This window comes from Mesoplodon bidens (assembly GCF_964165515.1).
Source record: "Mesoplodon bidens genome assembly, chromosome: 11".
In the NCBI taxonomy this organism is placed as follows: domain Eukaryota; kingdom Metazoa; phylum Chordata; class Mammalia; order Artiodactyla; family Ziphiidae; genus Mesoplodon; species Mesoplodon bidens.
The window spans coordinates 66,743,724-66,813,939 of NC_138167.1; the positions used below are offsets into that span (position 1 = coordinate 66,743,724).

Consider the following 70,216-nt stretch of genomic DNA (forward strand, 5'->3'; position numbering starts at 1 on the left):
TTCTGTCTTCCTCTGTCTCATTCTGTGACCTTGGACAAGATATCTGCTCCGGCCTCAGTTTCCCCATCTAACATTTATTCTGCTGTGAGCATCAGATTTGGTGCTATAAGTGAATTCATTGAATTTGTTTTCCCATCTAACATTTCCCCATCTAACATTTATTCTGCTGTGAGCATCAGATTTGGTGTTATAAGTGAATTCATTGAAAGCAAGATGGGGGGCTTCCAGACCCCCAGGGGGGCTCACTCTCTAGTCACTGGCCTGCCAGGGCCGGCTGGGGGCCGGGGTCTCTGCTCTGTGTCTTGGGCCAGCCTGCACTCCTGGGCCCCAAATGCTGGGAGGTTCTGGTCCTGCAGGGAAAGCCTTGCTCAGCCTGGTGATGGGCAGAGAGCAGGCAGGCAGGCAGTGCCTGGGCTGCTGGTGTACGGGAAGCGGCACACTTGTCCCTGGGTGAGCGCCTCCTCTCCGCCGCCGTCCACCTGCTGCTTCCACCTGGGTGTGTGGGTGAGTCAGGAAGCTCAAAAGGGTGCTGAGCTGGGGTCAGGCTGGTGAGCAAACTAGGCTGAGAGGCGCTCCTCTGGTAAGAAACTGAGCAGATTGACCCATTCATTCATTCATTCATTCATTCATCAGACATTCAGCCCACCCTGGGCGCTGGCCTTCCACGGCTGGTGTGCTGAAGAGGAACTTGCAGCAACTAAGGGATCTGGGTTTAAGCCCTTGCTCCACTGTCAAGATACTGTGTGACTCGGGCCAGCCTCCCAACCTCTCTGGTTTCAGCTTCTTCACTGGTCAGCCAGAGGACTGGATCCGGTGCTTTTGCAGGGCCGTTGGCCGGGCTGTGTCTCAGGGCAGCTCTGGAGAGCATGTGGCGGGTCAGGGTTGGCTCTCTGGGGGTGGTATGGGTGGAACCAGGCTTTGGGAAGGGTGGCTGCAGCCTATGGGTCATTTTCCAGGGGACACTGGAGACTTGTCCCCCTCCCCACCAGCTCGGGCTGGCTTATCATCTGCCTGTCTCAGGCAGTTCTTCCGAGTGGCTCCTCAGATTTCAGCCCGGAGTCTGTGATAGTGGGAATGTGGGAGACCCAGGGGGCAGGTGGGTGGCCCCGTTGCTAGTAGGGCTCTGGGCACCCCATCTCCCCCGGGTTATCTCTGGTCTGAGACAGGCTGGGAAAGTGAGAAGCTGTGTTATCTCCTCGACTTCCCTCCGGAGATAGGGCTGCCTCAAAGCCCTCTTGTTCAGCCCCCCTCACACCCAGCGATCCCCTGGGAAGTGGGGGGGCTCCCCAGCAGCACGGAGGCCATGGTAGGGGGCCAGAAGTGAGGCTGAGTGAACTGAGCACTGGGCAGGGAGTAAAGGGCTGAGAGGGTTTTCACGCTCCTTGAGCACCTACTATGTGCCAGAGCAGGGGAGAGATAGAAAAGCGTTCACACCCAGTGCGGCCCAGGCAGTGGCCAATCAGGTGACCGGGGGAGCAGGTCCGAGGACGCCCTTCTGGGCCAGGTGAGACCCACTAGTTACCAGCTCATGAGGACGTGCTGGGGCTCGGTGGGGGGGATGGAGGTCTGAGCTGCGTGGGGGCATCTAGAGGCCTGGAGTCGAGACTGGTTACCGGTGAATTTGAGTGTATTTCAGGATTTTAGCAACCTGGAAGTCCCCTGTGGCTCCCAGCCTGCAGTGTCAGGGTGAGGAGCCTGGCGGCAGAGACACCTGGGGGGCTAATGTACCACCTGATCATCTGTAAAATGGGTCTGGGAATGCCTCGTTCTGCACAGACAGTTGAGGTGGAAGCAAGGTCCTCCGTGCCTAGTTTGCCAGCACGAACTAGAGTGACCAGACGGAAATTTCTATTTGACCATTTTTGACAAAAATGGCCATTTCCTGTGCTCAGGCTGTTGTGAGTGCTGGTGTATGTAGCAATTCAGGTTTCCCAGGCCTCATTCCAGGTCCTGGGGACACGACAGTGAGCAAGGCCGACCAGACCCTGCATGCAAGAGTGCAGGGCCAGGGGGCGGACAGGTAATTGCCTGTGTGGGGTGGCTGATGGCTCCAAGGGAGGCGTGGCAGACAGAGCCACAGCTTCTCCCCCCACCCCCATGATGATGGCCAAGTCCTGATCCCTGGACATTTGCCTTACAGGGCAAAAGAGATTTTGCAGATGGGATCTTGAGATGGGAGCTTAGCCTGGATCATCCAGCAAGGTCCAATGTAATCACAAGGGTCTTTATCAGAGGGAAACAGCTGAACTGCTTACGGGACTTCCCTGGTAGTCCAGTGATTGAGAATCCACCTTGCAATGCAGGGCATGCCTGTTTGATCCCTGGTCAGGGAACTAGGATCCCACGTGCTGCGGGGCAACTAAGCCCGTGCGCCACAACTAGAGAGCCTGCGTGCTGCAACTACAGAGCCTATACGCTCTGGAGCCTGTGCACTGCAACTACTGAGCCTGCACACCGCAGCTAGACAGAAGCCCATGCACCACAACGAAAGATCCCGTGTGCCGTAACTAAGACCCGATGCAGCCAAAAAATAAATAAATATTTAAAAAAATAATGTAATAAACCCCAAGTCATGGAATTGTATACTTTAAATGGTTGAATTGTATGGTATGTGAATTACATCTCAATAAAGCTGTTTTTGTCTTTATATTTTTAATTTATTTTTTCTGGCCGCGCCGCACGGCTTGCTGGATCTTTGCTCTCCATCAGGGATTGAACCTGGGGCCACGGCAGTGAAAGCGCCGAGTCCTAACCCCTGGACCACCAGGAAATTCCCAATAAAGCTGTTTTTTTGTTTGTTGGTTGGTTGGTTGGTTTTTCTGCGGTACACGGGCCTCTCACTGTTGTGGCCTCTCCCGTTGCGGAGCACAGGCTCCGGACGCGCAGGCCCAGCGGCCATGGCTCATGGGCCCAGCCGCTCCGTGGCATGTGGGATCTTCCCGGACCGGGGCATGAACCCGCGTCCCTTGCATTGGCAGGCGGACTCCCAACCACTGCACCACCAGGGAAGCCCATAAAGCTGTTTTTAAAAAAAACAAATGGAGGGACAAAATACTCAAGCAGCACTCCTCAAAAGTGTCAAGGTCAGGAAAGACCGAGGAACATCACAGATGGTAGGGATGAAGGTGAAAAATGTCACGTGGGATCCTGGATGGATTCTGGAACAGGGGAAGGATACTGGTGGTAAAGCTGGTGACATCTGAATAAAGTCTGCAGTTTACAGGTATGATACATGCATTTAACATGTATCAATATTAAGGTCTTCCTTTTGATAAATGTTAACATTAGGGGAATCTGGGTGAAGGTATGTGGGAACTCCCTGTATTACCTTTCCAACTCTGTGAAGCTAAAATGAGTTCTCAGTAAACAGTTGAAACACCAGAGGGAGGGAGGGATCAGACGAGGCTGTTATTGGCTTAAGGGCCACAAGCCAGGGGGTGAGGGTGGCCTCCAGAAGCTGGAAAAGGCAAAGAAACGGATTCTCCTCCAGAGCCTCCAGAAGGGAACACAGCCCTGCCGACATCTGGACCTCCAAAAGTGTAAGATGAAAAATGTGTGTTGTTTTAAGTCACCATGTGAGTGGTCATTTGTTACAGAGGCCACAGGAAGCTCATAGGAAGGTAAGGAGGTGATGATGATGGCCAGAATGACAAGCGCTTCGGAAGGGCCCGACACCGTTCTCGAAGTCCTTTACATACGTTAACTCAGTTAATTTCAAACAGTCCTCTGCAGAGGGACTATTAGTATTCCCATTTTACAGATGAGGCACCTAAGGCACAGAAAGGTTAAGTAACTTGCCCAAGGCCACACAGCTGGAAGGGCAGAGTGGGATTCTCCCCCAGGCAGGTGACAGCTGAGTGTGTGTGTGTGTAGCTGTTGCCCTCACTGCCTGACTTCACCTTGTGTGTGAATTCTCGCTCCACCTGGTCGGTGTTATGCCCTTTATGTTAAGGATTTTGTTAATTTCACAACTACCCTATGGGGTAGATGCCTTTGTCATTCTCCATTGTACAGGTGAGGAAACTGAGGCCCAGTGAGATGGAACCCCTTGCTCAAGTCACAAGGACAAGGCTGGGGAGTGTTTCCCAAAGATGCTGCTGCGTCCAACTGGGGCCTGAAGCCCCCTCTCCTGCCCCCATCTCCACATTCCCTGTGCTCCCTGAATGGGAATGGCATCCTCATTAAATATCCCCGCGCCCCTGCTTGCCAGAGGCTGAGGGACATCCCGGCCCCATTGTTCAGGCCAGGAAGCAACCCCCTCCCTTGATGGCCAGGGGAGGCAGTCTCTGGGGGGAAGAGTTCCTTCCCAGAGAGGTGAACGCTCAGGGAGCAGGCCCTGGCTGGGCCCAGGGCAGAAGACACACACACTGGCCCTTTAAGGGCAGGGCCCCAGGTCACTGAATCCATTATCAGAAACATTTTCAAGGTGGGTGGACCCAGGAGCAAGGGCAGCTGGTGACAGCATCTGGGGTGGGGTGGGGGGTAAGAGGCACTTGTTTAAGGCTTAACCTCCTCCCTCTCTGAGCTCAGTTTCCTCAACAGTAAAATGGGAGAGAGGGGCTGAGGCGCTGTAAGCCCCCGGCGTTCTGTGAGCCTCTGACTCCGTGAGTGCAGGTTCCCTGTTCATTCATAACAGCAAGAGTGAGCACTTATTGGGGCATCCACATCAGGTCTTTTCCAGTTAAGTCTCACAGTGACTGGGAGCTGAGCACTCCTTTACAGTGTGTTTTAGAAGTGAGGAGGGAATTCCCTAGCGGTCCAGTGGTTAGGACTCGGCACTTTCACTGCCGTGGGCTGTGGGTTCAATCCCTGGTGGGGAAACTAATATCCCATATACCGCTCGAGGTGGCCAAAAAAAAAAAAGCATTGAGGAAACTGAGGCACAGAGAGATTAAGGAATGCCCAAGGTCAACCAGCCAGGGAGAGTAAATCTGGGATATGCACACATGACTCAGACCCTGAGGCCACCAGCCACACCCACTGTCCTGCAGTCACTGCTCACTCTTCCTTTCTCTCCTAACCTGTACCGAGGAGCTGGATCAGGGGTTGGCAGTTGAAGGGTGAGAATTGCAGGGGCTGCGGGAGGGGAGTTGTGGGAACTTGAGAACCCGGATGCTGCTGGTGCTCCAGTCTCTCCCACCCTGCCAGGACTTGTGCCCGCTTTGGGCTGGCCTAGGGTTCAGGAACCAGCTGCAAACTCCTCCCTGGGTCAGGGAGGGCTTCCTGGAGGAGGTGGCATCTCAGCTGAGCAAGAATAAGCATTAAGCAGGCAAAGGAAAGGGGAAACGGTCATTTTGGGCAGAGGGAACCCCAGGTTCAAAGAAATAGGAAATCTCCAACCTGACATTTCAGTTCCCATCCTAGGCCCATTTTCTCAGCGCTGTTTCTTGGCCCTGGGGACCCCTCTGAGCTTCCTCTGGCCAAAGCAGGGCTGTCTGTCCGCCTGGGGGCCCTTCGGGTGCCTGACAGCTTCTGCACTAAACTGTCAGCTGGATGTAGTTGAGAGCCTGGACTCAGGAGCCCAACTGCCCCATTCAAATCTTGCCTCTCACTTGCAGCTCTGTCACCTGCCCTTGTGACTTTGCCTCCTTGTTACTTGTCTCAGTGTTACTATTGCTATTGTTCTTTTTTTTGTTTGTTTGTTTGTTTTGCGGTACGCGGGCCTCTCATTGCTGTGGCCTCTCCCGTTGTGGAGCACAGGCTCCGGACGCGCAGGCTCAGCGGCCATGGCTCACGGGCCCAGCCGCTCCGCGGCATGTGGGTTCTTCCCGGACCGGGGCACTAACCCGTGTCCCCTGCATCGGCAGGCGGACTCTCAACCACTGCGCCACCAGGGAAGCCCATGCTATTGTTCTCATGACCGAGTCCCTCCAGCCCAGCTCACATCACAAAAGGCCCGTGCACTGAGTGTGCGCAGGAAGCACAACAGAGGAGCCGAGCCCAGTGTGGGCCGAGGTGGTCGGGTTTGGCGTGGCTGGGGGCAGGGTCTGGGTTGCAGAGTATTCAGCAGGTGCCAGAAATCCAAGAAATTTCTCAATTTTTAATGGAAGGCCAAATTTTAAAAAACAGTTTGGGGTCAAGGAAAACTGGGCTGGATTCTGCCCTCAGGGCTGCCAGATGTCACCCTCTGCCTTCTCTGTTCCGACTCTGGACTCTGAGATGCAAATGAGCACTTTGATTTGCATAGAGCCAAATGCCAAGGCAGTCTTCCTGTTCCCTCCTTCCCTCTGTGCCTTTGGGATGGAAACGTCTTGAAGGCAGGGGTTTTGTCTGTTTTGCTCACTACAGTATCTCCAGGACCTAGACCTGTGCCTGGCATAAAGCAGGTGTACTTTTTCTGTTGAATGAATGAGTGAATGATTAGAGGAACGTGTGATGGAGGAGGAGGTAGGTGAGGTACTGAGGAAGAACTGCAGGCATCACTGACTGGCTGCGTGACTGTGGACAGTTCACATCACCTCTTGGGGCCTCTCTTTGCTCACCTGTAGAATGGGCGTGGCTCAGGGCCTTTGAAAAGCAATTTGACCAAGTGTGCCAGAAACCTATATGACTCACTGACCCAGTAATTCCATTCCAGCCAAGGAGATATCCCTAAATATGGAAAAAGGAAAGCTTTATGTACAATGATCTACCAAAATATATTATTTATAACATCGAAAAACTGGAAATAACTGAGATGTCCGACAATAAGGGAATGGCTAAATAAACTATGGAACTTCCACTTGACAAAATATTAGGCAGCCAATAAAAATGAGATTCAGAGAAGAGGAAAAAGAAATGTGGTTATAGGGAGTGAAATAACCAGAAGAGTGCCCGTGATATAATGGCAAGTCAAAAAGGCAGGATACCACCGTTTTGTTTTTTTTCTTTTAATATACAGTATGATCTCAGCCAGGTTTAAAAAAAGGTCCCACACAAAAAACTATGGAAGGAAATACATCAAACCTTAACAATGATTGTCCTGGGTGGTGGGGCTGTGAGTGGTGATTTTTCTTCCTTATTTTGACTTTTGTGCATTTTTCAGATTTTCGTAAGTGAACATGTATTGTTGCTTTTATAGTAAAGACATTAAAAATGAAAAAGAATTTGAAGTTGGGAGTGGGAGTCTATGCAGTCTAAGATCTGCTGAGATATCTGAGAGGGAAGGTCAAACTCACCTCCAGGGAGTCAGAGAAGGTTCTGGGCTTGGGGTTGGCGACCCGAGTTCAGAACCAGGGCTGTGTGACCCTGGCAAATCACTCCACCCCTTTGGGCTTCAGTGGTGTCCCCTGGCAAATGGGGCCTGGTTCCCTACTTTACAGTAGCAAGAACAGCACAAGAACGTGGCTTTCTAAGGACTTCCGGAACTCTGACCAAATGAACGTGATGGCATCGTTATTATCAGCTCCTGGGAAGGCCAGTTCTGCTTTCAGACACCTCAGGAAGATGAGAGCGTCTTTGTTAGGGAGTCCTTGGGGGTATTTTTGGCCCCTGAGGTACAGATGTTCCTGACTCATTTTGGAAAGTAAAACTGGGGTAATTTCCAGAAATGCATCAGTGTGTGGAGGCGGAGCAAGGCTAGGGGCTTGGAATTCTGGGTTCTGATCCCAGCTCTGTCCCCACTGCTGTGTGACCTTGGGCAAGTCACTCAGCCTTAGTGGCCTCAGCTTCCCCTATGCCACAGGCTCTGGACACAGAGGTCACTACGATTCCTAAACTCTCTCTGTTCACCCTGGCCCTCAGGGGCAGGGACACAGGAGTCTGAGAGGCAGCCCCTCACTGGCTGGGGTCCCTGGAACCTCCCGTGTGTGGTCTGCGTCCTCATTTCCGGTCCATCATTCCCTGGGAGAGTGTGGGGTAGGATGGGTGGTTTGGGGGGGGACATGTCCCAGCAAGTCTCTGGAAGCTCAGTCTGCATGATGGGATTACCCTCAGTTTCCCTCAGTGCCCGCTTTCACATTTGACCCCTCAGAGGGTCCAGCGGTGTAGGGAAGGGGGCAGAGGCTGCTTTCGGGCAGGCAGTGTGTACACGAAAAAGAGCGCCTGTGTATGCACGGTCCGCACATATGAGTGATGCGTACCACATTTCCAGCCAGGAGTGACAGTCACCCCATCCTTGGTGCCACGAGAGACCTCAGAACCTCAGTCCTGGACACTCCCAGCCTCCTACTCTGACACATAGTAGATGTGTCCAACAAACCTGTCACGTCCTGTTAGACGCAGATCAAGGACCTCAGACCTAATTATGGTCTCATTAACCTGATGGTTAACACGTGTCCAGTGCTTTCCACCGGAGCCATAGCTGTGAATCTTCAGACCCATTCTGCGAGACAGGCCCTGAAGCTCTTCAGCACTTACAGATGGGGAACTGGAGGATCAGAGGGGTTAAGAAACTCGCCCATGGTCACACAACTGGCATGGGGGCAGGGCCAGGATTTGAGCCCAGGCCACTTGGCTCGAGTCCACACTTGTGACCATGATGCTTTGAGATCATTTAGCCTCTTCCCGCTGCTGCTTTGGCATATGAGGAGAACTCAGCACAGGCCAGTGGCTTCCCAAGGTCACACAGTAAATGAGTGCAGAGCCCAGACCTGCTCCAGAACCCTGGCTTTGGGGAATGGAGTCTTCGCACTTGAATGCGAGAGGGTCTGTCATAGTCATCCCTGACTTCTGTGCCCAGCACGGGCCAGTGGATAATACACCAAGTGGACCCAGGTAACTTCCTTGTTTGTCCATTCACTTATTCATCCATCTACTAAGATCCTTCTTGGTGCCAGGCCCTACGCCCGGCCCTGGGGTATAGAGATGAACAAGACCCATCTTCTGCTCATAACCCAGGGACTTCCAGGAGGAGGTGACAGCTGAGATTTGATCAGAGGGAGGAGGGGAGAAAGGGTGTTCTGGGCCCAGGGAATGGCTGATGCATTGGGGGAACCCCCATGGTTTCTATGAGGGTTGCTGAAAGGGAAGGAGAGGAGGCTACCAGGGTCTGACGCCCCTGGGGGCCACTGACTGGGGGCCAGCTGCTCTGTCCACTGCCATCCACTCTGGAAGTCCAGGAGGGAGTGAGGGAGAGGGGATGCAGTTTGTGAAGGATGCGGTTCCTGCCTTCCCGGGTCACAAGTGGAAGGGGAAGTGACGGCTGGGGACTGGGGCTGGGTGGGGCTGAGGTCACAAGGCAGGAGGGGTGGTGGCAGAGCAGCACCCTAGCTCGGGCCTGGGGGCGGGACGGGCAGTTCTGCAAGTGTTAGTCCGTCAGAGGCAGGAAGGGGACAGGGAAGTGGACCCAGCGGCCGGGCTCCTCTGACGGCATCTCCTGCTGCTGCTTCCTCACTCGCTTCCCGCTGGCCTTGTTGCTGTTTCTCCAACGCATACAGCTCCTTCCTACCTCAGGGCCTTTGCACCTGCCGTTCCCTCTGCCTCAAATGGCTCTCTTCTTTTAATCATTCACCTCTTAAATGTCACCTGCTCAGAGAAAACACCCGATCCCTCTGCACTGCACTGCCCCCTCCCCACACCCCTTCCCCAACCCAGGACCACTTGATTGTACATTATTGCCCGCATCACTGTCTGCCTTTTAAAAATAATTTTATTTATTTATTTTTGGCTGCGTTGGGTCTTCATTGCCGCCTGCGGTCTTTCTCTAGTTGCAGTGAGCGGGGGCTACTGTTCGTTATGGTGCGCGGGCATCTCACTGTGGTGCTTGGCTTGTTGCAGAGCACGGGCTCTAGGTACGCGGGCTTCCGTTAGTTGTGGCTCGTGGGCTTCCGTAGTTGTGGCTCGCAGGCTTAGTTGCTCTGGGCATGTGGGATCTTCCCAGACCAGGGCTCGAATCCGTGTCCCCAGCATTGGCAGGGGGGTTCTTAACCACTGCGTCACCAGGGAAGCCCCACTGCCTGCCATTTTATTGCCTATTTGCTCACTTGTTTTTTGTCTATTCCCCTTCTCAGGACATAAGCTCCATAAGGACAGGGTCTTGGTCTGTTTTGTTCATCACTGAATCCCTAGCTCCAAGCGCTGTGCCTGGCACACAGTGGGCTCTCAACGACATAGCACTGGGCACTCACTATGTGCCAGGCACCACCCTGTGAGCAATAACTCATTTAATTCTGAAAATGCCATGGGCGGTGCGGGGGGCAGTCCTGGATTGGTGGGGCCTGAAGATGAATCATTCTTGGGATCTTTCAGGAAAACATATATGATTAAGAATATGAAATAGGAATGGTGCCTTGGATGGCGCCATGCAGGTGAGGGGTTCTGGGGCTTAAAGCTCACCTGCTGCAGGGCAAACGTGCCCCTGCCTCTGGGTTGGAGGATTATCTCTATGTTACGTGTGAGGAAACTGAGGCACAGAGGTGAAGTAACTTGCCCTCTAGGCTTGCAGGTGGTAGCCCTGGGATTTGAACTCAGGAAGTCTGGATTCGAAGACTCTGGAAGGTTTGGATGCTATAAAGCTTTTACACTTGTTGAGCACATAAATGATTGGCTGGTCTTCAACAAATGATTTCCCTTCTCAGACCTCAGTTTCCTCATTTGGAGCATGAGGGTGTACCCAGGATGGGCAGGAGGGCAGCTCAACACCCCTTCTCTTATCCTCTTATCTATCAGGGGTTTCAGTTGAGTGGAAGGATTCTGGAGTCATTCATTCATTCATTCTTTTGTTCATTCCCTAGACACCTGAAGCTCTACTACATGACAGGCCCTGCACTAGGCACAGAGGATAAAGCAGTAAAAACACAGTTGCTCTTGGCAGGGAGCTCGTGTGATAATGAAGAAGGCACACAACAGAAAAAGGAGACATAATTTATCATCATCATTAGGAGGTGGAAATTCAATGGAGAAAAATAAAGCAGGGAATAGGTGGCACTGGGGCTGAGAGTTGAAAGGGTGAGGGAGCGAGCCAGGAAGACATCTGGGAGGAAAAGCAATCCTAGGCAGAAGGAATAGCTCTGAGGAAGGAATGTGCTCGATGAGTTTGGGGAAACTGCTGGAGTGGAGTGAAGGAGGGGTGAGTCGGGGGAGCTGAGGTCAGGTACGTCATGGGGGCAGCACGTGGAGGGCCTGTGGGTCGCCGTCAGGTCTTGAGGGAGATGGGAGACACTGGAGGGCTTTGAGAAGAGGTGTCTCTGCTCCACGGGTGCGCTCTGGCTGCTGTGCAGAGAACAGACCGCAGGGTAGAGGGCAGAAGCAGGGAGACCAGTCAGCAGGCTACTGAGTTGTCCAGGCAAGAGGTAATGGTGGCCCAGATTATGGTGGTGGGTGGAGATGTGAGAAGCAGTTGGATTCTGGATTTTTTTTTTAGATTTATTTTTGGCTATGTTGGGTCTTCGTTACTGCGCGTGGGCTTTCTCTAGTTGCGGAAAGCGGGGGCTACTCTTTGTTGCGGTGCGCGGGCTTCTCATTGCAGTTGCTTCTCCTGTTGAGGAGCACGGGCTCTAGAGTGCAGGCTCAATAGCTGTGGCACGTGGGCTCAGTAGTTGTGGCTCACGAGCTCTAGAGTGCAGGCTCAGTAGTTGTGGTGCACAGGCTTAGTTGCTCCGTGGAAGTGGGATCCTCCCGGACCAGGGCTTGAACCCACGTCCCCTGCATTGGCAGGCGGATTCTTAACCACTGCGCCACCAGGGAAGCCCGGATTCTGGATTATTTTGAACATCAGTCCAACAGGATTTGCAATGGGTCGTGTTCTAATTAGTTACAGCTACATAACGAACCAACCCCACACTTAGTAGCTTAAAACAACAAGAATCATTTTATGATTTCTCATAGTTTCTGTGAGTCATGAATTTGCAATGGGCTTGGCTGGGTGGCCTGGCTTAGGGTCCCTCATGCAGTTGCAGCCAGTGGCTGCAGTGTGTGCTGGCCAGATGTCCTTCTCCTCCTCCTGTCCTCTCTGGGCCCTTCCGTTTGGTCTCTCTATGTGGACTGGTTGGGCTTCCTCCCAGCATGGTGGGGCTCAGAGCTCCAGAGATGAGTGTCCCAAGAGAACCCTGCAGAAGCTGCACTGCGTTTTCTGACCTCGCTCAGAAACCACAGAGCATTGCTTTTGCAAATTCCAAGTCCATCCAGATTGGAGGAGAGGGAACATGGGAGGAGCATGTCTCCATGGGAGGAGGGTCAAGGTTGTGCTGTAAGAAGAGCATGTCACATCTGTCACGGATTGGAGAAGCGGCATTTGAGTGCTGTCACTGTGCAAGGATACCGAATCACTCAGCATCTTCACATCTCCGCTTCCTCATTTGTAAGAGGGAGCAGCTACATCCTAAGGATGGGATTCCTTCCACGTGAGCCATGACTCTCACAGGGCCGGGCCTCAGTGAACAAGAGCTTCCCCTCCCCACTTCTTGCCAACCATGTTCGCTCCGCTCTGTGCAGCCTGGAGAGGTTCTCCTCTGCTGGGAAGATGGAAACAGCCAGGCTTTGAGCGGCTGTGCCTCTCGGCGGCTGTTAACTCTGTGCCATCTGCCTGAGCCTGGGCTGTTCTCTTCCTTGTGTGTGTGCACAGGTGTGCTTGTGCTTGTGAGTGCATGCACACCCACGCACTCAGGTGCCTCTGGGCTCATCTCTCTCCCAGGCAAGCCATCGACGTCTCCTGACCTCGTGCTCCGTGACGGCCCCCTCAGTCTCCGGTCACCTCAGCCTCTGGTCAGCTGCTCCAGTGGAAACCTTGCCTTGGCTGCCACAGCCAGATGCTCACCTGGTCCTGAGGGTTCCTCTCAAACCCTCCACCTTTCCTGGACCAGGCCTGTCACCGCCACCTCCATCCTGCCAGGTCCCTCCATCCCCCTTGGCCCTCCTCGCCAGGACCAACGCAGCAGCTGGCACTGCCTCCTCAAATGCAGGTGTGATCACGTCACTCCCCTGCTTACACAGAATTCTAGAAAGTGCAACATTACCGTACGAGAAGGCAGGCCAGTGGTTGCCAGGGGCGAGGGATGAGATTCACTAGGAAGGACCCCGAAGGAACCTTTAGGGTGAGGTGGTGGTTACACCACTGTACACATTTGAGGCTTGACAACTGGTGACTTTCATGTGTGTTCATGACACCTTGATAGAGCTGGCAACAGCAAAACTATCCGTTCACGTACTTGTTGAACACCTACTGTGTGCCTGGCACTGGTTTAGGCACTGAGGCACAGCAGTGGACAAAACAGACAAGATCTCGTTCCTCGTGGGTGCAGAGAGATGGCAGATGAAATAACTACAGGAACTAAAGCAGGCAGTGCTGCTATGGGGAACTTCAAAGCTGCCTGGGAGACGGGAGGGACAGCCCATTTTGAGGCCTTCCGTGAGCTGTCCCCTCACCATTGCTTCCTCCCAGAGGTCTCCCTTTTTTAAAAATGTTTATTGGAGTAGAGTTGATTTATGACGTGTTCGTTTCTGCTGTACAGCGAAGTGAATCCGTTATTCATATACGTATATCCACTCCTTTTTGAGATTCTTTTCCCATATAGGTCATTACAGAGTATTGAGTAGAGTTCCCTGTGCTATACAGTAGGTCCCTATTAGTGATCTATTTTATATATAGTAGTGTGTATATGTCAATGCTAATCTCCCAATTTATCCCCACTCCCCACTTTCCCCCCTGGTAACCATAAATTTGTTTTCTACATCTGTGACTCTATTTCTGTTTTGTGAATAAGTTCATTTGTACCATTTTTTTTCAGATTCCACATATAAGTGATATCGTATGATAATTGTCTTTCTCTGACTTACTTCACTCAGTGTGACAATCTCTAGGTCCATCCATGCTGCTGCAAATGGCATTATTTCATTCTTTTTTATGGCTGAGTAATATTCTATTGCATGTATGTACCACATCTTCTTTATGGATTTGAGAGGTCTCCCTTTGAGGCTGTTCCCCAGTGGCCCCGGGGTGGAGCCAGGCTCTGGGAGTAGGGTCCCAGCAGGAGGAGATGCCAGTGGGACGAGGCACGTGCACACCCGGGCACACTCACACACATGTACCTCTTGGCTCTACCACACACGTGATAAGAGCTGATGCGAATCAGTCTTCCCAGCAGCCCTTGGAGACAGGTCATGATCCCATTTTATAGATGGGGAGCTAGGTAGTTGCCCCACCTAAAGACTGAGCCTGACCACAGAGGGCCGGGATCTGAAGCCAGGCTCTGGGGTCTGGTGTCTGTGGCTCTTTGTAGAGACCAGCAGGTACTGGGGACACCAGTTTCCAGTGTCTCCTGCCCATCCAGAGGCCCTGTGTCCCATACATGTGCAGCACCTCAGAGTTTACAGAGCTGTCTCCCACCCTGAGATGGAAGTAGGGTGGGTCGATTACCCCTGTTCTGAAGAAGAGAAAACTGAGGGAGAAGGATGGTTATGGGTCTTGCTCAAGGTCACGTGGAGGTTAATGGCACAATCAGGACTAGACTCCACTTCCCTGACTCCTGGTCCACTGCTCGGGCCCTGCCCTCCAGGAGTGTTCAGCTGCTGGTCACTGCCAAGTGCACCGCCTTCCTGCTGAACAGACTCAGCAGGAGTTTTCTGGAGAGCTGTGGGCAGAGGGAGGTGTGAGTGGGCACTGGTGGATCAAGGGCACGGGGCGGGGAGCCTTTCCAAAGATGCGGAATGTCCAGCCTGGTCTTGAGGGGGCTCTGGGGTGGAATGGGAATCTGAGCCAGCCCCTGTGAGGGGCCGGATGTCCTGGGTCCTACAATCATTCTTGGGACTGGCCCTTGTGGGGACCCAAACACAGCAGGTGTGCCTCATCCAGGCCCATCTGATGGTGGCGGCTTGTCCCAGCCAGGGGAACAGGGACTAGGGAAGACTCTGGAATCTGGACCCCTGAGGGAGAGCAGGGTCAAGGCCTGGGGCGAGAGGAACCCAAGCAGACTCTGTACCCCTGTCGGTGGGAGGGCCACGTCCCCTTGGCACCTGTCTGGAGGTGAGGAGTGCTGGCCTAGGAAGTTCGGCTTCCAGCCCATCCTTGCTCTCTGTCCTCTGCAGGAGGCCGTGCCTGGCCAAGCATTGTTTGCAGGTTTAAAAATAAAGGCATCTTGGCCTGGGCCCTGCTGGCAGAGGGGAGGAGGGGGCCTGAAGGGCGTCTTGTTGGAAAAGGAGACCTCGCCAGCTCCACCACCAGCAAAGCTGGGAGTGTGGGGGGTCCCCAGAGAATTGCTGGCCCCTCAGCTTTCCTGTCATATGAGAGGCACAGGAGGGTGGGTGTCTGGGTGCTGGCTGCCCTCTCCTCAGCCACTCAAGTGTGCCTCTCACCCTCACCAGATGCTTCCAACAACCTGGGGCTGCTGGGGTACACTAGCACCCCAATACCCTCTTTGCTCTACCCGCTAACAATGATAGATATGTCCCGACAGCCCTGGCGGGGAAGGCAGTATTATTGTTACCACTGGACAAGTGAGGAAATCAAGGCTCAGAGAGGTTTAGTAACTTGGTCAAGGCCACACAGCTCATCAGTGGAGGAGCCAGGACTCAACAGAGGTCTGTCTGACTCCTGAGCCAGGACCCTAATCAGGTGCCCCACTGCCCCTGGCCACTCCAGTGCTCCATCTCTCCCGGGCTCTGGTCCCAGCACAGCAAAGAAGCTTGCTATTCCCCCTAGGCGGCCAGGGGACGTAGGGATAGGGAAACCGAGCAGGAGAGGGGAGAGGAGGGAGGGAACCAACAGACAAGGAGCGCTGGAGAGTGCCAGGCCCTGGGGGTGGGGTGGGGGTTACCTTATTACATTCTCACCCCAAGTCCTTGTGCAGGGGGATCATCTTCATTTTGTAGATGAGGAAACTGAGGCCCAGAAAGTCCATCACTGTCAAGATGGGATTTGAACCTAGATCAGCTTCGGCCCAAAGCTCTTTTCCTCACTCCTGTTATAATAGGAATCTCAAAGAGCACTATCTCCCCTCACCCCCAACAGGGTTGCAGGGTAAACCTAGAGGCACTGAGGATGTGGGCCTGGAGGGAAGAGTGGGATGGGGGCACTGTTGCTAGGGAACCAGCCTCCCTGCTCCTGGAGGGATGGTGAGTAGAGAGACGGTCAGCAGTTCTGGAAGCCCCGGGGGCTGCTCCAGCGTGGGATATCCCCCACCTGAGAAGCGGCAGGCAGGGCCCAGCCCTCCCCTGCCTCCCGGCTGACAGCCACCCCGTTCCAGACAAGATCCGGTGATTCCCCCATCCGCCCCCGAGGCCTCTACCAAGGTTGGCACACTGCTGCTGGCACCAGGAAGCCACATTCCAGAGGCCCTCACAACTCCCTGCCAACGCCCGAGTCTTGGCAGTGCAGGAGAGCGGGGGCTTCTGAGAGGGGAGAGGGCTGCGGTGGGGGAGGATTGTGCGAGGGGCCTGGCCATCCCTAGTTTACTCACCCCCTCCCCAACCAGAGCAGGCAGGGGCCACGGCACAGCCTACAGACTGGGAGAACTGGGCTGAAGGCAGCCTCTCAGACAGGATGCTCTTGAAAGAACGTATCCTTTTCAGGTGGCAAGGCACCTCTTACTACCTCCTATAAAAGGTTTTCCAGGCAGAGCTCCAACTTGCTGTGTGACCTTGGGCAAGACACATACCTTTTCTGGGCCTCAGAGACCCATGAGAGGACTAAAGCAGGTACATTTTGAAGGTGCCCTCTAGAAAACAGCTTTTATTGTGCCAAGATGTTAGGCTTCAGCATCCTCCCTGGTCTCCCTGCTGTCCCGTCTCTACCCAGCAGCCAACAGATTCTCTTAAATCTGTGAGTCAGGCACGTGGCTCATTGTCCTGGGGGAGGGGAGCGCCTCTCACACAGGGAATGTTACCCTGGCTTCTTCTCCATGTGGCCCCTGTTGCCTCCTTTTCCTGCAACTGCCCACCCTTATCCCTACTGGGAGTGGTCTCCTGGCCCCCTGGCTGCCCCAACTCTACAAGTTTCTTCTCTCCAAGGCGTCCGCCCTCGTCCTTCCTCTAGCCTGGAGGTCTTGGCACCACCCAGATCTTCGAATAGCTCTTTCGGGTCATCCAAGACCCAGCTCAAATGTCACCTCTAGAGAGGCCTTGCCTGCCCCCTTTCTCTAAAGCCGGGCCCTCTGCCCACGTTTTGCGATCACATCTCTCTGATTTCTTTCCTTCATAACATGTGTCACAATGGAGCCGATCTTGGTCGTTTATTGTTTACTTGCTGATTGTCCTTCTTCCTCTGATCTGTTTACTCCAGGAGGGCAGGGTTATCTTCTTTCCCAGCACTGGGCCCAGCACAGAGCAGGCACTCGATACATCTTTTTTGAACGGGGTGATGAGACTCTGTGTTTCTTCCAACACATCCAAGCCCCTGGGTTGTCAATGTGAGCCCCTTCCCTGGGTGCTTGCTGCTCCCTCCCTCCGTGGCCTCCCCCAACCCAGGCTTGTGGTAAATTTCCTGGAGACTCAGCTCTGGACCAAAGCAGCCGGAAGGGCTGGGCAGGACAGGAGGGAGAGAGGGAACTAGGACTCATGACCCCTGATCCCCTGGCTTTTCGTTCCCCAAGGGCAAAAGCGCAGCCCTGGACCTGGAAAACCCCTGGGTCTGGCTGCTGGGCAGGCGGTTCCGGGGTGACCTCATCGCCTTGAAAGGAGGGCAGCAGGGGCAGGAAGCAGAGGACGCATCAGATGGGCTAAATTTAGAGCATTTGATTCAGCCCAGGCAGGACAATATTCCTGGAGTCCCCATTGTTTGTGAGGGGCCAGAGGGCAGGCTGTCCACTGAATGGCTGGGTCTGAGCCATGCCAAGCTGTCTGGGCATGCAGGGGTGGGGGGGCGGCCGCCCCCTCCCTGCTGGAGGAGAAGCCAGGCCGAGGGTCAGCAGGGCAGAGCCAGATGGGGTGCAGACACAGGGGGTGCTGCCCTTGGGATTAAGGCCAAAGGTGGGAAGGAGGATGCCTCACAGATGAGAAGGGAGCTCTGGGTAGCCCTGATGGCAGCTGCTCCGCTGTGCGACCCTCTCAACAGCCAGGACAGCCATTAGTCTTCCCCACTGCTCTGCCATTTTACAGCCGGGGTGGGGCTCAGATTTAAGGAATGAGTTGCTGAAGGCCACATAGATGCCCTGTATCCTGACTCCCATCCAGGGTCCACAGCAATCAGCTGTACCCCCAGCCTGCGGCCCTCCCACCAGGACAAGTGCCCTCTCCCCAGCTTAGCCCTCTCCCCAGCAGGCCAGGCAGCCACAGTGGGACAGGAGAGGGTGGCTCAGCCTGCGCAGGCTCCAGAACCTGTTGCCATGGCAACATGGGGTCCAGGCCTGCCCTGTTCTGGAGATGAGCCTGAAGCTGAGGACTTCCTTGGGCTAGCAGGCAGTGTGGGCTGGGGCTGCCTTCTGACCCCCCCCACCGCCTGCCAGAGCCCAGGACTGGGCCAGCAGCCTGGCCTAGCTGCCTGGACTGATCACCCTGGCTAAGCCGGTGATCCTTGAGGGTGTCCTGTTTCTGAACCCATGCCTCATGTCCACACCACGGCTGGGCAGCCAAAAGAGGGTGGGGATTGTCCCTCGTTCACGGCCACCCTGGTGGGGGAAGGCTCAGCAGCCCAAGTGTCCAGGAACCTCGTGCTCCTGTCTAAACTCCTACCACCCGTCCTGCAAGTCCCACTGAGGCCCAGGGAACTCCTTGGGCCACCTGCCTTGCAAATGGGGGAAGGGGACCAGAAGTTCCAAGAGACCTGCTCTTCCCACTGACTGTGACAGGTGAAGGGAAAGGACCCAATGCTTCGATGCTCAGAACTTGGCCCCTGCTCTCCGTCCCCTTCCCAGCTCAGGGAGGGCTTCGGGAATGAAGCCCACCCAGTCCACCCTGTCCCATGTTCCAGGTGAGTGGACTGAGGGTCTGAGCTAGGAAGAGGCTTGTCTGAGACCATGCGTGGGATGGCAGCTTTGCCCATCCTCCTGGGCTCTGCCCACTGCGGGTCTGCGGGCACCAGATCTCCTCTGCCTGAAGCCCCACTGCCCTGCCCGGGGCGGCGGCCCAAGGCTGTTCGCTGCTCCTCTTGATTTCACATCATGACTCATGTTATCATGTTCTCAGGAGCTGAGTAACCACCTGAGTTATTTATACCCTGGCTAAGCAGGCTTCCTTCCCTCCTCCCAGAACGCAGGCAGGCAGGACGGGTGGGGGTGGGGAGGAACCTGGGAGGGGGGATGCGGACTGGGAAAAGACAACTGAGCCCCCTCCCACCATATCCCCTCCCCTGGGGTACCACCCCCATAAAGCGCCCAAAAATAGCGGTGACTATCCCAGCACAACAGGATGGGCCTGTATCTATGGCATCGATTTATAGGTATTATGATGGTTTGGGGAGGGGGGAATTCCTTTCCAGAGCGAGTCACCCGTCTGGAAAAATAAAGAAGGAAAAAGCTGAAATTTTTTCCTTCCATCAAAACAGGAAGGAGCTGGGAGAGGTGGGGGATGGACGGAGAAATGATAGGTGGAGGCCGAGATGCATCCTCCACCCTGTGGTGGTCTTCTGGGAGGGGAAGCCCCCCGGATGTCTGCACACAGGACCCCAGTGACCTTGGGGGCTGGTGCTGAGTGTCCCCCATGTGGGCCATCGGCGGCTGCCCGGGGCACTTTTTCCTCCCTGACTCCCAGGCCGGTGTGCTTTCATGGACACACACGGATGCCCATGTGCACACAGACCCACGTCCTCCCCCAACATCACACAGACACACACGCCTATCTCCTCACGCCCCCCCACCAGAGCCCACAGGAGAAAAGATCTCACTCTGGGTGGGTGGAACTTGGGGAGGGGTCTGCCTTTCTGAACTTTGTTTTTCCCTCCCCTTGAGCACTGCCCTGGGAGTCCTGTAACTTAAGTTCAAATCCTGCTTTGCTCCAACTCTAACGGGCACGGTGATCTTAGAGAAGTCAGTTTCCCTCTCTGAGCCTCAGTTTTCTCATCTGTAATAAGGGTATGGTCATCCCCATGGTGCTTCCCTCTGGGGCAACCTGTGGGGACCGCCTTGTCCAAGTGAGGGGAACCACAACCACAGCTCCCGTTTACCCAGCGCTCTCTCTGTGCTAAGCACCTACATTCGGTCGCTGGATTAACCTCGTGACCAAATGTGGAAGGTTCCAGAATCATCCTCATCTATGGCCCAGAGGGCAGGGACTAGCCAAGGGTCACATAGCTGGGATGTGGTGGAGGCTGGTTGTGAACTCTGGGCTCCTCAGCACGGTTCACATCCAAGGAAGAATGAAGGAGATCCTGTCAGAGCCCCGAAGCAGGGGTGGGAGAGGAGGAGGAGAGGGAGGAGGAAGGTGGCCCAGCTTCCTTGGGCCTCAAGTTCCCACTGGGTCCATTGATGACAACTCCGTGGCTTCAGCAGGGATGTGCCTGGTGGCCAGGGAGCGTTATGCCCGCTGCCATGGTGGGTACTACTAAGACAATTAGTCACTCCCGCCGGGCTGCCCTCTGTTTGCTTGTTGACTTATATAAGCACCGCCTGAGGGTGTTTGTACAGTTGTCTCAGTCTTTCTGTCTTCCACCTGCCTGCCTCAGCCTGTAAGCCCCTCAAGGGCAGGGGGCTCCAGAGAGGTGAGCTGGCAATGCAACACCCAATTCCCTGTGAGGACAACTGCGGGGCACCACACGGGGCATGTCTGAACATACTCGCCACGGCCAGATTGTGTTGGGACCCCATTAGGCAGATAAGCACGTTAAGGTCTTGGACTGTTCTCCTCCAAGCCCAGCACTGGACTGGCCCAGGACGGCTACCCCAGCAGGTGTAGCTCTGAAGTCCATAGCACTGGTTTACATCTGGGTTGGCCACCTCCTGATCACGTGAATCAGGGAAGTTGTGTGATCTCTCTAGGACTCAGTTTGCTTGTCTGTGGAATGGGGATAATATACTTTGCTCTCCCTGGATTGTCAGGTGGTTCAGGGGTTGAGCAGTGAAATCCCGGTGTTGGACCATTTTGGACCCATGCTTTAAGTCAGTGCTCTTCAAACTGTACACATAGATCACCAGGGGTCTTCTTAAAATTCAGATTCTTTTTTTTTTTTTTTTTTTTTTTGCGGTACGCGGGCTTCTCACTGCCGTGGCCTCTCCCGTTGCAGAGCACAGGCTCCGGACGCGCAGGCTCAGTGGCCATGGCTCACGGGCCCAGCCGCTCCGCGGCATGTGGGATCTTCCCAGACCGGGGCACGAACCCGTGTCCCCTGCATCAGCAGGCGGACTCTCAACCACTGCGCCACCAGGGAAGCCCAAAATTCAGATTCTGACTCAGCAGGTATAGGGTAGGTCTGGCACTGTGCATTTCTAACAAGCCCTCTGGGGATGCGGCTGCTGGTTGGTGGGCCTCATGTGAGGAGCAACGGTGGAGGTCTAGACCACGATGAAAATGTACTAACTGCACTACGTGTTAAGTAAGCGTGCGGTGCCGGGCACTGGGCTGGCGCCTTCACAACATTTATCCCATTCCATCCTCAGAGGAGTCCTGCAAGGCAAATGTGGCTATCCCAGACTCCAGATGAAGAAACTGAGGCTCAGAGAGGTCGATGCCCTGCCCAAGGACACACAGCCAGTAACTGGCACCTGCAGGGTCTCAAAGGCAGGCCTGCGGGGCTTACCCAGCAGGGTCCTTGTCCATCAATCCAAACCCTTCCCTCCCGCACCCAGCACCCATACCCCCACCCCCCCGCCGCTCACGGTCCCTGCCTTCAAGAAACTCACCCTGGTGAGGACCTAAGACACACCTAAGGACGTGGCAATAGCCTCAAGTGGTCTCCAGGCAGTGGTGGGAAGGGACAATGTGCTAGGGGAAGGGAAGAGAACTCACCCCCAGGAAAAGCTCCCAGCAGGCAGGCAGGCTGGGTGAGGAAGTGGGTGAGCCCTGGGTTGGAGAGGAGCGTGAAGGGCACCGTGGGAGGGGACACCATGAGTAAAGGTGTGATTTGGGGTAAAAATAAGCCATCGGCTATTCCTGGTGAACCCCAGTCTCACCCAGCCCTTTCCCTCCCACCCATGTGCTTCCGGCCCTCTCCCATGGAACACGCTTCCAGAATCACTGCCCTGGGGGCCTTCTCCACTGCAGAGGAGGGCCAGGGGTCCCTGGAGTTGGCAGACTGTCACCCATTTCTGTCCTTGACTCACTGCATGACTTTGGGCAAGTCATATGATGTCTCTGAACCTCAGATGTCCCTTGTGAATGCCCGCAGCTTGTACTGCGGGGTCAGGGTCTTGAACATCGAAGCCGTGTCAGACCTCCTCCCAAAGGGGAGCTTCCTAATGGCGGTGGTGGGAGATGGGGATGTGGGTGGTAAGCTGAGGCAAGGGAGAGAGGAGGACCAGGACAGGACCATGCATACCTCCCACCTGCATTCTCTTTCTAGCAGCCTCTAGGGTCCCCTGCCTGGTACGGTGGGGCATCACTTATGAGGCTCCTTCAGCAAGGGGTCCAGACCAATGCCCACCAGAGGGCCCTCCCCAGAGAGGGGTGGAGCTAGGCCAAAATCTGTGGGTGAGTGAGGGCAGGGCTCACGTGAACTGGGCACTTGGGTGTTTTCCTCTTTGCCTGGCTGGCAGATGGGCGTAGATATCCAGAGAGTGATGCTGGCACCAGCTGCCGAGGTTCAAATCCCAGCTCTGCCCTCACTCGTCCCTAACCTTGCAGAGCTGCCCCAGGCCTTGGTTTCCCCATCTGTAAAAGGGGGGTGATCACGGCTCCTCTCTTGAGGCTTAACTGAGTGAATACACCTGAAGGGCTTGGAGCAAGTTGCCAAGAAAGTGAGTGCCATGTAAACATTTGCTCTTATAAATATTGATGAAAGCTTGTGACTTTTACACTGTGGCTGGGTTCCCATTCTTTGGACAGGCCCTTTGTGTTTCCTGCCGTTCCAAATATATTCCTCTGGGAAGCTGGTAAGGGTCTATGTGCTGTCCTAGCTGGACCCCCACCAAGGGGGCTGCCTGTTACCTGCCTGTCCCCATCCCTTCCAGAATTCCTAGTCAAATCTTCAGCACCCGGCAGCCAGGACACCCTGATTTGGAGAGGGCCGGCTAACCCAGATCTTGCAGGCAGTTTCCCGGCCACGGCGTCCAGCCCTCCTGCACAGCCTCCTTCATCTAGCTTGCGAAATTTGTTTACTTTTCTGCGTGCAAAGTGACATGAAAAGCTGGGAGGCTCTGATCCAGGCCACACAGGGAGGCATCGTGTAACAGGGAGATGGCACAAGTGTGGGTTTTGGCATGACAGTCCTGGATTCAAATCCTGACACTGTGACTTCGTTGCTGGGTGATGCTGGGCAAGCTAGTATCCCTCTCTGAGTCTCAGTGCCCCCTCCCCCAGGTAGGAACACGATGACAAGAGCACCAGCCCTCCAGGAAGCGGGTAAGGACACAGGCAGCCTTGGTCCTTTGCTGCTAAAAGGGTGATAATTGCTGTACTCGGCTCAATGCTGTCAGGTCCGGTAAAGCGCTTGGCCCAGGGCCTGGCCCAGGGTGACTGCTCTGGACGTGAGGTTGTCACAGTTATCAGGGTGTACCAGGTCCAGCAGGTGAGCACCAAAAGGTGCAGGGAGAACGACCCTTCTCTAAGGGAGAGCCAGCCAGGTCCCGGGTGGGGTCATCTCCCAGCCTGTCTGGCCCAGGTCCCCTCACCCTGGGGTGCTTCACTCCATTTCCAGCCAGCTTCCAGGACAGGTAGATCAGAGCTGCCCGTCCAAACATCCTCTTCCTTGTCTGGAGACTGAAGGAGCTAAAAATGCATTGCCTTGGCCCCAGGAAAACAAACACGACGCTTCCCTTGCCTTTGTATACAGGACACGAGGCCCAAGGCCGCAGAGGCAGTGTGGTGGGCTCCTCCAGGCTTCCCTAGGCCTGGGGGCAGGCGGTCTGTCTATCTGCCTTCCTGGGGTCTCTTCTGCCTCCTTGTTACTCACGGCCATAGTGGCCAGGGCCGCACCAGGGTGGGGGGTCTCTAACAGAAGTGGCGGGGCACTAGGGGAGGACACCCCCCCCCCCACCGCGCCCCAGGGTGACATGCTTGTGGCCTTCCCAGCTGTGTGCTCCACTCCTAGCCCTGCATCTGGAACTCACAGGTGGGTGTGTACGTGCACGTACACGTGCAGCTTGCAGTGATAATAATGATCACAGGGATAACTGACAACGTACTTGGAGTGTCCACTCCTGCCTTCAACACAGGATGTGTTAACTCATTTGACTCCATGAGGTAATTACTATAGTCATCCACGTTTTACAGATGAGGAAACTGAGGCTCAGAAAGGTCGAGTGACTTGTTCAAGGTCACAGGCTAGTAAATGGTAGAACGGGGGCTTTGAACCCAGGCAGTCTTTGCTGGGAAGACTTGTCCCTTGCCCTAAGCCTCAGTTTCCTCATCTGTAAAATGAGCACATGTGATGTAATACCTCTCTCCCTGGGTGACCGTGAGGGTGAAGCAAGGGCAAAGGCCTTGCTGATGGGGAGTCAGGGGACCGGCCAGTGAGGGGGCTGGGGGAGCTGATGGCGGCTACAGGGCGTGGGCGTAGAGGATGCACTTTGCCATCATACAGCCTGGGCTGGGGTCTCAGGCCATTTGTGGGCTGGCCTTGGGCTGTTCCCAGTTTGGAGGTCCAGTTCCTCTTCCGGCAAGCTGGGAAAAGCAAACTTGCCTGGCGTGGGTGTTCCCAGGGCTCCCTCAGCAGAGCGGCGATGCCCAGGACACATCATCCCCACCCTTCTGGACTTGAGGGCACAAGTCTGCCCGTGGGATTGAAGCCAGCTCTTTCCTCAGCCCCTGGCCCCCAATCCCATGGTGTGAGATGCTTTAAATGGACGAGAGCTTAGATTGCTCTAAACACAGTCCAAAAGCCCCCAGCCTTGGGCAGGCCCCCTCCAGCACCTAGCTGAGGGCTGTGGCTCCTCGGTTTTCCACGTGGCTCAGACCTACTGGGAGTGGAAGGGGTGAGAGTTATGGGAGTGTGGTCCCCCACCCTGCAAAACCTGCTCCCAGCCCTCCTGGAAGCCTGATTCCTCAGCGGCCCCAGTGCCATAGATGGGTTGGGGTCTTCCCGGGGTCTGTGAGGGCAGTGCCCCTCAGATATCCTGTGCATCTCAGTTTAGAGGCTCTTGTTACAAGCTCCACCCCCACCCCCCCAGCTCCTTCCACCCTTCAGGAGGGTGGAACCAACAGGCCAGGAAGAAACAGGCAAGATATTTACTCATTCATTCGTTCCTTCAGCAGACATTTATTGAGCAACTATTGTAGGGCAGGAGCTGGAACGGGCGTCAGTCTAGTGCTAGACCCATATATGGACAATGACAATACTGTGGGGGACATGCTCTGGGGACCCAGAGCAAGCACCAAGTCTGGGGGTTCTTCCTGGAGGAGGTGTCGGCTAAGCCGAGCCTGACAGGAGGAAAAGGAGGGGGTGTTCTTCCCCCACCCCCAACATTGGCATGGTGTCTGCAATGAGAGGTGCTACAGGAAAGGGGTTCTGCTCAGCATGGCATTCAGGCCCAGGTGCCATGTGGTCCCTGCTGCCTCTGCTGTCCCAGTCCTGCCGCTTCTAACCAGTGCGCAAAGCCATCTCAATTTATGTCTACCTCACTCAAGAGCCTGGCGGTCCCAGAGTGCCAGGACTGGCTCTCCTTCCCCTTTCCATTTCCCAGTGCTTCACACAGGGCCCGCAAACCGTAGGTGCTCGATGCTGCTGCTCCCAGGAGCCCTCCCCCATCACATCCCCCCTGAGGCTGAGCTGTGTGCTCCCTCTTTGTGCTCCTACAGCACTTTGTATGTGAGTCAGAGCTCATATTGGTACAGTACTCTCAGCTGGTAACGTGCTTTTGCAGGTATTCGTGTGTTTGATGCTCACCGAAGCCCTGTGTAAGAAGTGTCATTGCTCTCATCGCCGCCAGGACACAGCACAGCATGGTGGCTGAAGCAAGTGTGTGGGCTCTGCAGCTGGACTACTTGGGTTCCAGTCCTGACTCCACCACTATGTGACCTTGAACTCTGTGGCTATGTGACCTTGAACAAGTTGCTTCACCTCTCTGTGCTTCGATGTCTCCATTCATAAGATAAGAGTAAACGTATCTCATTGGAGCATTGAGAAACCACATGCAGAGGAAGAAGAACACTACCCACCATAAGGACACCTCGATAACAATAGTGGTAGCTATGGTCAATTATAAATAAGGATACAGAAGATCAAGGTCAAGAACACCTAGCTGTCCAGTGCAGCAGGGTTTTATCTCTAAGTCTCTAGACTTCAAATCTTGTGTTTTGGGATTATCTTCCCATCTCCCCCACCCCATCTCCCTTGTCACCCTGTCTCCTAATTTATCTGTTTATGTATCTGTCTGTCCTTCTGCACGGGGGCTCCTCCAGGGCAGTATCAGCATCATGCCGTCTCCCCAGTGCCTGGAACAGTGTCTGAGGGAACACGCAAAAGCTTTGTCGAAGAAACGATGGACTCCGTGTGCCAGGCATCCTGCTCTGGGCTTCCACATGGATTACTTTATCTGAGCCTCCAGACCACTCTATGAAGTAGATAAAAATCTTTCTACAACTGTATTGAGCTACAATAAAGCACTTATCAGTCTAGATATGTGTGAATACTCGTGAACTCATAATCACCAGCAAAGATGACAAACATTTCCAACACCCCTAAAAATTTCCCATGCCTCTTGGAAATCCCTCCCTCCCTCCAATTATAGCCGTCCCTCCAGCGTATAGGGAAGGAAATCGAGGGACTGAGAAGTTAAACTTCCCAGAGACACTTGGCCAGCAAGTGGCCACTGCAGTATTTGAACCAAGGTGACCTGCCCCTGGCCCGCCTCTTGGCCACTGTGCCATGCTGCCTAGGCAGTAATGGGCAGAGGGCGGGTGCGTGTGGCTGTTTGTAGAGAGGCCCTCCTGGGACATCCACCCTCCCTGCTGCCCCTGCTCAGGGCCAAGAAGACAATTCATGAAGAGACGGTGAGTGTGCCTGTCTCAGTGACTAAGGGTGTGTGCCCACGTGAGGAGCAGGCTGCCACCCCGTAGGGATGTTTGGGTACAAAGGACAGATGACACAGACAGCACAACGGGACCAGATAAAGGTGTCCTAGAGCCAGGAGCTGGGCGATGCGGCGAGTGGGTCTCGTGGTGGGTGCTGGGCTCAGCATGCGAGCGTGTGACTCTGTGACTGTCAGCGTATGACTGCTGAAGGAAGGGACATAGCAGCTCCCGGAGCTGGGGGGCGGAAGGCGTTAACTGTGTGAATGCTGGCTTGGGTGGGGGGCCCTGGGTCTCCAACCCGTGGGCTGAGAGAGGTAGTAAACATCAGGGTGACTGGAGGATCATGATGGCGGCCCTGCAAGGATGCTGCAGGGTTGTGGAGGTTTGTGTGACTCTGCAGTTCAACAAATTCAAATTCAACCAATGCCAGCAACGCCTGTTGTGTGCCAGGCAACCAGCTAGGAGGAGGAGACGTGCACCCAGCTTTCAGCTGAATGGTACTGGCTGCAGGCTTTGTGTGATCACCTTGTGGCTTTTTGGGGGCTGGATGCTTTTTGCCCTTTCTGCCATTAAGTCCTCACGATAACCCTATCCCACTTTGAGGTAAGATGGAGGAGCACAGAAAGGAAGTGACTTGCCCAAGGTGACCCAGCTACTCAGCACCAGGGCAGGATCTGCAGAGCCTGAGCCCTTCACCACCATGCCTGTGCTATGGTACAAATGTCTGGTCCTGGAGGTGCGGGCTTGCACTTCTGCAAGCCAGCAGCCTTGGAGACACCCCTGCCCCCAACCACGTGGGCTAGAAACCAGGCCACAGACACTGTGCTGAGAGGCCCAGCGTTTGGTTGCTCCTAGTTCTACCTTCCCAGGGACCAGATTTCTGGGCGGAGGGGCTGCTGGGCTTTTGGAAACCCCTAGGCACCCCATCCTCGCCTCAGGCCCTCCAGGAGCTCCCGCCCCCCTTCCCCCCTCCCGGTACTGACTCTCGGCCAGAAGAGGAAAGGCTGTCTCCACCCACCTCTCGCACTCTCCCTTCTCCTTTATAAAGGCCGGAACAGCTGAAAGGGTGGCAACTTCTCCTCCTGCCGCTGGGAGCAGCCCGCCTGCCTCCCCGTGCGCCCGCAGCCTCCCCCGCTGCCTCCCTGAGGGCTCCCCTCTGGCCGCCAGCGCCCATCTTTCACTCCCGAGATAGGGATATTTTGCGCGCACACACAGACACACACGCGCAAAAAGGGGGAAAAAAGCCCACCCTCCAGCCTCGTTGCAAAGAGAAAGCCGGAGCAGCCGCAACTCGCAGCCCGCAGAGGACGCCCAGAGCGGCGAGCGGGCGGGCAGACGGACCGACCGAATCGCGCCGCGTCCACCTGTCTGCCGGGCCCGGTCCAGCGCGCAGCGGGCACGACGCGCGCGCGGAGCAGCCGTGCCCGCCGCCCGGGCCCCGCGCCAGGGCGCACACGCTCCGGCCCCCCCACCCGGCCCGGGCGGGAGTTTGCACCTCTCCCTGCCCGGGTACTCGAGCCGCCGCTGCAAAGCCAACTTTGGAAAAAGTTTTTTGGGGGAGACTTTGGCTTTGAGGTGCCCAGCTCTGCGCTTTCCGACTTCGGAGCCCTTTCCAGAAAATGTTGCAAAAAACCTAAGCCGGCGGGCAGAGGAAAACGCCTTTAGCCGGCGAGCGAAGACGAACCATCGACTGCCGTGTTCTTTTTCCTCTTCGAGGTTGGAGTCCCCTGGGCGCCCCCACACGGCTAGACGCCTCGGCTGGTTCGCGACGCAGCCCCCCGGCCGTGGATGCTCGCTCGGGCTCGGGATCCGCCCAGGTAGCGGCCTCGGACCCTGGTCCGGCGCCCAGGTCCTCCCCAACCCCCCAACGACGGAGCCCGGGCTGGGGGCGGCGGCGCCCGGGGGCCATGCGGGTGAGCCGCGGCGGCGGCTGCAGCGGCCTGAGCGCCTGATCGCCGCAGACCCGAGCAGAGCCCACCTCCCTCCCCAGCCCCCGCCCCCCACCCTGGCCGCGGGGGCGGCGCGCTCGGTCCACGCGTCCGGGGCCCCGCGGGGCCGGGCCCGGAGTCGGCATGAATCGCTGCTGGGCGCTCTTCCTGTCTCTCTGCTGCTACCTGCGTCTGGTCAGCGCCGAGGTGAGTTGCGACGGCGGCTGGGGCTGCTTCGCTTCATTCATTACCCCCGACCCCTACCCCCTGATCGCCCTCTCCTTTCGCTGCAGTGAACTTTGGACCCATGCAGCCCCTGGGTCTGGCGCCGGGCGCTAGGTGACCTCCGAGGGCTGGGACGCGAGGTCCGGGAGGTGCCAGGCTCTAAGAGGAGGGGGCAGCGGTGCCTTTCTTTCCCAGGGGCGATCTCAGATCTCCGAGCTTTTAGGCGTCAGGGGAAGGTGTGTGTGGTCCTGTCTCCCACCCCTCAGGAACCCGAGAATAAGCCCCCTCCTAGCCCAAGGGAGAGGGCTGGGGTGGTGCCGAGGCAGCAGGCAGCGCGTCCTCCCGAGCCCACTTCGGCTACAGCTTAGGTCCTGTCCCGGACCCGGCTTGCACGGGAGGTGCGAGCTCGCGCACCGGTGGTGGCAGCCACGCCAGTCTTCGGCTGGGGTTTCCGTCCCACCCTGGCTCCAGCTCCCGGTCGGGCTGGGTGCCCTCGGGACCCGTGCAGGTCTTGCCCGGTCCCAGAGTGCGGTGCAGGAGCAGCCTGTGTCTTGGGCGCAGTGGGTGCCGAGAGAGGTTTTGGGCACTTGGGATTAGGGGAGGAGTGGGGGGTCTTAGGGAATCCAGCCCCCGGGGCGGGGTGTGCCTGAGGTCGCGCCATACCTGCGCCCGCACCCTGCGAGAGAACGCACCTCTCTCCCCCGCTCGCAGGGTGCGGAGCGCGCCGCCTGTAAAAGCCTAGCAGAGCTGGGGTGTAAAAACGTCTGCGGGAGCTATCAGATTGTATTGAGTCCCCCGCACCCCTCCCAGCCTCACGTAGCAGTGAGTTGGCAAGTCTACCCGGAATCCAGGTGGGAAAGGGGGCGGGGCAGGGAGGAGGCGCGAGGTGCCGGGGAGGAGAGGGCAGCGGGGAGCGCGGCGTGCCTGGGTCCCGTCCCGCCTCTGCTCGGCCGCGGCCGGGAGCCCGCACTTCGCCTGCTCCCGGGGAGGGCCGGCCCCTCTCGGCCTCTAACGAGGCTTAGGAAGGAGGAGGCGGCGGCGAAGGGGTTAAGGTGAAGAGCTCCGAGGCCGCGGCCGGGCCTTGGGCCGCCGCCAGCGCAGGTTGTTTTGACCACGGAGGAGCCGTCGCCGTCTCCTTTTGTTCTCGGGGCTCCTCGAGGGCCGCCGGCAGCCCGCCCTGGGGCCCCGCCCTTCCGCGGCCACCCCCTGCGGCCAGCACCCGGGAGGGAGGACGCGGGGCTCAGCCCGGCAGCCTACAGGCCCCTCCCGACGCCCCCTCCTCTCCGCTCCCGCAGCCCCCCGGGCCGCGTCCAGCTGTTGCGAAGGGGGGCGCCGGCCGGCCCCAGCTGCCGCTTTGCCTCGCCGCGGGGTCTGGGGGCTGGGCCCGGTGCCAGGGCGTCCTGGGAACGGCGGCGCCCCCGCCGCTGCTCTGCGCAGCCCACCCCGCCCGGCCCCCCGACTCGCTCACTCACCCCACGCATGCACACTCTTGGCCGGAGGCGATGCTGCGCTCCGGCGGGCGGGCGGGTGCGCAGAGCGACGGGCACGCACTACCGCGTCCGGGTCGCGCGCCCGCCGCCGCCACGCCCGTGCACACGCGGGGCACACGCGCGCGCACCGCATACACACGTACGCACGGCCCCCGAACACGCAGCCTGAGCACACGTGCGCGCACACCTACGCACGCACATAGGCACGCACGGCCCCTATACCCCCATGCACCAGGTGCCCACCCCCGCGCAACAGGTGAGCCCACCGTGGGCCTTGGAAGCTAGTTATCTCTGCAGCGACCCCGTTTCTTTCCTGGGTCCTATGAGGGAATGGAAACAGGGACCCTCCCGTCAGGTCCCGGCTCCACAGCACCCACTGGTTTTTGTCTGGTCAGGTCAGCTCGAAGCCCCTCAAGCATTATTCTTCTGTGATTGCTTTTTAAAACCATGCTCATGTGGCCGAAAATGGGGGGCGCTGTGATGTCCAGAGTGTTTCTCCCTTCAAATAAGCCCTTCTTTGAACCTCCAAGACTGGATGACCCTGAATGGCTGAGGGGGTTTCCCACCCCTGACTGTTCTATCCTCTTTGGGGATCCCAGCCCGCTCTGGAGAGGCTGGGTGACAGCTGGAGAAGGCCTTCCCAGGCCTGCCCTTTCCATTTCCAGCTTCATCCAGCACCTCCTCCTCCTTTTCCAGAGCTCCAGGGGTATGTGTGTTTGGTGGGGAGGCTATGGCACGGAAGCTGGTGCCTTTCTCCTCACTTGAATCACAGCATCCTTGAACATGGCCTTAGGAACCCACAGTTGTGTAGTGCTTTGCAGTTTACGAAGCAATTTCCTGCAGAGCCTGAGTAAGCCTCAGGAGTCTCTAAGGGAGGAGACCTAAAGGGAAAACCTGTTGACATGGGAGCCAGTCCAGGAGGGCTTGCTGGTGGAGGTCGCCTTGGGGTTGGCCATGTCCTTGGCACGCTTGTACTGAGCCTCAGGTGGAGGTCTCAGCAGCTGGGAAGGAGGGATGGGGAGCTCTGAGGTGGGGCCTGGCTGAGGGTCGGCTGAGTCCCATAAGGTCCCATCTCCATCAACTGAGCTGGCTTCCGGGAGGGTGACTCTCCTTGTCATGTGATGTCTCTGGCCTCTGCATCGTTCTGCTGAGAAGGAGTGAAGGGACCCGCAGACCTTCAATCACGCAGCTTCTTTCTGGTTTGCTAATGGCCTTAGGTAGTGGGAGACTGACTTGCTACAGGTTAGGATCAAACAGAATTTGGAGGCTCTGGTGCAAGACCTAGGAACAGTGTGTGTGTATGTGAGCAAGAGAGAGATTGATTCAGCAGGAGTGTAAAGCAGTGCTTGCCATGGGCCTCATAAGTCCCTTTCAGAGTCTTTCCTCACCACCACCGCCGCCCTCCCCCCCCCCGCCCACTGAAATGCCCTTCTAGCACAACTATGTTCATTTTCTGATTTATTTAGTTGTTTATTATATGTTTTTCCTCACCAGAGTATAAACCCCACTAGAGAGCTTTTGTCCTGGTCACCACTGTCTCCCCTGCTTAGAACGGTGCCTGGCCCATGGTGGATAATCTGTAAATATTTGTGGAAAGGACAGTGAATCCTTGCGGGGGCGGGGAGGGAAGGACCAGACATGTATCTAGGGCTTGCTAAGTGCTTTATAAACGGGGCCTCATTCAGTCCTCCCGCAGGGCAGCCCCAAGTAGCCATGCTGCCCTCCAGTAGGCATCTTCATTTGAGTCCCCCTGCATCGCTCCCTCCCCCCACCCCCATCTTGAGAGACAAGCACTTCTTTCTTTTCCGTGTCTTGGTACTTGGACTGCCAAGATTAGACTGGATAGAGAGAAAGAGACAGAAGGAAAATTAGATTGCAGAGGTTCTGGGTATCTTGAGCTGGGCCTCAGTTTCTACCACCTACAAAAAAAAAAAAAATGAGAAGGTTGGATCAGCTCAGAGTCCCCAAGAGCAGCAGAATTACACGGCCTTCTGAAAATGCAGATTCCTGGGCCCCACTCGGGGCTGGGAGTTGGGACCAGGGGTGGCTGGGGTCAGTGACTGCGATGCGCTGCCAGGATTGTAATTGCTGCCCTGGCCTCTCTCTTCCTGGTCTAACAGTTTTTCTGCTGGAGGGAGACGCGGGAGCCCAGTGGGGGGCTGGGCTAACAGTAATAGTGGAGGGTCCCAGGAGCAATAAGGCAGGGAAATGCTAGGTGGGAAAGGCTGGTTCTAAATGGCTTCTGTGGTCTGCCCAGAGAAGGCTTCTTCAAAGGGCTTGGCTTTGGCATTGACTCTAAATCCGGCCTGAGACTCCCAGGCAGGCGGGCGCTCCGAGGCCTTTTCCCTCTGCCAGCCACTGACAACGCCCCTGCTTGCTTGGGCCAAGCCCGTGTTGTCTCCCTCAGCTGAACGGCAGGCAGGCTGGGGAGTGTATATCTGTGTGTACAGCTGGGGCCCAGGCAGAGGGTGGGGTCCAAGCCCCTTTAATCTGCCAGCCTGGCTGGGAGCAGGTAATTCACCTGGCCTCAGCTAGCTTGTGCCCTTCCTACCTTGCGCAGCTGGCGTTAGGGGTGAGGTGGGGAGGAGGCTGTTTGCCTTGGCTCCCACAGCTGGCTGTGCCCCAGCTGCCTTCTTGCCACGCCCTCGCCCTGCCAGGAACCCCAGGCCTGAGATCTGGGGCAGCTTCATCAGGGTGCCAGGCCTCCTTTCCTATCTCCGAGGGGGAGCTGCCCACCCTAAGGAGGCTTCTAGAACCTGTGCCCCGGAAACCCGGGCTCCGGGCTGCTCACCCTCCCACACCTCGAGTAACCTCTGACCCCAGCAGGTGCCCATGTGAGTCTCTCCCAGGGCATTGCATCCTGGAGCTGACCACAGGCTGAATTTGCCCACCTCTCAGCCACCCCCAGCCCCGGAAGGGACCCACCCACCAGCCCACACGGCCCCAGGCAAGTGCCAGTGTGGGGCTCAGGTGTCATTTCCTGTGGCCCGGCACAGGGATAATGCAAAGCCACATACTCTCCACCTACCCACTGTCATCCTCAAAAATGTCCTGCACTGCAGGCCCCGCGCATGCGTGCTGCTCGCTGCTGCCCTCAAGGAGCCACACTGAAGGAATGCATGGGGATCACAGCAGGGCTCATTAACTACCCATCATTTGCTGGCTGCTCTGCTAGGTGCGATTCCGCCTCCCAATAACGCCGCTGAGGTATTATTAGCCCCATTTAAAAGATAAAGAAGCGGAGGTTGTGTTAGTTTCTGCTGTATAACAAAGTGAATCAGCCGTATGTATACATATATCACCATATCCCCTCTCTCTTGCGTCTCCCTCCCACCCTCCCTATCCCACCCCTCTAGGTGGTCACAAAGCACGGAGCTGATCTCCCTGTGCTATTATACTCCAATAAAGATGTTAAAAAAAAAAAAGAAAGCAATTCCATTTATAATAGCGTCAATAAGAATAATATACTTAGGAATAAAATTAACAAAAGGAGTGTAAGATTTATACATTGAAAAGTACAAAGCATTGTTGAAAGAAATTTTAAAATATCTAAATAAAAAGAATGACATCCATGTTCATGGGTTAGGATAGTAAATACTGTTAGGATGGCATTAATCTTCAAATTGATCTACACATTCCACTCAATTTCTATCAAAATCCCAACTGGCTTCTTTGCAGAAATTGGCAATTCAGAATTCATAGAGTTATGCAACCATCGCCCATTATTTAATTTTAATTATACTAATATGCACCCAAAGAGAAATATAAGAATTTTAATAACAGCCCTATTTATAATAGCCTCAGAATGGAGACAACCCAAAAATATATCAAGTAAAACATATAAATAAATTGTGGAATACTTATTTAATAGAATGTAAATGAATGAACCACTACTAAATACAGCAACCTGGATAAGTCTCACAAATATAATGTTGAACAAAGAAGCCCATTACCAAAGAAAACATAGTTCAGAATCAGACAAACCTAACAGTAATAGAAAATGGGATGGTGGCCACCCTTAAAAGGAGTTGTGACAAAGAGGAGATGCAAGGAGAGCATCTCAGGTGCTGGGATGGTCTGTTTATTTCTCAAGATATGTGTTTACTTTGTGAAAATTAATTAAGCTGTATACTTATGACCTCTGTACTTTAATGTGTGTATGTTACACTTCAATAAAAAGTTTGACTTAAAAAAAAAAGAAGCTGAGGCTTTAGGTTGTCAAAAGCCTGACTCCAAGAACCCAGGTTTCCCTGGCAGCTGAAGCCCTTGCTTTGTCTACTACAGAGCTTTTCCATCTCTTCACCGTGGATGCTTGGGACCAGAGAATTCTTTATTGTGGAGGCTGTCCTGTGCATAGAAGGATGTTTAGCAGCCTCACTCGCCTCCACCTACTAGATGCCAGTAGCATTCCTCTATTTATAACCACCAAAAATGCCTCCAGGCATGACCAGTGTCCCCCGGGGGCCCACCCGCCCCTGATTGAGAACTGCTGCTCATGACCCCTGCAGGGTGGGGAGCTGACAGGAACTGAGGTTAATGCCCAGGCAGCTCCATGGCACTGGGAGAGAGGGGCCCACTCTGCCACTTACGAGTCGTGTAGACCTGTAGCTGTTTACTGAATTTTTCTAAGCCTCAGCTTTCTCATCTGGAAGATGGGAATACAAAAAGCGCCAGCCTCTCGGGGTTGGTAGTTGGTACAGCATTTGACTCAGTGTCTGGCCTGTAGTTAGCACTTCACAGAAGTTAGCTGTGGTATTAGTGTCAAATCCAGGGGCTCTCAGGGTGTTCGGGCATCCAGTGGCCAAATTACTGAAAGCACGTGCAGGAATGGCATCTCTGCTTAGAAGAAAGTGGACTCTTTAGGAGGCAGTGTGCTCGGGGGTGGTCCTCCTCGGGGAGGAGGGGGAGAATCATACAGGAGACAACTCCAGAGACAAGGGGAGAGTCCTTCATGCATTTTACCAGTGTTTATCGAGCACATACTGTGTGCTCCTCCCACCTCTCCTGTCTGTATCCTGGGCTCTTCCCCACTCAGCCTGGGAGGTTGTGGGTTTGTTTCCATGAGACAGCATCTCCTTTGCATCATAGGCTGGGTCTGGGCATCTGCTAGGTAGGCCTGTTTGGGAGTCTGCCTACTCTGCTTTGGCCCGAAGCAGCAGCGGCAGCCAGCTCTCCAGGGGCCAAGGAGGTCTTGGCACGAGTGCTATGTGCCATTTGGTCCTGGGCCGTTGGGCCCCTCTCCTGGGGGGTTAATTGAATCATTACTCCACAAGCAGCCTGGGAGACCTGGCTGGGGACCCCACCCTGGGCTTTCCTCTGCTGCTTCTCCCAAGACCCCCAGGCAGAATTAGAATTGAATCAAATGTTTTCAACCCCTTCAATTTGCAACTGAGAGCCAGGATCAGAGAGGGGCGGTGGCCAACCTGAGTTCACGGGGAGGTTAGTAGTGGTAGAGGTGAAATCCTGCTCTTTGGACTACCAGATCTGGGGCAGACAAAACCCTCAGGGGCAGTGGCCTGCCTTGGGCTTCACTGGAGACCAGCCAGCTGCTTTCCGTTCCGCGGGTTGGGTCCTGTGTCCACATTTGGAGACCACCAAAGGCGTGGTCTCTCTGGGTTGGAGGAGGCAGGCCACGTGGAGGTGGGAGAGGAAAGTGAGGGGCAGTTGAGTTGACGTCCCCCCCATCTCACACACGCATCCCCTGGTTTCCCGGCTGTGCCGTCGTGGACCCCAGCTCCAAGCCAAGCTTACTGCTAGACCCCCACCCTTCTCTCCCTCATACCTCCCGACCGCCCTAGGCACCAGGCAGGGTTATAAGCTCCACGTGCCAATGAAGAAACTCAGCTCAGAGCTCTCAAGGAATTTGCTTTAAGAGCGGACATGGCCACACTCCACCCTGGCCTTCTGGCTCCAGGGCTGACTCCAGTGGCCAGGTCCGCGTGTGGTGGGACCCCTGGAGGAGGGGTTGATAAGTGATGAGGAGGCGGAGCTTTGGGGGAGGCTAGAACGTGATCAGTCACCGGGCTCCTAACAGACCTTTCGGGGAGCACCCCGGGGACTGGCCACGAGGCAGGGAGAGGCAGGGAGAGGGCGGCGTTCCTTCCTTGAGGCAGCCTGTGGGAAGCCTCTCAGCACTCCAGGCTTTGGAGTGTTCAGGGCACCAGCTCGAGCAGGGGCGCCTCCCTTCTTAATCCAGGGAAACTGAGGCACAGACTTGTGCAACCCAAGGTCAGGCAGTAGTAAGTCAGGTCTGCTGAAACCCTCCCCAGGGGCTCCTCCCACAAGGCGGAGCCCTCCTGTGTGTTTACGTGCGCACGTGCATGTGTCTGCACAGGTGTGAGTTCCGGACACGCAGCAGATCTTGCGCATTTTCTTTGCCCCGAGGCACAAGAAAGAGGCCTTCACCTCTTTTTCAAGACCTTTGGCATCAGCCCCTCAGGTCTCCCTGGACCATGGGGGACGGGGCCGTGACATTCCTATGAGGGCTGCTCTCATGTTATTGTAGGACCTGTGATTTCCCTGGAGGAAGCCTGGCTCCAAATGGGGCCTGTTAAAGTGCTTATTAAGTTTCAAGTGTTTTTGGCAACAGGCCAGAGGGGCTCTAAAAATAGGGTTTGGTTGGGCATGGGGCACTGGTGAGCTTTCAGGTTTCCCCGCTGTATCTGAGGATTCCCTTCCCTCCTCTTTTGAGTGAGAGACTAAATAGATAATGCTAGTACATGTGGCCTCCTGAGACCATCCAACTCTTCAAGCATCTGTTAAACACTTTGTGTACCCAGGAGGCTGGGGGTACAGGCTCTGCCATCAGAAAGACTTGGATTTGAATGCAGGTTCTGCTGATTATCGGCTGTAGGACTCCGACAAAGGATGTCGCCTATTTGAGCCTCTGTTTTTACCTCTGTCAAATGGGGATAATTCGATCTCCCATGGCAAATGCTGGCTGCCTTTAGCTGTCAGGCATGGGGGGGAAGCAGAGAGAAATCAGATTGTTGGAGCCTCCAGAACCTGTAGTGTGATGGGGAGACAGATACATACGATCAAATCTAACTTAAAGCAAGCTGAGGTTCTGTTTGGCGGGGAGTGGTGCAGATCTGAGCTGCATCGTAGAGGCTTCCGCAGCATCTGGTCCCGGGCCTTTGTGCTACTGGTTGTCAGGCCTGGAATCTCCCCCCGACCCCTGCCTGCCCACCCCCGGCCTGGCCGTCCATTTGTCCGTGGCCAAGGAGCCCTATGGGAACTTGCCATAGGAGGGAGTGTGTGTGTTGGGGGGAAGAGGGCCATGGCTGGGAAGCCCTTGCTCCCAGCTCACTTGGCCCCCCTGTGTCTGCCTGGCAGGGGGACCCCATTCCCGAGGAGCTCTACGAGATGCTGAGTGACCACTCCATTCGTTCCTTCGATGACCTCCAACGCCTGCTGCACGGAGACTCCGGAGGTGAATTGAACCCTCGTCCTGTGCTCTGGCCCTCCGCTGAGTCCCGGGGAGCCGGGCGGGCATCCCCGCTGCCAAGGGGGCAGGGCATCTGGCTAGGGCATCCCCGCTCCCTTGGCATCCAGAGACCCAGAGGCCTGTGGCAGCCCCGCAGGGCTCAGCCACACCTGTCCCAGGCAGTGCTGAGTAGGCGGACGGGTTGCTACCTGGGATGTGGGGTGTGGCGGGAGAAGCTCCCACATGTGTCTCTGGCGGGGTGCAGAGGGTGGGGCGCCGAGAGGAGGGGGCAGGGAGAAGGTACCTAGGGCATCTGCCGAATGTGCATCCGGGTGTGGACTCAGCTGGGGAGGGTGGTGCCAGAGGGTCCCTCTCCCTGCCCCTCCGGCCGAGGGCCCAGTCTCCAAGGTCTCCGGGGGACACCTGGCCCACAGTAGTGGGCAGCCCTGCCCTTGCCCAAGAGTGCGCTCAGCGCATGGGCACGTGCTTGGTGGCACACACGTGGCGGGGCTGGCGGGCTGGGTCGGGAATGTATTTATAAACGCTGCCTTCAGAGCAAATTCCATTCTATTCTAACCTCTGGCCTGTTCCCTGGAGCCCTGGTCGGCAGCCCCCCTGCACCCCCAGCTCCCCTTCCCTCTGGGGTTTTGTCTCTTTGTCACTTTGTAATCCTTGCCCAGACTGCTATCTACGGGGGACAGCATTTCCTGCCTTTGTTTCCTCTCCCCGTTGGGCCCCTGGCTCCCTCTCAAAAGCATTCCCGGGCCCTTTCAAACCCGCCTGTGCTGGGGGCTGGCGAGGCAGGCGGGAGGGGGCCCCAGCTGGGCCCACCTATTGTTCACCAGGCCCCCCGCCCCACGTCTCCCACACCTCCCACCCCATGCCCGACTGGCCAGCCCTGGTCAACACAATGGGGCAACTTCCAAATTTAGCCTCTCTGCTGTTTCTTCCCAAGGCCCTTGGCCCTCACCCTCGGGCAGCCCCTGTGTACCCCGGGTGGGAGTCGGGAGCTCCGAGATGAGGTTTTCAATAGCGGACCTGTTTCAAGGCAGCCGTGTGGCTATTTTTTCCTAATCAACTTAACGTTTCCACAAAGCACATCTTTTCCCCATCTCCTCCCCACCAGGGACATTCCAGAGATGGCAGAGAGAAAGGAAGGGAGTGAGAAGGACAGACAGACGTGCTGACGCAGGAGCAGTAGGCTAGACGGAAAGGCACCAGTTATAGCACAGTCTCCTCCAAACAGGACCCACTGGGAGCCTGCACGGATGAGCGGGAGCTTTGTCTTGGGCAGGGCCAGTGGGCCGGTGGGCTGGGGAGACAGCGGGAGCGTGAGGTGCTGCATGGAGGAAGCAGGGCTTGTCCTCAACCCCCGTAGTTTATTTGCTGGCGCTTCAGCCATCAAGAGTTGGAAGGGGCTGCCCACAGTTCAGTGAGGAACTCCACGTCTTCTGCAACCCTCACTTCCCGCAGCTGCTTCCGGCCGCCATCTCTAGAGAGAGGGATGCGTCCAAGGAGTGCCAATGATGCTGAGATGAGGGCCACCCAGGATAGAGAAGGGAGCTGTGGTTTGTGACTTTAGGAATAAATGGACAACTTAGGGCAGAAGTGGGGCAAAATGTTAGGGGGAGAGGGACAAACACCGTGAAAGACTGGGGGCTGGAGAGAGACTAGGGCCGAAAAGGGGGCAGGGCAAGGGCTCCCCCAACACCCACCCCCCGCCCCACCAGGCCTGGCTCTTCACCTCCTGTCTCTGCCTTCAGCCTCCACCCCCATCCCTCTCCTTCCCTCCCTCTTCCCCGCCCAACTGGGCCATTGTCCGGGGCTCCAGAGGGGCTGTGTCCAGGGCATGCCGGTCCCCCCTGGGGATTCTGGGAATTTCTCCATTCAGCACTTCCTATGGGAACGCTGGGTGGAGGGGCACTGGAAACTGGCCTTCAGAGCTCTGGGTCCTCACCCTGCCCTGGAGGCCAAGGAGGGTTCTCTTACAGTAGCAAAGGGGATGGGTTATTTTTAACTCCATTGACATGGGTTCTGTCCAAATATGTGGTTGAAGGGCCCGGAGTGGGGCTGATGATCCCTTGGCGATGCAGTCAGGGCCCCACGACCCTCTGAGCCCCATGGCCACCCTGGGGTTTGCCTGGAGGGGCCCCTCCTCAGAGCTAGGACCCTCGGGTTCACAGGGAGCCAGAAGGGGAGACTGTTTTCTGGAGTGGTGTGCCAGTGGGGGGATGGGGAGGGAAGCAGTCCTCCCGCCTGCCCTGGAACCCACATCAGAGCCCCCAGAGCCGTGGTCGAGCCAGCCAACAGTTTTCAGAGTGTGTCTGACCTCCTCTTACAGATGAAGACGGGGCTGAATTGGACCTGAATTTGACCCGGTCTCATTCTGGAGGCGAGCTGGATAGCTTATCCCGCGGGAGAAGGAGCCTAGGTAAGACTGAGGGTGAGAACGGTGGCCTCTCAAAGGTGGGAGCCAGGGAAGAATTGGGGATGCAGCCAGCCTGAGGCCGGAGGGCCTGCTCCTTCGTTCTGACACTTAGGACCGAGTGAAACTGAAAGAGCACAACCATCCTTAAATACCCTCCTCTGTTGAGGAGCTAAGTCATCATCCTCCCCCCAACCAACACACACTGTTTTCTAAATATAGTTCGTTAAAACCTCATTGGTTCATTAGTTCAACCTTGGAGGTAGAGATTATTAACCCCATTTTATAGAGTTGAAAACTGAGGCCCAGAGAGGGTAAAAAAGCAGCTGAGGTCACACAGCTAGCAAGTGGTGGGGCTGGGATCCTAAGTGGCTCTTCTTGCTTGAACCCAGTGCCGCTGGCAGGCTGCATGTCTCCTCTGCAGCGTAAGTGCTGTGCCTGTGACAGCAGGCGTGAAGCAAAGGAGGGTGCAGGTCACTGGGTCCCACAGAAGCTGTCTTAGGGAGGTGGGTGCCCACTCCAAGCCCCTCTTCCTCTCTGCCCACCTGCAGTCCCCAAAATTCTGTAGACCATGGCTGGGGGGCCCGCCACATAAGAGTCAGGTGGCCTGAGTTTCACTCTTTGCTCTGTGAATTTGGGCAGCTAATTCAGCTCTCTGAGCCTCAGTTCCTCTATATGTGAATAATGACAGATGACAGTCGCCCCAGCGTTGACTGTAAGCCTGCTGTAGGCCAAGTTTCACTTACTCCTTTGATCAGCAAGTACAGTATAGGAACTGTTATTTTCCCATTTCATAGGTGAGGAGACTGAGGCTTGAAAGAAGCAAAAGCATAAGAATAGATTACAGTGTAAACAGCAATGTGAGAGTGGCTACAAGATAATACACAAGGAAGGGCCACATGCCAGGCAAACTCATAAATGTATGAAATCATCAAATAAAATGGTTGAGGGCTGGTGGGAGGAAACTGACGAGTACCCCACGCCAGCGCTCTCGGAATGATCTCACTTGATCCTTACGGTGGTTTGGGGGTGTAGATCTCATTATCCCCATTTTTATTTATTTATTTGGCTGCATTGGGTCTTCATTGCGGTGTGCAGGCTTCTCATTACGGTGGCTTCTCTTGAGGCAGAGCACGGGCTCTAGGCGCTTGGGCTTCAGTAGTTGTGGCGCACGGACTCAGTAGTTGTGGTCCACGGGCTTAGTTGCTCCACAGCATGTGGGATCTCCCCGGACCAGGGCTCAAACCCATGTCCCCTGCATTGGCAGGTGGATTCTTAACGACTGCGCCACCAGGGAAGTCCCTGATCATCCCCATTTTGCACGTGGGGAAACTGAGGCCTCAAGCCTGTCAGCAGCCTGCCCAAGTTCCGTGGCTGGTAACCCTCCACGCTGGGGTTGAAGGAGATGGGACAGGCCAGCGTTTCTGAGGGCGAGCAGTCCCAGAGGGGCTCCGCGCGGAGCTTTCCTGTTGGTGGGGCTTCTGGACAGGCCCACCACCCTGATGGAGGTCCCTGCTCCCTCCAGGTTCCCCGACAGTCGCTGAGCCAGCCGTGATCGCCGAGTGCAAGACACGCACCGAGGTGTTCGAGATCTCGCGGCGCCTCATAGACCGCACCAACGCCAACTTCCTGGTGTGGCCGCCCTGCGTGGAGGTGCAGCGCTGCTCTGGCTGCTGCAACAACCGCAATGTGCAGTGCCGCCCCACGCAAGTGCAGCTGCGGCCCGTTCAGGTACCCAGGCCTCGGCCAGCCTGAGGGTAGGGGGCACGGGACTCGCTGACCAGGCTTCGGGGGGCGTCCAAAGGCCTTCCTGGCGGGCTCCGGGGCTCCGTCCAGAGGGGCCGATCTCGAGAAGCTCCCTCCCGACAGGTGTGCAGAGGCCGCCCATGGGTCCACTGAGGCCATCCAGGCTGCGGTGACCATGAGCCACAGACAGGCCCCCGGGATGGGGCCATATGTAAAGGATGCTGCCTCCTCCTTTACAGGGATCAAATCCCCAAACGTCCCTGGAACAGACAGGTCCACAAACATATCGGACACTCAGAACACTCTGGGCAGCTGTTCAACTTCCCTCAAAGATCTCCCCTCTTCAGGGCTCTCAGTTTTCTTCAATCCACACAGAGAGAGGCTCAGCTAGGTGCCCCAGCATCTTTAACACCCGCCCATCTCCCTTTGACAGGTCGTGTCTCTAGCAAGGAGGGTAGAGAGACCCCCCCAGGCCATAGACCCTGCAAGAGCTGGGGCAGCCCTCAGCAGAGAGTCAGAATGCTGAATCCTGTCCCCTTTCTGGAAAGATTGGGTGTACACTCTGACTCAAGGGAAATTTTAGAGTAGAGGCCATCCTGGGGAGCTCCTGGTCTCACACGGGGCAGGGCAGGGCCAGAGAAGTCTCAGCTGTCTTCTGATTTATGTGGAAAGGTTTCTGCACCCCTGGGGGCAGCCTCGCCCACACACCAGCTCAGGCTGGGCCAAGCTGCTGCTGGGCGGTGGGCACGCCTCTCCAGGGCTCAGGACCGGCTTGGTGCTCCCTACCTACTCTCGCCAAGTGCCCTGCCTACCTCATCACACTCCCCTCCCCTATGGTCAGCCGTGGCCTTGCCTCGTGCCCGCCTTCCATCCCAGGCCTGGGCCTTGGGCCCAAGATTACCAATGTCACTTTCTACCCCGGCGCCCACTGTCATGGTATCTCCTGTCCCCAACACTGCCAGCTCTGTGGATGGACACCTGACAGCTGACCTCCCCCTTCCCGCCTCCCTCCTGGATAAAGCCTCCCCCCACTTCCTTCCAGACAACCATCTCCCCGCCTCTGCTGCAGCCCCTGACCTTGGCTGGCGCTCAGGGAATGAGGACACCACAGGCCCCACGCTTAACCGGGAAATGCCTTTCTCCCTCTCTGGGGGATCTGAGGGGGGCTGCCGGAGACCAGGTCAGGAGGGCTTGTTTTGATGGAAAAGCTACGAGAAGAGCAGAGGGCAAGGTCCTGCCATTGTTTGGGCCAAAGCGCCTACCCTGCTGCAATCCAGGCTTTCGAGGAAAGATCACCGCAGGGGATGCTGGGTGGCAGAGCGGGCAGGCAGCTCTCTCGGCCCCTGCCTGTGTGGTCTTACGGAGGCACTTTGGTGGTTCTGTCTTCCAGGTAAGAAAGATTGAGATAGTACGGAAGAAGCCAAACTTTAAGAAGGCCACGGTGACCTTGGAGGACCACCTGGCGTGCAAGTGTGAGACGGTGGTGGCACGATCTGTGACCCGAAGTCCTGGGAGTTCCCAGGAGCAGCGAGGTAACCGCCCATCCAGGGTCTGCCTCTAATTGCTCAGCCCCCTTCTTCTATGGCAGCTGCCAGGGGCATGCTGGGGGAATTGGATCTGGCGTGCCCCTGGTTAAGTTCACCTGAAGCTTTCCATGTCCCTGACAACAACCCAGATTCCTCCCCTGCCTGGGAGGCCTTATGTGAGGATGTAGCCCCCGGTTGGCCCTCTGGCCTTGTTGCCAACCAGTCCCCCTCACTTATGCCACCCCAGCCAGGTTGGCCTGTTTGAGTGGCCAAATAAGTTTCTGCTTCAGGGCCTTTCTTTGTACATGTCACTCTGGCTGAAACTCACTCCTCCTGGCTCTTCACAAGCCTAGGTCCTGCTCTTCACTTGGGTCTCAGATCAGAAGTCACCTCCTCCTAGTCACACAGCCAGTTCCAGGTGGGGCATAACTAGAATTCAGGTATCCTGAAGTTCTGTTCCTGGCTCTTCCCTCACCCTGACAGCTGTCACTGGCTCTTAACTTGCCTCGTCTTTTTTTTTTTTAAGGACTAAAAAATTTTAGAGCTAGAGATGATCTTACAAGTCAGTCCTTCAGTGTTACTAATGGGGCTGCTGGAGCACAGAGAGGTTAAGGGACTTCATGAAGGTAGCATAGCGGCAAAGTTGAGCCTGGAACCCAGGTCTTGGAACATCTAGTTTTGGGTTCTTTTGACTATCTTGCTGCGTTTTCTCCCTCGAAGAGAAAAGTAAGGATCAAATGAGACTCATTAAGTTAATAGGATTAGATGAGCATAAAAAAATCATGCAAGTGACTGTTTGGATTTTCAATAACTTTCTTTGGTTAGGGGACAGGACAATCTCACTGTCATTTCTTACTAACAAGCCTCCTGAAGACAGGGCCATCTCAGCCTCTTCCTCCTGTTCTAAGAGCTGAGCTGAGTCATGGATGACCTAGGAAGGCTGAGAATTTGACAGCTTCAAACTGACATGTTGTAAATTATCTGTAGAGTTAATATGGAGAATGACTGCTATTCAGGAAAAATTATATTCTTCTTTTTTTTTTTTTTTGCGGTACGTGGGCCTCTCACTGTTGTGGCCTCTCCTGTTACGGAGCACAGGCTCCGGACGCGCAGGCTCAGCGGCCATGGCTCACAGGCCCAGCCACTCTGCGGCATGTGGGATCTTCCCAGACCGGGGCACGAACCCGTGTCCCCTGCATCGGCAGGCGGATTTTCAACCACTGCGCCACCAGGGAAGCCCCTATATTCTTCTTTATGTTTAGAATGGGGTTCTTTTCCCTGCCTTCGTTTCATGTGATTTTCTGAACCAGTTTCTTAGGAGGCATGTTCAACCACTTGATATGTAGGTCTTGCCATTTTAGTTTCAGCATTTTGGCCCTGGGTGACAGTTCCTGTGGCAGCTGGTGGTGTGGCACGTGTGATAGTGTCAGACCTCCTGGGCTCAAATCTCTGCCCTATCACTTATGAGCTGAGTGATGACCTTGAACTTGCTCAGGCTTTTCCCAGCCCAGCGTCCTGCTGATGGCCCTGTCTCTGGCCCTCTCGGGCAGCCTCCCTCAAGGGGGACCTGAGACCCCACTGAGTCCCTAAATTTCCTACTTGCAGCAGTGGGGTAACTGCCTCATGAGAGCCTGTGTCTGTGAGGTGGGAAGTCAGGTGTTGGCCCCAAAGTAGCTGGGTGGGCTGGGGAGAACTCTGAAGCCTCCCAGGAAGAGGCAGGCCTTGAGCTTGGCAGAGAAAACTTTCATTGCTAGGATGTCTACCTAGGAGCCCAGGAGGAAGAGAGACATAAGTGCTAATCTTGACCAAGACTAGCAGGCACTGTGATTTACAGCCCAGTGGTTGAAAACATGGATTCCAGAGGCAGATCCCTGCATTCAAATCCCAGACTTTCTGTCTCAGTTTCCTCATCTGTTAACTGTACAAACCTGTACCCACTGTGAGGATAAATAAGCTTAGAACTTTGACAGGTGCATGCTAGCTAAGGGTTTCTGGCAATTTCCATGCATTATCTCCTAAACCTAGGGGGCCAGGGCTGCTGTTCTCAGTTTTAAAGATGTGGGGATTGAGGCACAGAGAGTGTGTGTGACTTTCCCCAAAGCATACAGCTAACACCTGGGAGAGCCCAGTTTGGACCCAGGTGGTCTGGCCCACCCCACTGTACTGCCTCTCGGAATTGCTAGGGCCAGGCAGACGACAGGTACAACGGAGGGAAAGGCCCAGGTCAGTGGTGGAAGGGTGTGGTTATGCCTGAAGCCTAGTGGCTCCCCCATCCCATGACTGGAAGAGGCTGAGGTTGGTGGGTGGAAACCTCAGTAGGGGGTCAAAGGAAGGAAAAAAGAAACAAGTGAATAAGAGCAGCTGCTATTTACTGATCACTTCTCTAAACTTAGTGGCTTAAGACAATAGTCATTTTCTATGCTCTCTCCGTCTGTGGGTTGGCTGCGCTCAGCTGGGTGGTCCTGGTTGCATCTCTTGCAGTTGCAGTCAGTTATCTGGAGGCTGCACTAGGAGAGCTGGGCCTCTATCCCTCTCCCTGTAGTCCAGGGCCCCTCCTCCCCATGTGGCTCCCACATGTGGCAACCCCAGCAGGCGAACCAGACTTCTTATGTGACAGCACAGGGTTCCCCAAAGTGCAAAGGTGGGAGCTGCCAGGCCTTCTTAAGGCTCATGCCTGGAACTGACCAGCACCAGTCTGCCTTCTTAAATTGGTTAACAGATCCAAGTCCAGTCCAGGTACAAGGGGCGTGGAAATCAGGGGCATATCAGTGGGGTAATGACAAAGAACTTGAGGCCATAGTTCATCTGCTCCCCTCTGTGTTTGCCAGCATATTGTCAGTTATTCCTTCCACTAGTCCCATGAGGTGGGCAGTTTGTTATCCCCATTTCACAGATGGGGAAGCAGAGGCACAGAATGGTTCAGGAATTGTCCCTAAGGTACAGCTGGTGAGCGGTGGAGTTGGGATTTGAACCCAGGAGTTCTGGCTGAGTTCAAATCTAGACTCCCCTTCCCACCCCCTCTCTCAGCCCAGAGGATATGGGGAGGTCTGTGGCAGGCCTTAGTCAAGGGGATAGACACCCCCAAATCCCCGCCAGTGTTCATCCACCTGCTAACCAGACCTTTCTTTCTCTCAAGCAGCCAGGACGCCCCAAACTCGGGTGACCATTCGGACGGTGCGAGTCCGCCGGCCCCCCAAGGGGAAGCACCGGAAGTTCAAGCACACGCATGACAAAAAGGCACTGAAGGAGACCCTTGGAGCCTAGGGGCATCTGCAGGAGAGTGCGGGCAGGTGAGGACCCAGCGGGGAAACTGAGGCCCAGCACCCCGTGTTCCTTCTCCCTGGCCTGTGGCTTTGGCTGAGGAAGCGGTGGGGGGAGAGGCATTTTCCCGTACAAAATCCAACCTCTAAGCCTTGATCTCCTCTTCCAGTTTTCAATGGAGTTTTTCCACGGCACAGGTTGGGTGAGCCGCTTTAAGGACCCCTGCCCAGCTGTGTCTCAGTATGCCCTAAGAGGATGGGAGGTCTAAACCTCAAATCTTCCAGCCCTGAGCCCTGCTGAAAATCAGGGGCAGCTGGTTGACCCCAGCTCCCTGCCCCTGGTTGCCTGTAAGAGTGGGATGGAGCCTTAGGCTGTTTCTGATCCCCATGTCCCTCTGCTTGGCCTACAGGGTTATTTAATATGGTATTTGCTGTATTGCCCCCATGGGGTCCTTGGAGTGATAATATTGTTCCCCTCGTCCGTCTGTCTCGATGCCTGATTCGGACGGCCAATGGTGCTTCCCCCACCCATCCACGTGTCCGTCCACCCTTCCACCAGTGGGTCTCCCCTCAGTGGCCTCCAGCATCTTGCCTAGAAGCTCAAGAAGGAAATGAAGGACCTGGACTCCATCGCTGTCTTCCTCTCCTGACCTGGAGAAAATGGGATGAAAGTGCAAGATAGACTGATGGGGGTCGCTGTTGGGGGAAAGGAGCTTCCTTCCCCAGCGCTACGGACTGGCCTGAAACCCTGCTCGTGGGCCTGAGGACCTCTCAGCATGGCCTGCCTGGTCCCTGGACCTGCAGCCAGCTCTGACGGGAGCACCCCCAGGCAGGCCAGGGTACTCATACTCCTGTGGCTGAGACCATGTTGGGAAGCATAGACTGGAGAAAACCCCCTCCTGCAATGCCCAGGCCCGGTCATCTCCCCTTGGTTACCTCTGCTCACAGTGGCTTCTTTTCATTTTATACGTTTGAATTCTTTGAAGATGCGGACTCCTCAAGGCAGGTGTGGCCAGAGCACCAGGCAACCAAGTGCCCTCTCAGACGGGTTAGAGATGAACTTTGCTCCGGAGGTGGATGGAGATGGTGACCTGGGCATGCACTGCCTCCTTCCACTCCCCCTGTTCACTTTTTCCTCTGTTTCATCTCTCTACCTCCACCCTGTGTCTCCTCCTGTCTTGACCCTTCAGTCTGCTCCACCAAGGGGCTCTTGGACCCCTTATTGAGGCCACAGATAACCCCAGTCATTGCTCTGTAGGACAGAAGACCAGGGCCCAGGGCAGCAGGGGGCCTGCCTGTCGTATCCCAGCCCAGCCAAGACTGCCATGTAAGGTTGTACAGGGTGTACACTGCACAAGGGCACTGCATGCAGGGAGCACAGGTCACACACAACCATAGACATGGCCAATTTGTATATTTATTATGACAATTTTTTGGCAGATGGAGGTAAAGTGTCTTGAGGAAAGGGATCCTTTTCCTAATTGACACAAAGGCTCTGTGTGGACTGGCTGTGCCTCTGACCCAGTCCACGACTTGGAGCGGTCAGACAGGACTGAGCCCTTGGTGGGGGACTGGGGAGCAACACTTGTCCCTGTGGCCTCCATTTCCCCAGGTCCTCAGCTCAAGCAGTCTCCCCTTTAGGCAGGTGTGAAAAACCCAAGAGAAGGTCTCCAAGGGTAGGGGGTAGCCCTTGCTCCGCCCCTGCACACGCCCCTCTTCTTAGATCTTTTTGAGTTCCATCTCTGGTGGCTCCTCCCAGGAAACCAGCTATTGGGCTGGGAGTGGGGGAGAAAAGGGAAAAGATCCCCAGGGCCCCCTAGGGGTGGGGTCTGAGCTCCCACCTCCCTTTCCACCTTCTACTGCACTTTCCCCCTCCCCCCATCTCCCCAATCTGCTTCCTTCAGTTTGTAAAGTCGGTGATTATATTTTTGGGGGCTTTCCTTTTATTTTTTAAATGTAAAATTTATTTATATTCCGTATTTAAAGTTGTAAAAAAAAAATAACCACAAAACAAAACCAAATGAATCCGCCGGAGATCTGTCTGTTGGCACTGCATGTGACAATTACCCTTTAAGCATTGGCAGGATTTGCCGACAGCTTACGACGGGTTCCTCTCGCTCTGGGAGACAGGCGCAAACTCATGCGTGCGTGCGTGCGCACACACACATTTACACATGCATGCGCACACGCCGGCCCGCTGCTCTGAGGGAGGCCTCTGTCCGGGAGCCGGTGAGAGCCAGACAGCCCACTCTGTATGGCTTGGTCCCGCTTGCAGCTCCTGATACCTGGACCCCACGTCCCTGTGCTTGTCACTGGCAGTGACAAGAGATGGGTTTCTCCAGCCTGAGGGTCTCCACAGGGGAAACGGATCCTCAGCATCATAGGGTGGGACTGGCTGTGGGGAGGGGGTACCCAGCGTGGGGAAGGCTGGAGGAGGTCCCGGAGGGGCTGTGGGGTTTAGAAGGAACTAGTCTGAAATTTGGGGCTGGGGTCTGATCTTGGCTCAGCCCTTAGCCAGCTGTGTGGCCTTGGGCAAGTCATAGCCCCTCTCTGGTCAGAATACCATCTGAAACAGAAGAGGATGGCCAGGAGACCTGTGGTCTCCAAGGTCCAGCTGTGTGGTTCTGTGCTTCCCCTCATCCACGAAGACTTGGGTCTGATTCCATGAAAAAGATGCCAGATGTATTCTGGGTCTTACCTGCTGGCAGACTAGTGTTGACGGAGAAACCTAGGAGGTGGAGAATCTGACTCATCATACGGACAATCTAAAACTAAAACCATTTTGCCCCTGGAAGTAGTGAGCTCCCTGTCACTGGAAGTATGTAAGTGGCAGCTGGGTGACAAGTTGGCTGAGGTTAAACTGAATAACATTTGGGCTCCCCGTGATTGATTGATTGGTTGATTGATAGACTGACTGACTCATTCATTCATTCACTCACCTTGACCTCCTACCATGTGTCTGTCTCTACCAGGGGCTTTTGTAGCAATTTGGTGTAAATACATCCTGGGATTCATAGCCCTATGCTTGAGGTGGTGGTGGTGGGCAGTGCCGATCAAAAGGATTTACCTGAAAACTCCTACCCCCTCCTGCCCCCGACCTGTCTGTGGACCCTCCCCATTCCCCAAACCCCCAGGGTTCTGGGTTCCAGGGCACTAGAGAAGGCTCAGGCTGGGAGGAGGAGGGGATGGAATTTAGAGGGCAGCTGGGGGGCCAGTGCATGTGGCATCTTGGCATCTGCAAACAGCTGTGCTGTTCCATGGATGGCTGCAGGAACTTCCTGGGTGAAACAGGTAGAGATGCCTGCATCTTTCCCTTTCCCAGACACCATCTCAGGCGGGTGCCAAACCAGGCAGCAGCAGTGTCCAGCCTGTAGGCCTCCAGGGTCCTGGTGGGCCCTCTCTGGGTTTTAGAACCACCAAGCTAAAATGGCATTCTTCCAGAATCCCTTCTGCTGGGAGCAAGGCATTCCCTTCTTTATCCCTTTTTCTGCCCTGTTGGCTATTACAGGCGTGATGTCTGGCATTTAAGCAGCCATCTTGAGCATTGAGGTGAAGGCCAAATGCTGAGATAGGTGGAGCACAGTGGAAAGGGCCTGGGTCCCTGGCACCTGACTGCCTAGCTCAGGAGTTTTTACATAAGAAAGGAGAAAATGTCTGTATTTGAGCTACTCTTATTTGGGGTTTTCTGTCCTTTGTAACCAAACCCAATCCTAATAGATAGCCCCATTCACTCTGGGAAAGAGATGATGTGGCCCCCACGCTGGTCCATTTATCTTCCACAATCCTTGGGTGCTTAGCATCGAATTATGAACTCTCCTTTATTCAAGGCCCACTCAGATGCCAGATCTCATTCCCCCCTGCCCTCCCCACCCACCCTGCCCGGCCCAGGAGGCTTCTCTGTCCCAGCCAGCGATCCTCCTCTCTCAACTAGAGCAGAACTGTAGCCCGCTTTGGAGGCTTAGTGTCGGCTGCTTCCGTAAAATAACAAAATAATGGCCTCTTTCGCTTATAAAGTAAAATATCTATAACCTCTTAATACTCTCAGGATTGTTTTCAGGAATGGAGGAGAAAATGAAGGGCAAAGCGATGACAAACAGGCTTAGAGAGATTAAGTGACCTGCCGAAGACCACATAGCTCCTGAGTGGCTGGATCCCAACCCCATCCTCCTCTGCTGACACCACATCTGGTGTGTTACCATTGTTTTGTAGCATCAGACCAGGAACCCCAGAATCCTGACACCTGTACGTAACCTGGGGTATAGTCCTGATTCAGGCATGTAGTTACCATGTGATCCTAGGAAAGTCACTGCTCCTTCCAGATCTCAGCCTTTCCTTCAGGCCTTTGTGCAAGTGTCAACCCACCAGTGAGGCTTGCCCTATCTGACCTTTCCAAAAGGGCAGACCCCTGTCCCATAGCCCCCCTTTCTTACCCGCTTTATTTATCTCCATAGGACTTATCCTCTTTTGGCTTACTCTGCAGGTATAGTTGACCCCTGAACAACAGTGGTTAATCCACATATAATTTATAGTCAGCCCTCCCTATCTGCCTTTCATCCACAGTTCCTCCTTATCCGTGGATTCAACCAACTACGTACTACTGTAGTATTTACTATTGAAAACTATCTGTGTATAAGTGGACCCACACTGTTCAAACCTGCATTGTTCAAGGGTCAGCTGTACATATTTCCTGTCTCCTCCCTCCCCCCATGGAGTTATTTTGTTCACCTCTCTGTCCCCAGAGCCTAGAAGAGTGCCTGGTACATAGTAGGTGCTCAATAAATGCCTGTTGAATGAATGAACATGAAGGTCTGTTATTGGAGCAATCAAGTGTGTCTGCCCCATGTCTCAGCTTGCCTGGCTGATCTTCATTGCACATGCTGTGGTGTGGCTGGGAAATTGCACTGACTACAGATGAGATATTTCAACTTCTCAGCCAGCTCCATGCTTAGTGCTGCATCTTCCTTGATTGGAAGATCCTTGAGAGCTGGAGTCATGTCGAATCCATCTTCTGAACTATCCAGCCATCATCTCTCTCCATATCTACATCTCTCCATCCATCTATCCATCTATCTATCCGCCCACCTACCCTTCCATCCATCTACCTATCCTTCACCCATCCATCCATTCACTCATCCATCCATTCACCCATCCATCTGTTCATCCATTCATCCATCCACCCACCCATCCATCCATCTACCCATCCATCTACTCTGCCATCCACCCATCTCCCTCCTTCCTCCCCTATTTCTCACTTTTACCATGTCCCAAGCTCTCTACTTGCCACCTCATTTTATTACCTTCCGAGGAGTGTGGTGCCAGTGAAGAGAACAGAGGTTTAGCACAGAACACAACTAGCCCCATCCCAGCAGCGCTAACCCCACTGCATGGCCTTATAGAGCAGCTGCACAGGTTAGAGACACTAGAGCCGAGCACTGCTCCTGGCACGTGCCTCAGCTCTGTCAGTGGCAGGGGTGTTATTAACTCTCAGCAAATGGCTGATCGTACTCCACTACAGTGGAGTAAAGATGGAAACAAAGAAAGAATGAGCACAAAATCACACAGGGATAAAAAGTTCAGCTGCAGCCAGCGCGTGCATTTATATTCCAGGCACTGCCCCATTATTCTACTCAATTAACCCCACAATCCTTTCAGGCAGATATTATTGTCCTCCGTTACAGATGAGGAAACAAAGACTCAGCGAGGTTCAGACCTCCCTCCCCACTGCTCCCCAGGGCATAGTTCTTCCACAAATGGCCACGGTCCCCTTGGGGGAATGTTGCAGGGAGATTCATGGGGACAGACTTGGAATGTAATGTCAGGTCCTTTCCTCACTCATGGAGCTCTGGGTCTGCGAAGGGACTCAGGTTTGGGATGGGGGAGGGACCACACATTGTCTCCTGTCAAGTCAGACCTGGTTATAAAAGCCTTAGGTCTTTGTGGGTTGCTGATCCATTTTTACCCCGGGGACTTTGGAATCCATTAACCCCACCCTTCCTCGCTGATCAGGCCACTGGGACGACCACCCGCTCCTGCTGTGATGGTAATGCACCCACCCAACCCCTGCCGGTCATTGCTGCTGTGGCCTCTGCCCTCCGAGGGGCTTTATTCCTCCCACCCCCCCACCCCCAGAAATCAGGAGTCGGATCACTGGTAGGACCCCCACCTGGACGCTGAGACCTTTGAAGGCTGTTGGGCTGCCTCAGCATCATGGTTCTTACCCTCTTGGCGAAGGAAGGCACGATGGTATTTTGGAGCGTGCTTAGGAGCAGCAGGTCACCCATGGTTAATTCATACAACTCTGTCTCTACGTTACACCTCGGCATTTCTGTTATCCCTGCCTCAGCAAGCGTGGGCCACCGCTGAGTCAGGCTTCAGCGTACCTGCCAACCAATAAGTTAACCCTGGAGACAATTAGAGCCACCCCAGCTGATCAGCCTGACACCCTGAATCCAAAACTGCTGCTTGGTACAGCCGTATTAAGTTCAGCTCAGTCGGTCCATTCACAGATTGTCTCCAGATCTTTGATGATATGTAATAGCAAAGCTTTGCCCAGATCTTGATTTGGGGTTGATATTCAATCCTGCCCCATCCCACTGGCCATCTGGGGACCCCACTGTGATCTGAAGACACTGAGGGATGGTGGGACACAGGGAGCTCATTAAAGGGGCCCTGGGCAGGGCCAGCATCATCAGATAGCAAGGAGAGGCTGCTTCAGCCCACAAGGGGGATCAGTGAGTATGGGGGTTCGGGGGGTTCAGCATCACCCCACACCTTCCCGCATGGCTCCATGCAAAGGCTGAGCTCACTCTCCCAGTCAACGGTCTGATGTCCATGGAGCAGAGCTGGTGAAGCCATGGCATCAGCGAATGATGGAACTTGCCATGGTGCTGGCTCAAATTTTGAGTGTCATTTTTGGCCGTCTCACCCTTATGGCTGCAAGAATTGAGATACTTTCAGTATAGAAGTCCTCGGGTTTTGATCTGGCTCTTGAGCCAAGAACTTAGGATTTAGGAGATCATCTTCTGTTTCTTCAACTGTCCAGCACTGTAGGAAACAGCAGCCCATTCCCACAGTCTATTTCCTCATTCCTCACATTCTCTTCTAAGGCAATGGAGTCTCAGTCTCAAAACCCCTGCTCTCAACGGGCTCTTCGTTCCAGGTGATTCCTGGTGGCAGATTGGAATTCCCATTTCCCTCTGCATGCTGTAGGATTCCAGGTCTGCTCTGAATTTTTAGTGTCTTCAGTCCCAAGCAGTCCAGATAACCAGCCTCAGCTTCTCTAAATATCCTCCAACATCCATAGCCTGTAACACCTCCTGGCACCAGTTTCTATATAAGGCAACATTCTTAGTTGTGGGCAATAGAAACCAACTCACATTAACTTAAGCAGAAAAGGTGTTCAAAGAACAGATACTCAAAAGGATATTCAAAGAATGTTGGGTGACTCATGAATCATGAGTGAACTGGAGAGCGGACCCTGTGGTATGCAAAAAGGATCAATACCCCCAGACGACCCATGAGGTCAGCACTCCAAACACCTGCTGAATGCCACAGCCCCTGTGACCTGCACGTCCCACACGCAACACCCAGCCCTGGGTACTGCTGTCCTAGGGGCTCAGCAGGGAGGGGCTCTGCTTCTTGGGAGCATGAGTTTTGTTTTTAAATCTTGGGTTGGTGCATCTGTTGGGTGAGCCTTGAAGGCCTCAGCTGTAAGGAGTCTGAGAATGTGGGTAGCTGGTATTTTTAGTTTCTATAGAGGGGGGTGGTCCATGGGCCTAAGACCCATGGGTTCAGAGAGTGGGTGGGCAAAACACTGAAACAAATCAAAAGTCAAATGTCTGTCTCATTCTGCACCACACTTCATTCATCTCTTCCAGGCTAGCCCAGGAGGAGTCTACCTGCCCAAGTCTCTCTCCCCTCTGGTTTATTATCTCTATCTGGCCTTAAACTTGAGGACAGAGGACTACAATTATTTCACTAACTTTTGGATCCCCAGATCCTATCACAGTTGCAGGTACATCACAGGCTCACAGCAAGTACTGCTGGATAATTGGATGAATCTGTCCCACGGACCAGGTTGGGGTGAGTGAGGCGCTTCCCTCAGGTGCAAAGTTTCAGGGGGCACCCAAAACTTAATGATCAAGATAAGTAATATTTCAACACAAGTTTAAAAATTTTTATTGAAGTATAGTTGATTTACAATGTCATGTTAATTTCTGCTGTACAGCAAAGTAATTCAGTTATATGTATATATGTATACTATTTTTCATATTCTTTTCCATTATGGTTATCACAGGATATTGAATATAGTTCCCTGGGCTATCCAGTAGGACCTTGTTGTTTATCCAGCCTAGATATACTAGTTTACATCTGCTAATCCCAAACTCCCAATCCTTCCCTCCCCCACGGCAACCACAAGTCTGTTCTCTGTATCTGTGAGTCTGTTTCTGTTTGGTAGATAATGCTCATTAACAGAAAAAAAAAATTTTTTTTTTTTTAGATGTTGGGGGTAGGAGTTTATTAATTAATTTGTTTATTTTTGCTGTGTTGAGTCTTCGTTTCTGTGTGAGGGCTTTCTCTAGTTGTGGCAAGCGGGGGCCACTCTTCATCGCGGTGCACGGGCCTCTCACTATGGCAGCCTGTCTTGTTGTGGAGCACAGGCTCCAGACGTGCAAGCTCAGTAGTTGTGGCTCACGGGCCCAGCCACTCCGCGGCATGCGGGATCCTCCCAGACGAGGGCTCGAACCCGTGTCCCCTGCATTAGCAGGGAGATTCTCAACCACTGCGCCACCAGGGAAGCCCCAGAAAAAAATTTTTTAATCAAAATGAATGCAAAAACATATCCACGATGAACCAAATATCAAATTTCAATTAAAGACAGGATCCAGCCCTACACTTGCACGATGCTTCAACTGCCTCACCTTAATCTTGGCTGAGTCAGATCCTTTATTTAAATTAAATATAAATATTTTTATTAAAAATTTTGTGCCCAAGGTGAGTACTTCACTGCCCTCACCTTAGTCCTAACCCTGCTGTGCTGGCTCCACGTTCACTGCTTTTGCTTCTTCTTTTTGTGGACTTGGTCTCCTATCATCACTTTCTATTGCACCAACCATCAGAAAGCTCCTTCTGGGCTCCCCACCCCCAGAACATTCTGCCACAGTCCACCTCCCCTCAGCTGGCCTGTGACGCTTGCTGGGGGCAGAGTGATCAGGTCCCTGCTTTGCTCAAAGCCTTCGGTGGCTCCTGATCCCAATGAGAGTCACACAAACACATACAACATGCAACGGCCTCTGCCCTGATCAACGTTCTGGCCTCTTCTTCCCCAGCTGCTCTGTGCGCAGCCCGCCCTCCTGCCCACAATTTGGGCTGCACCTTCTCCCTTCATCCCTCCTGGGCCGTGCCTTTCCCCACATCTAAACCTCACCGACCATCTTCAAGGTCAACCTCAACTTTGCTGTAAAACTGCCCCTGCAGGAATATAAAATAGTGCCACTGCTGAGGAAAAGAGTATGGCTGTTGCTCAAAAAATTAAAACAGAATTACTGTATGACCCACCAGTTCCATTTCTGGATATACACACAAAAGAACTGGAAGCACATTCTCGAAGAGATGTTTGCACCCCATGTTCACAGCAGCACTATTTCACAATAGTCAAAATGTGGAAGCAACCCAAGTGTCCACTAATGGATGAATGGATAAGTAAAATGTGGTGCATATACTCAGTGGATTATTATGCAGCCACTTTTGGCCATGCAGCTTGTGGGATGTTAGCTCCCTAGTCAGGGATCGGACCCGGGTCCCCTGCAGTGGAAGCGTGGAGTCCTAACCACTGAACCGCCAGGGAATTCCCATATTCAGCCTTGAAAAGGAAGGAAATTGTGACACATCCTACAACATGGACGAACCTTGAGGACATTCTGCTAAGTGAAATAAGCCAGTCACAAAAAGACAAAAACTGTATGATTCCACTTCAGTGAGGTCCCTAGAGGAGTCAAATTCATAGAGACAGAAAGTAGAATGGTGGTTGTCAGGGGAAGGGGGAATGGGGAGTTAGTATTTAATGCGTATAGAGCTTCAGTTTTACAAGATGAAAATGTTCCGGAGATGGATGGTGGCGATGGTTGCACAACAATCTGAATGTACTTAAAAGCACTGAATTGTACGTTGAAAAATAGTTAAGATGGTAACTTGTATGTTACGTGTATTTTACCACAATTAAAACAACAACAACAAAAAAAAACTGAGGGAAAAAAGACTGTCCCTCTGGCCAGAAGTGAGCTTTTCCTCCGCTGAATCCCTTAATCATTCTACCCAAGATTTCTTTTTTTTTTTTTTTTTAAACATAGGATTTTATTTTATTTATTTATTTTAGATGTTGGGGGGTAGGAGTTTGTTAATTAATTTATTTTGCTGTGTTGGGTCTTCGTTTCTGTGCAAGGGCTTTCTCTAGTTGTGGCAAGCGGGGACCACTCTTCATCGCGGTGCGCGGGCCTCTCACACTATCGCGGCCTCTCTTGTTGCGAAGCACAGGCTCCAGACGCGCAGGCTCAGTAGTTGTGGCTCACGGGCCTAGTCGCTCCGCGGCATGTGGGATCCTCCCAGACCAGGGCTCGAACCCGTGTCCCCTGCATTAGCAGGCAGACTCCCAACCACTGCACCACCAGGGAAGCCCCCCAAGATTTCTTTAAAGTAGGAGAGACAGGGTAGCAAGGTCTCTCCATGAGGGCAGGATCTGTGCCGGAGCCACCCATCTGTTCCCCCTGAGGTCTGGCTGGGTGCCTGGCACCAGCAGATGTTGGATGGATGAAGGAACAATATGGGGGCGATGGGTGGGGAGGGTCAGCCTATGCCTCTGGCTAAAGCACAGTGGCTGCAGTGAACTGTGGGCACCACCCCCCAGACATGGGTGCAGTCACCTGTCAGTACCTGGGCACCCAGGTACTCTAACCCTGCACACTCGGAGCTAAGGGAGGGCAGGTGTGTGATGAGGTTGGTGGTGAGTGGGGCCTGATGTGGTCCCATTGGACAGTCTCCTGCCTTCCTGGCATTCAAGTCCCTCCATGCCCGGCAGTCTGGTAGAATAGCTAAGAACACAGGCCAGCTCTGCAGCTTGCTAGCTTTGTCTCTTCATTTGATAAATTGGCATAAAACAGTCCCAGCTTCATAAGGTTGCAAGACGACCAAGTGAGATGTTGTATGTAAACTGCTTGATGTCATGTCTGGAGGAGCACACCTTGCCCATTGCCTCACCTGCCCAGCGGCCATCCTCCCTTTTCCCGATAGACAGAACTCTCATCTGCTTATGGAGCCGGCAGAAATGCTGTGATCGCAGCACCAGAAGATGAACTGTGATTGGTCGAACCCAATCATGGACATCTGATCCCACTGGATCAGTGATTGGTCTAAGTGTGGTCAGCTGACCCTATTTTGACTACTGAGATGTAAGAGGAAGTGTGTTAAGTATGGAAAGAGGGTGACAGTGGAGGCTCTTCCTCAATAAAAAGACAGAGACTTCCAGGGAGAGCACCCTTCCCTATTCTCCCTTCTTCCTGCTTTGAATGCAGATGTGATGCTTAGAGGATCAGCAGCCATTTTGCAGTAATGAGGTGATGAGGATGATGACAAGGTCAAGGGAAGACTAGGAACTCCAGCCCTGACCTTGTCAAGTTATGGAACAATGCCAGGGTTACTGTTACTACCTCTTGATTTCTTATGATATGAATTGGATTTTTCTTTCTTTTACTTACAACTGAATTTATTCTTCCAGGATACACTGTCACATAGCTCAATATATGTTAGCTTTTATCTAACCTCATATTCTTTTCTATCCTTGGGCAAGATGTACAATTCTCTGAGCGTCTCATCGTGTATAAGTTGGAGGTAAGACACCTGTCTCCCCAGGCTCTTGTGAGGATTAAATGAGACACAGGCTGTGAAATTACTCTGTGGACTGTGAAAGCTTCAGCTGGGAAGGAGGGCTGCTGTGGGCCTCTCTCCTGGAGACCACGGCTCCCCTGGCTTAACTGCAACAAGAGAAAAAGCAGAACCCAGCCCCAGCCAGTGGCTGGCCTCACCCCTGTTTCTGGGGCAGGAGGTTTGATGACAGAGCATGATGGGGTGGTTAAGCACTCAAGTTCTGGAACTTAGCTGCCTCTGCCCCTCCCTTAGCCTTGCGGTACCCTCTCTGTGCCTCAGTTTCCTCATTGAAAAAGGGGGCTAGGGCTTCCCTGGTGGCGCAGTGGTTGAGAGTCCGCCTGCCGATGCAGGGGACACGGGTTTGTGCCCCGGTCTGGGAGGATCCTACATGCCGCGAAGCAGCTGGGCCCGTGAGCCATGGCCGCTGAGCCTGCGCGTCCGGAGCCTGTGCTCCGCAACAGGAGAGGCCACAACAGTGAGAGGCCCGCATACCGCAAAAAAAAAAAAAAGAAAAAGAAAAAGGGGGCTAATGATAATAGTGAATCAGATAAGCTTAGTGAATCAAGTGAAAAAGTACATGTGAGTTCAGCCAACATCAGCTGTTTCAGTCAGCAAATGACATGCTAACACCATGTAACAAACTCCAAACTCAGTGGTATAGTGCACTGAGCACGTGCATCTCCCTTAGCGGTCTGAGGGACGACTAGACTTGGTTTCAAGCTGCAGGTCGGGTCTAGATTCCCTCCCTCTGTCTCTCGTCCTCTTTGGACCAGTGGCCATCTGGTCTTCCTTGGCGAAAGGCAGGAGTGCAAGAGGATAACTGTCAAGCACGTTTCAGACTTTTGCTCATGTCCTGTCCACTGACATCCCTTTGGTCAGAGCAAGTCCCGTGGCCAAGCCCACAATCCAGGTGCGGGGAAGCCATGGCACAGGGCAGACATGCAGCCCTGCTCCAGGACAGTAAGAGCTGAGGCCAGCACTCCAGTATGGCATGTTCGCTGTGTCATACAGAGCATGACATGTAGTGGGCACTGGGATAGCAGGAAGCTTCCGGTGACCAGGTGAGGAACTGTAGTAGAGACAAGATTAAGTGAAGACACCATCACCCTGCCCACCCCCGAGGACCTGACACCAACGTTAATTTGACTCCACTATGTGCCGAGCCCTTGGTGGACCTCGCTGGCACTGGGGACACGGAGACCTACAAGACAGAGTCCTGCCCTCGAAAAGCTCACGGGCCCCGGGACTAGGCAGGCAGGCAAACCAACTCCAGATGAAGAGACAGGGCTGTGATAGTGGGAGGCGGGGAAGCTGTGGGCACGTCAGGATGGTCTCTAACTTTGCCAAAGGATGGAGGGGGTGGGAGAAACTGGTAGAGAAAAGACGTCTAAATTTAGACTTTGGGGGATGGGGTGGACATTAAGCAAGTGGACAAAGGAAGAGGACGTGGACAGCACGTGCAAAGGCACCTGAGAGGGAGAGAAGGAGGGGATGCACGTTTAGGAACTTGGGGAACAGAGTCCTGCGTGGCTGGAGGGCGGGGTGTGGGAGGAGGCGGGGGAGATGCCATGACACTCACGGACATGCAAAGTAGGGGCTCAGCGAAGCAGTTCGTAGGAAGAGGCAAAGTAACTCTTATTTTTTGTTTTTTTTTGCGGTACGCGGGCCTCTCACTGTTGTAGCCTCTCCCGTTGTGGAGCACAGGCTCCGGACGCGCAGGCTCAGAGGCCATGGCTCACAGGCCCAGCCGCTCCGCGGCATGTGGGATCTTCCCGGACCGGGGCACAAACCCATGTCCCCTGCATCGGCAGGCGGACTCTCAACCACTGCGCCACCAGGGAAGCCCCGAGGCAAGGTAACTCTTGAAGTGAGCTCTCTCTGCTGGGTGTCACCTCTGCAGGACCCCACAGCTGCCTGCATGTCTCCCATCATGGCACTCATCTGCATCCTGTAGTGTCATAGCCTGTTTGCCCTGGGACCCTAAGGCAGTGACTGAGGATGTCCTGTTCCCCGAACAGGGGAGTTTGGGGCCTGGAGGGAGAAACTGACATGGCCTGGCTTGATTGGGGAGGACCTGATCTGTGAATCAGGACTGCTGGGAATTGAGTGTGGCCAGGGGCAGGAGGTGGGGTGGGCAGGACCATATCCTAGGGGAGGGGTTAGGGGCAGGCAGGGGAGATGAGGATAGAGGGGTTGGGGGGGTCAGATGGGGGTCAGATGGTGGCACCTCCAAGCCAGGTGATGGAAGAGGGGCTGGGGCACCCTGGGTTCTGGGAAGATGTTGAGGTTACATCTGCTCTCCTGGAGAATCAGGCAGCTACTTGGGAGCCTGGCTTGGACAGGAAGGCAATGACTGCAGGACTTTGGGCGGGGTTGGGCCTGGGGTGGGGCTGTCCAGACATTCATTCAACAAATGTTTAATGAGTACCTATTGTGTGCCAAGCCCTGTGCTGGATGCTGGGACACAGCCGTGAAAGGGAGAAAGATCCTGCCCATGCGGGGCTCATATCCTAGTGGGGGGAGAAGGCAATGGAAGCAGGTGGAAGAAACAGGTACACTACACCAGAGGTCCAAAGGTGAGGAGTGCTGAAGGGCCACCTGATGTGGACCTATTGTGCGCTACTGTGTGCCGGATACGGGAGAGCTGAGCTCTCTGCTGCAGGCACAAAACTGTGTGTGTGCATTTGCACCCCCTTCTCTGTGGGTCTGCGGTCAGTGGTCTGTGTGTCTGTGAGCGTGTGCACAGCTGTCTGTGGGTGTGACTGTGAGTGGATCTGTGTTTTGCTGGCAGCTCTGTGTATTCATGAGTGTGAGTGTGTGTATGTGTAAGGAGGTAGGTGTGACTCAGACCTTCCCTGGCTGTGGCAGAAGCTGAGATTTGGTGGGGAACTTCTCCCACACGCCTGCTCCCTGCCGGTGGGGGCCCCCATGGTGCCCATGACTTTGTAGGAAGACGGTCTGGGCACAGTCAGAATGTGTTTGCGTTTCCTGGGTGATTGACGATGGAAAGCAGGCTGTCTTCCCGTGACTGATGTAGGAATGTTTCTGCTAATCAAGGCGGAAAGTAGCGGCATGGGGGTCGCCTGAGCTCCACCCACCCCCCAGCCTTGCTCCATGGCAGCCTGTTTGGGGCCTGGGAAGCAGGTGGGCAACGCGAGGGAGAAGCTCCCAGACCTAGGGTGACCCGGCAGCCCACCCCCGCATCCCCACTCAGACACCACTGGCTGGCCCCCAGCTTCCCCCAGGGCAGCTGGGAGAATGGGGTTGAGGGTTCAGCCCAGAGGACGATCTGGACTTGGAGGGGGTTTTGAGTGGGGGTGGGGGACATTGGGCCCCAGCAGATGGGGGCGGGGCAGGGAAGGAAAGTGTTCATCTTTCCAAGGTTCCTCTGTGTGAGCCCTCTCCCCACAGCCCGCCCCCCTCCCCCATTTTTTGTCTGAGTCGTGGGATAATAGAACCCCAGAACAGTCAGTGATACCAGGAAATTACCCAAATAGGGAAACTGAGGTGACCCCAGGTCTTAAGGGGGTGACATTGTTGTCCCAACCTCAGCGTTGCCCCCAGGGCGCATGTCCTCCCAGCCCATGGCTCTCCTGCTCTGGTACTCATGAAGCTTCCGTGCTGAGCAGGGACGGCTGAAAACACGATCCCCCAGACCAGTGTGGTCTAGGCCCCCGCCACTCATCCACGAAACAGGCGACTCCCTGCCCTGTCTGCACACATCCCTGGGGACGGATGTGGGCCCCGGATATGTGAGGACTCTGTAAACTGAGGGCCGGGTGGCCAGTCTGAATGGCTCCCATCCCCAGGAGCCACTGGGAGGCTGTAGGTGGGGCGTGATCCTGGTGTCGTGTGTGTGTGTGTGTGTGTGTGTGTGTATGCGCGTGTGTGTGTCCTCTCTTACCCGTTGCCCACCCCCCACTCATCCAGTAACTGTCTTGACACAGTCCTGTGGGCTCACGGAGGGAGGGAAGGACTTGCTGACCCAGTGACTTGCCGACCCAGTGACTTGCCGACCCAGTGACTTGCCGACCCAGTGACTTGCCTGGTTTCCCAGGCAGGACCCCTTGGGAGCCAGCCCCAGCCCCAGCCCTGACCCTAGCAGTCCCTTGGCCCAGATGGTCCAAAGTCACTTTCTCACGTTTGGCTTGGAGACACCTCTTCTCCCTCTCCCTTTCCCAGTCAGGGAGGGGAGATGTGCCTGTGAGTCACCCCATGACTCACAGAGACACAACCAGGGCCTGGGCGGGGTGTGTGTGTATGTGCACCAGGGCAAGTGTGCCTGCATGTGTGTGCATTCAGGCAAGTGTGTGTGTTCCCGTGTATGGGGGGGAGCCTGAGCTGGGGTGGGAAGGGCACAAGCCTTGGCTTTCTCGCCTTTAAAATAGTTGAGGTCATTGTAGCTAGACCGCCACTTAGGGGGTCACTTGGTCACAGTTAGGACAGGACGGTCACCTCCAGCAGATGGGTGAGGCCTGGGTACCAAGTCTGTTTTGCCCAGACAGGGGCTGACCCTGTGTACATGCGAGCCCAGTGGCTGCTTGGGTGGGCCTGGGGAATATTGGATTCGTCCCCAATGGGAGGCACCTGCAATAAAAGGTGCTAGAATTCATTTAACAAGCATTTTACTGATTGATTAATCTGTCGGTTGAACAAATATGATTGGGCCGCGTAGGGGGATTTGGGGTTCTATGCTATAAGGCAGTGTTTCGCAAACATTAAAGTGTAAAATAATCCCCCGGGGATCTTGTTAGAATGCAGATTCTGCATCAGCACGGCTGGGCAGGGCCCGAGACTCTTCATTCTAACAAGCTCCCAGGTGAGGCCAACGCTGCTGGTCCAGGAACCGCATTTTGACAGACAAGAATGGAAGTTGGGGGGGGGGTGGTTCCCTGGTGGCGCAGTGGTTAAGAATCTGCCTGCCAATGCAGGGGACATGGGTACGAGCCCTGGTCCGGGAAGATCCCACATGCCACAGAGCAACTAAGCCCATGTGCCACAACTACTGAGCCCACATGCTGCATGCAACTCTTGAAGTCCATGCGCCTAGAGCCCGTGCTCCACAACAAGAGAAGCCATTGCAATGAGAAGCCCGCACACTGCAACGAAGAGTAGCCCCAGCTCGCCGCAACTAGAGAAAGCCTGCGTGCAGCAACAAAGAAACAACGCAGCCAAAAAAAAAAAAGAATGACAGAGTGTTAGGAAAGGAAACTCTAGGTCAGCTCAGCAAAGTGCCTGGCCCTGTGAGTCTTCCGGCAGGCCCTGCACCACAGCTGTCGGATGGGGTCACCCAGCTCATGCCTGAGGTCCAGGGGTCCTAGCTCAAGAGCCATGAAGGTGGCCAGAGTTCCCAGAGAATAGCAGCTTGTTCTATGACTGAGCCCTGACAACAAGTAGGTTAGGTGACTTGAAAACTCTGTGTCCTGCACCAGTTTCCTGAAGACCTACCGGGTGCACCTGAGGGGCATGAGCTGGGGGGGAATCAGACCTTGGGAGTTGAAATCTGGTAGGGAAGCTCCTGGAGTTAGTGTTGGCAGGAACCACTGAGACTACTACTCTGCTCCCATTTTATAGATGGGGAAACCGAGGTCATGGGGGCAGGAGTAGACTCAAAGTTTCATGAGTAATTGACAGAGCCAGGACTTGAACCCTAGCCCTCTTGCTCTTGGAGCAGGATTCTTTCTGTCCCCAGAAGAGAGCTCAGGGGAGGGACGGGGGCCATGGCAGGGCCGGCTGGGGCCAGATTAGGAGGGAGCTGGCGACCTGGACCTCATGCAGGTCCAGAGAGGCCTAAAAACTTCCATTTTATTGAGGCTTTTGGTTATATTGAATGCATGAAGAAATATCCGGGGACTTCCCTGGTGATCCAGTAGGTAAGATTCCACGCTCCCAATGCAGGGGGCCCAGGTTCGATCCCGGTCCGGGAACTAGATCCCACATGCATGCCACAACTAAGGAGTCCGCATGCCTCAACTAAGACTTGTTAAGTCCGCAGCCAAAATAAATAATAATAAAAATAAAATAAATATTTAAAAAAGAAATATCCAAATAGGGTTAGCAAAGTCAGGCTGTGTTAAATATTTTACATTGATCAAACTAACACTTATGAAACAACCTACCACGTGATGATTGTATGTAGATCCTTATTTAGAAATCCCAAAAGTCAGTGTAGGTCTTCCCTGAATATGAGGCCTAAGCCCACAGGTCTCCTGACCCTCACCGGTGACAGGCGCCTCTGTGTACAACCAGGAGTCTGGGATGGATGCAGATGGAGGGTGGGGAATGGAGGGCAGGAGGAGGTACCAGATGCTTGGTGTGAATGTGAGCTCCAAGGAGCCAGTGTATCTGTGTCTATTTTGTTCACTGTCCTTTCCTCAGAGTCTAGAATAGTGCTTGGCACACAGTAGGCTCTCAACATGTATTGTTGGATGAGTGATGACTGAGCTGTGGTGTGGCTGTGGGCATGAAGACAGGGCGCAGGGGCAGAGAACTCTGGCCATCATTTGTCCGGGTGAAGTGCGGCCTTTTGTTTCCTCCAACTCTGACCAAGTGAAGCTGGGCAGAGCCCAATGCCTGGGTTCTTATCCAGACCTGCCATGTGATAGGGCAAGTCACTTCCCTTCTCTAAGCATAAGTGTTCTTGTCTGTAAAACGGAGGTATGTCACGTCACACTTTTGGGGTCTCAGACAGCAACTTCAATTCTTTTCATTTTTTAAAAATTTATTTTATTTATTTATTTTTGGCTGTGTTGCTGCGCAGGCTTTCTCTAGCTGCAGTGAGCAGGGGTTACTCTTCGTTGTGGTGCACGGGCTTCTCATTGTGGTGGCTTCTCTTGTTGCGGAGCACGGGCTCCAGGTGCACGGGTTTCAATATTCGTGGAGCATGGGCTTAGTTGCTCCACGGCATGCGGGATCTTCCTGGACCAGGGCTCGAACCCATATCTCCTGCATTGGCAGGCGAATTCTTAACCACTGCGCCACCAGGGAAGTTCCAGCATCTTCAATTCTTTGAGGTCCTTTTTAGCTCGAGGATCCAGAGGAAAGATTTGGGAAAGGAGGGCCCAGAGGCAAAGGGGACAAAGGGACAGTTTGTGCCCCAAACCAAGTGTCTTGCAGATGCAGAAGTTTTATGGTAATGATTGATCAATGGAGAGCATGTGTGAGGTCCCACATGGACCAGCACACACCAAACATGGCTACACTCTTCATACCATCCCCACAATTCGATCTCACATTTTCAACAGTTATAACCCCCCAACCCACCCCAAGCTGGGCTGTTAGCCCCAATTCTTCATCTTAGCACAAGGATGTCTGAGAGTGACATACACATGCTGTAGCAAAATTTCCACGCAGGGTCTCTCACTTTTCCTTAGATCCGCAGCCAGCCGGTCCCGCACAAACACAAATATTTGGCCTGTCACCCAGAACTCGAGTTGGCTCCTGTGATTTAGGTATCCCCGCTAGTCCTCATCCACCCTGGAAGTCTGCCAGGGCTTGTGTCAAGCCCTCCAGTTTATATTTTCTGGTATCATTTCCCCTGTTTTCATGTGAAACCACATTTGCCTGCCTTTGGCATCTGGCTTCAGTCCCTTTCTCTAAGTTTCCTCAAAGATGACAACAGTGGTTCTGGCACTCTGGTTCCCCAGCCACAGCTGGTCCCCGGAAGCTGAGCATCAACTACACGCTCATGGAATGGGGGCTGGGGGAGGGGAAGAGGGAGGCAATTCTGGCTAAAGTCTCTTTTTTTAAATGAAACTTTTAATTTTGAGATAATTGTAGATTCATATGCAGTTTTAAGTAATAATGCAAAAAAAAAAAAAAGAAATAATACAGATGGGACTTCCCTGGCAGTCCAATGGTTAAGACTTCACCTTCCAATGCAGGAGGTATGGGTTTGATCCCTGGTGGTGGAGCTAGGATCCTACGTGCCTTGTGGCCAAAAAGCCAAAAACATAAAACAGAAACAATATTGTAACAAATTCAATAAAGACTTAAAAAATGGTTCACATCAAAAAAAATCTTAAAAAAAAAGAAAAGAAATAATGCAGAGATACCAAGTACCCTTTACCTAGTTTCCCCGAATGAGAACATCTCACAAAACTGTAAGACAGGGCTTCCCTGGTGGCGCAGTGGTTGAGAGTCCGCCTGCCGATGCAGGGAACACAGGTTCGTGCCCCGGTCCGGGAAGATCCCACATGCCGCGGAGCAGCTGGGCCCGTGAGCCATGGCCGCTGAGCCTGCACGTCTGGAGCCTGTGCTCCGCAGCGGGAGAGGCCGCAACAGTGAGAGGCCCGCGTATCGCAAAAACAAACAAACAAACAAATAAAAACAAACCAACAGTAGGACAACAACAACCAGGATGTTAACATAGATACGGTTAAGGTAATGAGCATTACCATCCTCACAAGGATCCCTCCTATTGCCCTTTTATGGCCACACCCACTTCCCTCTAATCCCTACCCTTTCTTAACCCCTGGCAAGCATGGAATTTTGTCATTTCAAGAATGTTATATAAACGGAATCATACAGTATGTAACCTTTTGGGGTCGGCTTTTCTCACTCAGCATGATTCTCTGGAGAGTCATCCAGGTTGTTGTGTACATGAATGGTTCATTCCTTTTTGTCACTGAGTAGTTTTCCATAGTGTGGATGTCCCCTAGTTTGTTTAACCACTTATTCGATGAAGGACATCTGGGTTGTTTCCAGTTTTTGGCTATTATGAATAAGGTTGCTATAAACATCTCAGGACAGGTTTGTTTGTGGATAAATGCCCAGGAGTACAATTGCTGGACCATATAGTAGTTGCATATTTAATTTTTAAAGAAATCGCCAAACTGTTTTCCTGAGTGTCTGTACCATTTTACATTCCCACCAACAATGTATAAATGATCAAGTTTCTCTGCATCCTCTCCAATGCTTGGTGTTGTCACTATTTTTTATTTTAGCCATTCTGATAGGTGTGTAATGACACCTCATTGTGGTTTAATTTGCATTTCACTAATGGTTAATGATGTTAAACATATTTTCATGTACTTATCTTCCATCTGAATATCCTCTTTAGTGAAGTGTCTCTTCATGTCTTTTTCTGTTTTCGAGTTGGATTTTTACTTTTTTTACTGTTGACTTTTGAGAGTGCTTTACGTGTTCTAGACACTGGTCCTTTGTCAGATAAGTGGTTTGCAAATATTTCCTTCCAGTCTGTAGTTTGTCTTTTCACTTCTTAACAGGTTCCTTCACAAAGGAAAAGTTTTAAATTCTGATGGAGTCCAATTTATCAACCTTTCCTTTTATCAATTATGTTTTGGTGTCAAGTGTGAGAAAGTTTTTCTCCTGTATTTTTTCTGAAAGTTTTACTTTTCCTTTTTTTTTTAATGTCATGCCATGTGGCATGTGGAATCCTAGTTCCCCGACCAGGGATCGAACCTGTGCCCCATTGGGAATGTATAGTCTTAACCATTGGACTGCCAGGGAAGTCCCTCATTTTACATTTTACATTTAAGCCCATGGTCCATTTTTTTTTTTTAATTCTTTTCTTTTCTTTTTTTTTTTTTAAATCCCACATTTGTTTATTTATTTATTTTTTTGGCTGTCTTGGGTCTTTGTTTCTGTGGGAGGGCTTTCTCTAGTTGTGGCAAGCGGGGGCCACTCTTCATCGCGGTGCGTGTGCCTCTCACTATCGCGGCTTCTCTTGTTGCGGAGCACAGGCTCCAGACGCGCAGGCTCAGTAGTTGTGGCTCACGGGCCTAGTTGCTCCAAGGCATGTGGGATCTTCCCAGACCAGGGCTCGAACCCGTGTCCCCTGCATTAGCAGGCAGATTCTCAACCACTGCACCACCAGGGAAGCCCCCATGGTCCATTTTGAATTAACTTTTGTATAAGGCGTGAGACTTAGGTTGAGGGGTTTTTTGTTTTTATTTATTTATTTATTTTAAATTTTTTCCTGTGGATATCCAATTGCTCAAACACCATTTGTTTAAAAGTTCGTCTTTCCTCCACTGAATTACTTTTGTGTTCTTGTAAAAAATCCGTCAGGAATATTTGTGTGGTTTCTGGGTTCTCTAACCTGTTCTACTCGCTCAGACAATACAACACAGTCTTGATTGCAATAGGTATATAATAAATCTTATATGCCTTATGAAAAGTTATAATAAATCAAGTAGACTGATTTCTCTCATTTCGTTCTTCTTTTTCAAAGTTGTTTAAATGATTCTGGCTCCTTCGCTTTTTCATATAAATTTTAGGATAATCTTGTCTATAGCTATAAAAAATCTTGCTGAAGTGTTTAAAGGAATTGCATTAAATCTGTATGTCAATCTGGGGAGAACTGACATCTTTACTACGTTGAGTCTTTCAATTAATGAACATGGTATGTCTCTCCATTTACTTGTCTTCTTTGATTTATGTGACCAGCATGTAGTTCTCAGCATGCAAGTCCTGTATACATGTTTTGTTAGATTTATACCTATGCATTTTATTTATTTACTTTGAACGATTGTAAATGCTATTTTAAATTTTGGTGACCATATACTTGTTTCTAGGATATAGGAATACTGTTGATTTTTGCACATAGATCTTGTACCCTGCTACCTTGCTGAATTCACTTATTAATTCTAGGAGGTTTTTTTTGTAGATTCCTTGGGACTTTCTGTATAAACAATCATGTCATCTGTAAAGAGAGAGTTTTATTTCTTCCTTTCTGATCTGTATATCGTTTATTTATTTTTCTTACCTTGTTGCATGGGTTAGAACTTCCAGAGCTATGTTGAATAAAAGTGTGAGAGCAAATATCCTTGTTTTGTACTTGATCTTAGGGGAAAGGCATTTAGTCTTTCATTATTAAGTATAATGTTATCTGTAGGGGTTTTGTAGATACTTTTCCCCTCTATTCCTATTTTTTTCTGAGAGTTTTTATCATGAATTATCATCATTTTGTCAAATGTTTTTTCTACATTGATTGATACAATCATGTGATTTTTCTTCTTTAGCCTGTTAGTATAGTGGATTACACTGATTGCTTTTCAAATATCAAACCACGGTTGCATCCTGGAATAAACCCCACTTGGTCATGATGTATAATTCTTTTCATATTTTGCTGCATTATATTTGCTGATATTTTGTTAAGGATCATTGCACCTACTTTCATGAAGGGAATTGGCTTATAGTTTTCTTTTTTTTTGTACTGTCTTTGTCTGGTTTTGGTATTGGGATAATACTAGCTTCATAAAATGAATTGGGAAGTATTTCCTCCTCTTCCATTCTCTGGAACAGATCATGTAGAGTTGGTGTTAATTAAAACGTTTGGTAGAATTCTCTGGCGAAACCATCTGGGCCTGGAGACTTTGGAGGGGAGGGGAGTTTTAAAATTACAAATTCAATTTCCTTGAC

At 53.7% G+C, this 70,216-nt stretch overlaps 1 protein-coding gene across 2 annotated transcripts; it reads left to right on the forward strand.

The window, feature by feature from the left end:
• Positions 1-28,890: 28,890 nt before the first annotated feature.
• Positions 28,891-48,936, forward strand: PDGFB (platelet derived growth factor subunit B). Of its 2 annotated transcripts, none has more exons than XM_081249623.1 (7): positions 28,891-29,021; positions 37,865-37,961; positions 40,297-40,386; positions 41,906-42,111; positions 43,517-43,658; positions 46,792-46,942; positions 47,323-48,936. In XM_081249623.1, exons 1-6 carry the CDS (start codon positions 28,959-28,961, stop codon positions 46,914-46,916), a joined length of 723 nt encoding a protein of 240 aa, XP_081105749.1. In that variant the 5' UTR covers positions 28,891-28,958; the 3' UTR covers positions 46,917-46,942; positions 47,323-48,936. The 2 variants fall into 2 exon arrangements, with proteins under 2 accessions (XP_081105749.1, XP_081105750.1); XM_081249624.1 differs by having other exon boundaries at positions 47,472-48,936.
• The last annotated feature ends 21,280 nt before the right edge of the window (positions 48,937-70,216 follow it).

What these genes read in the sequence shown, in the direction of transcription:
- PDGFB (XM_081249623.1), top strand. Translation starts at nt 28,959, where the DNA reads ATGAATCGCTGCTGGGCGCTCTTCCTGTCTCTCTGCTGCTACCTGCGT. An exon ending in TGCGTCTGGTCAGCGCCGAG is followed by an intron (nt 29,022 to 37,864) that starts GTGAGTTGCGAC and finishes TCTGCCTGGCAG; the next exon opens with GGGGACCCCATTCCCGAGGA. An exon ending in GCTGCACGGAGACTCCGGAG is followed by an intron (nt 37,962 to 40,296) that starts GTGAATTGAACC and finishes CTCCTCTTACAG; the next exon opens with ATGAAGACGGGGCTGAATTG.